Here is a 72,089-nt window from a genome sequence, read left to right as displayed (position 1 = left end):
AGTTTCTATGTTAAACTAAATTCACGCATGTAACGTTTTCTCAAACAGTTTTCAAGCAAATATTTTTATATTATGTATTTGCAATAAGGGACCTAATGCGCAGACCGGAAAAGGTCCTGGGAAAACAATTCTAAAAAATAAGGGATCTAAAGGGGTCATTATTAAAATCAGTCCTTTTGCTGTAACTTTTTCATTGTTTATCCGATTTTCAAAATCTTTTCGGTTTATAGTTCAGAATAAAGAGTACAATTTAAAAAATATGGTCCGAGGGGGCACTTTTTGACCCCTTAGAGGGGTTTTAAGGGTCTGAAACTGATAACTTTATCACAATCCAATTTCAAGAGTTATCTCGCTTTGCTCAATAAATGATTAGGATGGATATTGTTTAAATAGATGTAATTAAGATATATTCAAAGTTTCATTGAATAGTATTGAGTACTTCCGGTTTTATGAGCCGATGAAAATTGTCTATGGGAGTTTCTATGTTAAATGGAATTCACGCATGTAACATTTTCTCAAACAGTTTTCAAGCAAATATTTTTATATTTTGTATTTGCAATAAGGGACCTAATGCGCAGACCGGAAAAGGTCCTGGGAAAAAAATTTAAAAAAATAAGGGATCTGAAGGGGTCAATATTAAAAACGGTCCTTTAGCTGTAACTTTTAAATTGTTTATCGGATTTTCAAAATCTTTTCGGTTTATAGTTCAGAATAAAGAGTACAATTTAAAAACTATGGTCCAAGGGGCACTTTTTGACTCCTTATAAGGGTTTTAAGGGCCTGAAAATGATAACTTTATAACATTTCAAAAAAATTAAATTTCAAGAGTTATCTCGCTTTGCTCAATGAATGATTAGCATTAGAGCTATTGGCCTACCAAAAGTCTTGAATCATAGTTGAGTTCTTTCTTACATATGAATTTTTAGAACTTTTATTTCAGGAAACAAACGATATAACTGGATAAAAAATTCTGAAGTTGTCTTTCTTTGGGCATTTAATTTCTCAAATGTTAACGTGTGGGTATATGCTCATGATATTTTCCTAATTTTTAATCTACAGATTCTGCGAAAAATTATGAGAAATTTAAATAAGGGGTTTTAAGGGCTGTCGAAAAGCCCTTCCTTTTTGTTGGAGACAAAAATAGGTCTAGTTATTATTTTTCTTTTTCTCGACAGATTTTCCGTCAGCGATTTTTTTAAAACGGAAAGGATTTCAGAAATAACTATACAACAGTCTTATAGCATTTTTAAATGTCACCAGTATGTAAGGTTTTGGACTTCCGGTTCCGGTAGTTCCGGTTTACACAAGCAAAATAGTAGAAATTAAATGAATCAATATATTGTTTTTATTTTTAAAGGAAATTCGTTGTAATTTTAGAGTTAGATCAACCATGTTGAGTTGTTTAAAAAGTAAAGTTGCGGCGAGTTTCTATCTCTTATCAGTTTTGAGATTTTAGGCCTCAAACTTGAGAAAAGGGGGGATGAAAAAATTAAAAACTCAGAAAAGCTTAGGAATGTTTTAAGATGGTTAAGATTTTGTTTAAATAGAAGTAGTTAAGGTATATTTAAAGTTTCATTGAAAAGTATTAAGTACTTCCGGTTTTATGAGCCGATGAAAATTGCCTATAGGAGTTTCTATGTTAAATTGAATTCACGCATGTAACGTTTTCTCAAACAGTTTTCAAGCAAATATTTTTATATTTTGTATTTGTAATCAGGGACCTAATGCGCAGACCGGAAAATGTCTTGGGAAAAAAATTCTAAAAAATAAGGGATCTGAAAGGGTTAATATTAAAAACAGCCCTTTAGCTGTAACTTTTTTATTGTTAATCCGATTTTCAAACTCTTTTCGGTTTATAGTTTAGAATAAAGAGTACAATTTAAAAAATATGGTCCGAGGGGGCACTTTTTGACTCCTTATAGGGGTTTTAAGGGTCTGAAAATGATAACTTTATCCCAATTCAAAAAAATAAATTTCAAGAGTTATCTCGCTTTGCTCAATAAATATATATTGTTTACATAGACGTATTTAAGATATATTCAAAGTTTCATTGAATAGTATTGAGTACTTCCGGTTTTATGAGCCGATGAAAATTGTCTATGGCAGTTTCTATGTTAAATTGAATTCACGCATGTAACGTTTTCTCAAACAGTTTTTAAGCAAATATTTTCATATTTTGTAATTGTAATGAGGGACTAAATGCGCAGACCGGAAAAGGTTTTAGGAAAAAAATTCCGAAAATTGAGGGACCTGAAAGGATCAGTATTAAAAACAGCCCTTTAGCTATAACTTTTTTATTACTCATCCAATTTTCCAACTCTTTTCAGTTATTATTTTAGAATAAAGAGTACAATTTAAAACTCATGGTCAAAAGGGCCAATTTTTGACTCCTTATAGGGGTTATAAGGGCCTGAAAATGAAAACTTTATCACATTTCTAAAAATTAAAATTCAAGAGTTATCTCGCTTTGCTCAATGAATGAATAGCATTAGAGATTTAAGAATACCAACACACTTGAATCTTAAATGAGTACTTTCTTATATATGAATTTTAAGAACTTTTTTTTCAAGAAATAAACGATGTAGTTGGATAAAAAATTCTGCAGTTATCTTTCTTTGGGCATTTAATTTCTTAAATGTTAACGTGTGGGTATATGCTCATGATATTTTTTTTAATTTTTAAAATACAGATTTTGAGAGAAAATTTAATAAATTTAAATAAGGGGTGTTAAGGGCTGTCGAAAAGCCCTTCCTTTTTGTTGGAGACAAAAATAGGTCTAGTTAGGTTTGTTATTGACTGACTGCTGAAATATATCGGGTTGATCAATCTCATAGACGGTGAAACAAAGCTAGCCGAGCCGTCTATGAGATTGATCAACCCGATATATATTTTCCAGGGCAGTAGGAATCAAACCAAACGAAGTGTTTCGTTTTCTCGAGGACTATTAGATAAGGAATTAATTTACAAAAAGCGATGATCTACGCAAGTCCATGTTAAAATGGCCTTACATCTCGTCCAATTTTACACAGTGGATCTCTTCAAATTTACCGTTCTCACTTCTCAAATCCTTGTTGAGAATCCTCAAGCTGCACTCTTATTTTGTTGCTATCTAATTTTAGAAGTCTTCTCTCTTTCCTTCGCAGAGTTTTGAGCTAATTTTGACGCTCCCATTTTGGGGGGGGGGGGGGGGGTGCCATAGCCACAACTGCCCAAAAGTGAGTTTCAAAGGGCCGCTACTCTGATTTAAAACTAATTTTAAAGGCAACTTCTTCAAATAGTAGGCGGTCATATTGCCAAATTTTAATATATATTAAAATCCAACATCCGGAAATAGGAATATTTCTGAAATCACATGCCTTGTTTAAACCAATGAAAGTTTGACATTTCGGCCTGGAGGGAAAACAATGGGATATACTCGTCCTCGTTTTATTTTGCTTCTTTCGCTATTCATGGTAGTTGGCGATTTAAAGACATAGCGAATTCTTTTCAATTTTCAAATAAAAGAATAGTTAGTTTTAACTAGAATAAGTATTTATTTCAAACACTATGCCTTTGGCGAGATGTCTAGTATTTTGATACATATGTGCTATGTGGAAAATGTATTTGTAAATTTATATTTCAGTTGCTTTGATTCGTTAGTTCTGAAATCTGAGCACGTTACCCCATGCAGTGCTGTACACACATAAATATCCTATCAAAACAGGCACGTAGCATCACTTTTGAAATTGGGGGGGGGGGGGGGGGGGCAGACTCATCCAAAAAATCTTGACAAGCAAAAAAAAAAAAAGAAAAAATAGGGGAAATAGGAAGTTCCCAAAATCTTCAAAATCCTAAATCGGGGGGGGGGGGGGGGGGGGGGGGAGGCCTTATTATTTTCATATCAAAATTTGTTGTTGCGAGAAAAACTGGGGGGGGGGCAGGCCCGCCATGCCCCCCCCCCCACCCCCTGATGCTACGTGCCTGCAAAAACAGGAGACTATGGTATATGTACGTATAAAAAATTATCTTTAGATTAATTTGCTTCGTGGAAGTGTCTACAACTGGCTCTCCTGCAAAGCAGCGTAACTATACAGCTATAATATCATTACAGGCATGCATCTGGAAGTATTGCATAAACATACATATTCAACCGATCTTATTTATTATTCGTATTTATTTCTTAAAAATATCTTGCTAAATAATTTATGTTCAGTACATTTTGTGTTCATTTGTAGAATTCACCAACGAAGAAAACGGATCCGTCATTCTCTCAGTCCTCTCTCTCTCTCTCTCTCTCTCTCTCTCTGTGAGAGAGAGAGAGAGAGAGAGAGAGAGATTTTGTGTTTGTGAAGAATTTTTTAAAGAGTTAATTTCAAAGAGAAACTGGTGTCAAAAGCAAATATTGTAAGTTTACCTTTATATAAATTAATGAATATTTCCTTTAAGTAATCTTGTTATTTTGAAGAAACATTCTCTCCAAAATTTTACGAATTCATTTTTATGTAAACACTTTACATGCAAACAATACTCCAACATTGTTAATAGTTATTTATTTACCTCGTCAAGCGATGAGCTATATAAGTGTTTAAACATGTGTAGGTGCATTCTTAAAGTGATACATTTGAAGTGCAACATGTTTGTATAATCACAAAACAAAAATGTTTCTGTTGTAGTACTCAAGAGGTCTCTTGTATAGTTCACTGTTCAAGTCACAGTTTTGTTTTCATGCTTCCAACAGCGTAAGCGAAACGTTGTTCGAAGGAGTATGTTTTACTTTCTTAAACCGATCACATATCACGTGTTTCAAGGAATATCGAACATGGTAGTCAGTTAGCCACAAGAACGAGATGATGGAGCTGGCGGTAGTCCCCATGTACGTGAACCCCACGATGAGCGAGTAAGGCGGCATGCAATGCAAACACATAGCCAGAAGGAGGCTCATCATATGATAGGGCGACCACATGATCAGAAATGTCACATTTATAAGATACAGAGTCACAGCTGAAAAGTTGTTTTCGTACGCATAATACCCATATTGGTCTCTGGGCGTTCCGGCTGAGCGACTGCTTATTGATCTAGCGTTAGCTCGTGTGATTTTGCGGAAAGAGAAGAAATGGGTTATGATCATCACTAAGATCAGGAAAAAGGCTGGTAGAAAGAAAACCAGTATAGGCGATGCTACCGAAGCTTCGTCCACCAAGCCAAAGACACACATGTCTGTCATTTCTATCGGCGACTGTTGAAATCCGCCGACCCACAGTGGAATCACCACCACCATTCCGATGATCCAAGGAATAAGAAGGTAGATTTCTCTCTGAAATCGGAATTTCGCCGATTGGTAGAAGGAATGGAAACGGGCGTAAAAGAAACGGTCAATGGACATAAGCATCAGTGTCATGAAAGACGTGAAAGGAAGAAAGACATCCAGAATGACCCAGGCCCTACAAACAAACAGTCCCAGCTTCCACGTGGGACTTAGTTCATGATACACAACCAAAGAGGTCACGAACAGTCCCATGAGTAAGTTCATAAAGCAAAAGTTGAACACGCATGCGTACAGGGGTTGGCGTCGTAATTCTCGGGTCACAAGTGTCACATAACATAGGACGGAGTTCACAATTGTTGAAAGACATGTCAGAATGATGGCGTATACCGCAATAGGTTGGGAATGCACCTCATGTGCTTTTCCTATTTCCAGTATAAACGAAGTCCAGTTAGAATTGGCAGCATAGTCATACATGTAAATACTGTTGTGTTCATATAGGGTGTTGTTGTTCATCTGCAAAATGAAGGGATAATTTTTTATAAAACGTTGATATTTTAATCAACCACACACTGTTTAGCAGTGAGACATAGCAAGAAGTAATGTAAGAGTATGCTTTGTCCACGGGGTTGCAATTAAAAAGGGAGTGGCTGTCGTTCTTGATCTCTAAATCTTTCTTGTGACAATTAACTCTTGAAATTACCTTTAAAAATTCTAAAACAGTCGGGGATATGAAAGACACATTAAAGAGGCATGGTCACGATTTTTATAAAAATTTAATTTCCCGTTTTTAATTAATAATTACATGTACACTGCTTCAATATTGCAATGACACGAGCATCCTTCATGTAGCAAAGAAATATGAGCTCTGTATCTTGCTTAAATAAATATACGACCGACACTCAGATGATGGTTTTTTCATTTGAAATTCATTTAAAAAGCAATGGATAAGAATAAGAAAACAAGAAAAGAATAATAATGGATTTTTTAAAATTAAAATCGTGACCATGCCCTTTTATGGAACATTTTGTATCGTTGTTTCATTATATTATCAATGTCCTTTGTGTAATTATGTAGAAAAGTGTGTTATGAATTAAATATTTTAATGGAATTTTTCTTAAAATAAATAAAACTTAAATAATATCTTCAACAAAGAAAACAACTGCATTACGTACGATGTTAAATCATTTTTACAATCAACAAATCGATCAAAGTATTTACATTAAGAGCATTATAAAACACAGTGTAGTTGAACAAATGTTATTGACTATGGCCACTGTCTCAAAAAGGCATTCTAGATATGATCAGTGCAAGAAAAAACCCAGAAGATTTACGATGTTCTCTCTCTCTCTCTCTCTCTCTCTTTCTCTCTCTCTCTGGAAAAAAATCACAATCCACCGTTAAATATGCGATTTAGACAGACAAGAATCAGGTTTACATTTCTTTACATCGTCAGTTTGCAATGTCTTTCAATGTAAATGGCAAATACAAAATTGATACCTTATAAGCCCACGTCGAACCCCGGTAGTTCATTGCATAGCTCTCATCAGTTTGTTTTGAAAGGCAATTAAAGTTTCATATCTGCACTCTGCTATTTATATATGCACATTCCTAACACACAGCTAACTTTAAGACAAACACAGGTATAAATTCGTATTACTCATTAACATATCATTTATGCAAATTTCATTCATACGTCAAAAGATAATGGAATGTAAATAAACGTATTTTCTTTTTTTGTGTGGTTGTGTGTGTTTTGTAGGTGTTGTATCGCTGATGTACGCGAAGAAAGTTTACGAAGGAAAAACATAATATCACGATTTATAATGAAAATTTATTTATCCTACTTCATAAGTTGCATCCGTGGTTATTTTTAATTACACGCCGACGCAATGGTTTTGTGGAAGACGTCACGTTAATCTAGACGTAAACTCAATATGAACTTCTTCTAATCAATAAGCTACATCCTTTTGAAGAGACAAATATTGAGGATTTACCAAATGATTTATATACTTTCAATAATTTTTAATCACGTGACATTTCAGAATTTCAAAGACAAGAGTATTTAAATACTTTAAACATAATTCAAAATTAAAAGAAAAATTGTTTTTAATGAAGAGATCGAAAACAAGTGTTTGATTCTCTCAGTTTTATAGTTAATGACAATTTTTAATTCGGTTTAACTGTTATTAAAGTTTTTTTTAAAAGTAGAATTCAAAATGATCTTTTGTTATAGTTAATTTTTAGTTCTATCAAATTTCAAAATTTTAATGTATAAAATCATTAATATGCTACTGGGACCACAAATTATACAGGTACACCCCTTGTGCTAGTTCTACTACAATTATACGCTGTTTAGCTTTTCAATAACGAAATACAATGTATTTCATAATGGAAAAGTCGCATTATTCTTTGCAACGGTTGTAATGGCATTTTTTTTTAAAGAAATGGTTGGTTTCATTCTTTTTTTAAATTCTCGTAAATGCAATCATTAAATACTCGCAAAAGGTTTTTTTTGGTTTGAATATACAAACAAATCATCTAATTTTTATATTGTATATGTATATATAAAAGTACTCAAATAACAGTAAATATTTGTTGCATGATGGTAAGGCTATAGGAAAATATGAAGATTTATTATCCCCCAAAATCTTTTTTTTTTTAATCAGACATTATAATCTCTGTATTTTTCGCAGAAACGAAAACTGCTAAACCTGCTAAAACTAAATTGTTTCATCTTGTTGTATTAGAGTGATGATATTACACATTATTTTCAGCAAAATGGATATTGAATTTTACCTTTTTTAATTAAATCACAATTGTTTTATCATCACGCCAACTGGTAGCTACCGGCTCAACTTGGTTTCATCATGTCACATCGGTCGAACTTGCAATAGTATAGAATTACAGCGACGTATAGATCGCATATGAAATAAGTTTTAATATACTCTCCTAAGGTGCCCCCGTTACAATATAGATAACGTTTGTTTTAATTTGGAGAGAGGGGTGGTAAGTTTATCCAAAGAATCAATCCTCCAATATTAAATTAATTTTTCAAATTCAATAACACACGAACCATCTTCTTCTGGCAGGCGGATTTGACAATTGCGTATATTCTTCCTTTTTTATGTCTTGGATTTCAGTTGTAATCTCCGGCATATTGCGAATAAGTTGTAGGTCTATAGCCCTATGGGAAAATTCGGGGTCTTTCCCCTTAAACTTCAGACCAGCATCAAATTGTAAAAAAAAGTTTCATCTAGTATATACTAAGTATACACATCGTTTGATAGTATATTATAAGCACAGGCACTTGTTTCTGAAATAACCCTTCACCCGATAGTATAAAAACTACGATTCCATAAGGTAAACTTTATCACAGAAAAAGTACCAGTGATTTCATAAGCCTAACAGAAATGTTTTGCTCCTCTTAATAGGATCCATTTATTCTACGCTAGACGGAGATAGGGCACAAGCTAGACTGAAACAATGGGGAGTTTGTGGTGGCATTCTGGAAATCTAATTGGAACCACTATCAAGACAAGTATGCCTCTAATCATCCGGAATGTTGTAATGTTCTTTGATGTATGTGCTATAATATTGAGAAAAGAGGCTAAATGTATATAAACCTACACGGGTTCGGGGCGCATCTATAAGAGGAGAGACATTCTAAGGAGAGTATATCAGAACTTGTACATACCGGAATTTATGCAATTAACTGTCTTATCTCGAATCTCGAATATTGAACAAAAAAATGGCGTAGAAAATAATGATAATATGTTTTAGAAAGTTAAGGTTAATTACATGTATACAGAGGCGATCAAGAATTTAAACGGCTAGTATTTCTTAATAGTTGTTTATAAAAATAGAGGGAAAAAACAGGATCGGAAGAGGGTGTTCTCAAGGAAATCATTGTTCAGATTATGAATTGTTTTGAAGCCTGGACAGACATCAGTTTGATATGTGATTTCATTCATTATACATGCATACTAGTAATTTGTTATTGAACCTTAGATAAACTATAAAATACAGACGATATGTGTACACAGTGTGCCCATTCGAATTGTAGAGGGATCTTGGTCCTAAATACAGGCTGTAAACCAAACAAGGGTATTGGTTTTCCAAAACAAAAAAAAAAAGTCGGGCCGGGTGGGGGGGGGGGGGGGAGGGGGGAGTCAGCCAACGGCAAAGAAAAATCTGCAATATTGAATAATCCATTTAGTATAAATTTTATGAAAGAATTTTGAAATTAGAATTTAGCGTTTTATTTTTAGAGTTTTTTTTTTTAGTATTCAATTAGAATTTTGAAATTAAAACATATTTCCTACGATTTCTAGCAACCTCCATATAGTAAATAATACATGTGTAATGCAAATACGTATATAGATGAATAATATTATTCTAAATTGATACTGCTTAAATTAGCTAATTATGACGCTCGCACTGAAACTAAAAATGATTTTAATCCACCACCCCCCCCCCCAAAAAAATGAGATAATTATAAATATCCTGCCTCATGTCTTTGTGTGAATTTTCTTGTTCCTTTCATGTACCAATGATATTGTTTGAGAGATATAAAACATGCACATACTTTTTTTTTGGTTTTGTATTTTGGTTTTTATGGCTACATATAAAACAAGATATTGGTGCACGTGGCTAAAGGAACATGTGTACAAGGTCAGCCATAATCATATAAAGAACAAGAGTTCTGGGTGCCTCACATTAATCATAAGTGAAAATTGCATGGTAATATACCTAGAGGACGTTTATCTCCATCAATAAAGATAGGCACGCGTCTGCTAGACTGCTGACATTCAGTCACATGTCTTATACACATATATATCTCTAACTTTATTTAAAATTTCAATTAAACTATACCTAATGGCGTCATTGACTCAAACTACATTACGGTTGATATTTTTTTGTATTAAGTACTTTAATTAACGGACTCGTGGAGTTATATTAAAAAGTTAATACTAATGAACTTAAAACAAACGGAGATAAAAATTACTAGTAAAAAATCAATGTACTGAAGTACTGAAAGCCGGGCTCTTTTGATGTGTCTTTATGCATATTGTAAAGACTGAAATCTCTCTCTCTCTCTCTCTCTCTCTCTCATGTTTTTGATGTCGCCATAGCGTCAGAGAGCGACCAAATTTTGTAAAGTGCTATTAACAAAAATATGTCTGTCTAGTAGAAAAAAGTTCAACAGTTGCTGCCTTGAATTTTGCAACAATCGTAATATATTCAATCCCCATTTGTTCATCGCGAAGCGAAGTAGTTCATGGAAATTCGTGCGCTTTGTATGTGTCCAAAATGCATAGTCTTGTTTTTAAAACACGTTATTGATAAGAAAAGTAAAGAAGATAGACAATTCTCTCGAAATTAAAAAAAGAAACGAAATGCCAACACTTTTGACGAAACGTGGCTCTTTGTGTAATTATTTGGTATAGCGGAAGCTTTTACTTTGATGCTGTTTGGTTTTTTGTTTACTTTTGAAGTTGTACTGTTTATAGTAACATTGGCGATATGCCTACCTACACAGCCAGGACTCTGCTTTCAGCAGAGCCTGGCTAAAAATGAATGTTTGAGAAATGAGGCATTTTTGCTTGGGACTGACAACTGAGCGCAGGCAAAGGGACACTTGTTGATAATTTATTTCCGTGATATAAACTCTGATTGAAAGACAACGTTCTAGTAAAAAAAATTACATGTATAAAGTAGCAGTTATCCATGGCATCTTAAACACGTTCTCAAAAGATTATCCTTTCTAAACATTAGAGGAAATTTCATTTGAAACGACCCAGATATATTGAAATGCTGATTATATAACTATACTCTTACAAATGTGTGAAAAATATTCCATTAATGTGCGTGCACCATATTCGTGCCATACTCTGAGAATTGTTAATGGTTCATATTGAGTGAAATGCCCCGGCTCAAACAGAGTCTGGCTATCAAAATAAAAATATCTCGTCATATCTATTGAAAAAAAAAGTAACCCGGATAAACTCATCAGCTTCGTCATTATGCATGCATTTTTTGTGCCGATAAAGAGTTGCTATTTTAGTTCTTGCTATTGTATTGTATAAGGATTTTATAGCGTTTGAACAGTGCACCGCGTTAGAAATCACCGTTTATTTTAACAATACGTGGTAATTTTATTGAAAAATCCCAATGCCCTTATTGAATCGTAATTACATCGCCAATATTTTTTATAGAGCCGAAGAATGGCGACTAATTTCGGTCTTTGTTCTGCTTGCTGCGCCTTTATATTACACAGATATTTGTCGTGTTAGCTAAATTGGAGCATCGGGACTCAAGGTCATGAAGCAATCTGAGAGGAATGGATGGTCGAGACAATTTTTGAGGTTACATTAAAAGTCTTTAAGATAAAAAGCCCTTTTATATAGATATAGATAAAGAAGCGTATTCAATTTTAATCCTAAAATGATAATGTATGTTTGTGTTGTATGGCCAAAATTATCATTCGTAAAATTTTAAAGCAGATCTGACGGTTTATTAGTTGACCAATCAGCCTCCATAATCGGTTTATTTATTTTTTTCATTGGAAACACAAATAGACAAGAAATGTAATAAAAGATTGTACCCCTATAATAATAGTGATTACACAAAATTCAAGTGTCGTTATATTCATTTTAAGACTGTAATGATCGAATCTCATGACTTTTCCCCTTGCCGTGAGGTATATACATGTATATCGGACCTCGATAGCCCCCCTCCCCCCACCTCTCCCCCCTAACATACCGATACACACACTCACACTTAAAATTTCACACGAAATACATATATAACGAATGCGAAGCTCTAGTTTTGCTTATTTTTAAATGGCTGCTCGTTTAAGTTTTTAAAGCAAGTGTTCCTTCAAGTTATGCCAGAGTCAAAAATATCATCTAATTCTAGAAATATTTCTAAACACGAAAAGACTTAATTTATATTTCATTAAAAACAACTACATGCTTGGCTTAACGCTTTTGAAGTTTTGCTGTATGTAACACGCAATAGACTGCAGCTAAATATCGTTTGCAAATAACAGGAAAGGAACTTAGTACAGAAATATAGAATGAAAGTATTTAGTATGAAAATCATTAATAATGATAGTAACCAATTCAACTTTGACCAAAATTTTATTAAAGTGGCTTCTAAACGGTAGATAGATACATGTGATAATTACTCTTAAAAATGACACCCCCTCCCCCTTTTTCTTGGTCGAATTTCCACCGTACTCCCTCAAATAATCACAAGCCTCAAATTTATTATCACTTCTACAGAGAAATTATTATTATGACAAAAAAAAAATTATTTTATATATTAGTAGTATATCTAACAATTTCTCTAGAATAAAAAATGAATATAATATTAATTGATTTGAACATATTTTATTGTGTAAATAACACAAAAGGATTGGAAACAAGTTCTTGCAACTTACAAGTTCCTCTCCTAAAATTAATTAAATATATATATGGTACATGTCTTACCTTGATACTGATACAATCTCTGTCAAGTTTCCATGCAGAGTCAAAGCAGAAGTGAAGGATAAAGAAGAGGAGAGCCCTGATATCAGGATTAACAGTCGCCGCCTCCTTTTTATTAGTGTGATGCTAATAAAACGGCATCCAGTGATGTATCGGCTCACGTGCCTGTGGTACAGTAATTGGTGAGCCAAGCCGCGAACAGCAAATCGCTCGCTTGCCTGCCGAGTTCGTCTTATAAACGCCAGCAGTAGTTTCTACGTTACTGTATTTCATGCTGAAAACCATTCAGAAGAAAGAAATCAGTATGGTTTTTTAGATGTCAATCAATAATAGATAATGTTAAACATATTAATAACAATTACATGGAATACGCAGTAGCAAAAATAAATAAATAAATGAATAATTACAACATAAAAACGCGAAATTAACACCTTTAAAGATTTGGTTACTATAATAATCGTCAGCAGAAAGTTGATGATAAAACAGAGAAAATTTATTCTTTTGCTATGAAGAAGAAACCCGAACATTATTAATGATCCAACCAGAAACATTTATTAATGATTTTTTTTCCTTCCTAAGAATGAAGATTGATGATCTGCCACTATGTTGTGTATATAAAGCAGACAGTTCGTGACACAGCGTGTATATATCAATAATTATCTGCAGCAATCAACGAAGACGTGAACTGAAGCGAAATCGACTTCAATTTTGATGCGATAGAATCTATGAGTTGTCATATATTGATTTTGTTTGTTCAAATCTGCATCATTTGTATCATTAAGTTCTTATCAGTTAGCCATGCAAGGGGGAAAAGTAAAGATGACTTGTCAATAACTATATCCTGTTTTGGACTTTCTTGCTTTCCAAAGGCTAATTATAAGATATTGCACAAGGTATATAGACTGGGATTAGCAAATAAAAAGAATTTGTTTTAATTTCCGTCAGAAAGAAGAGAAAAAAATTCATGCCCTAATGCTATCAACTGCTGCAAGCCAAATAGAAAATACGGTGCAGAAAAAGAATGTACTTTATGATAGTAAAACGGAACCACTTGATTACAAGGAAACCTATGGAACGCTGCAACTGCCTTGTGTAGATAATCTTCATAATATAATGATACTTTAACATTACATGCTGATACTTTAACATTGCATTAGCATGTAATGTTAAAATACCATCATGTAATGTTGAAGTATTAGCATGTAATGTTAAAGTACTGTCTTTTCTGATATATTTCATTTTATCAAATAAAATAAACAACATGACTACTTTAAAGTAGTCTTCATAAGGCAGTTGAGGCGTTCCATAGAAACCCTCATAAGATCCATTAATGTGTAGGGCTAGTGGTGTAGTGGAGGAACTCCAATGAGGGGAATTTCTCCACAAATGTATATAATTAATATCTTATTTCTTCAATATGAGCAGGTATATGTCCGTTTGAGAGTTATTGTAATATTTGTGCTTATGATATGTAACATATGCAATATGCGTTGCTAGTTTCCGTTTGTCGTCGAAAGCATGTTTTCGGATTGTCTAGATGGCTGAATTGTTTACGCACTGGCCGCTCAATGCTAGGAAAGCAGGTTCTGCATGTCTATATGAGAATTCAAACCCCGACCGAGGCGGAGGTGAAACTCTAATAATACTTTTGCTTTTACGTATATATGTTTGTTGTATTTCCTTGTAATTTCGTTTAAAATAATCAACACATTTTGATTGACCATAATACGATTTTTGGGGGGAGGTGATTGGCGGTTAGAGTTAACGATGATATAGATAAATCAGTCAATAAAAACCACGCCCCCGTGATGGCGTGGATGTAAATGTCTGTATTCAGCAGAAAGTGAGAGGTGAGAAAGTGCACTACCGCAGAATCTATAACTCTATATGATTTTATGCTTATATGTAGAAATACGCACAGTGCTTTTGATCTTGAATTGCAACCTATAAATGTCTAGGGGGGAAAAGGAGATTCGATTCCCAATAATGACGGTTCTTTTTTGTAAATATGCTGAATAAGATATACCTGTTAACCTTGGGAATTGTATGAACTCGAATCCCCCTGGGGCTTTTGTTAAAATTTACTCATTTAAGATCATGATTTTGTTTTAATCAAAATTGCATATTTTTTCGCCTCTTTGACTTTTATATATATTTCTGATGCATCATTCTATTTATCATATTCAAGTATTTCTCTGCTAATTTGAGAAAATGTTTCAAGGTGTATTGAGCCACCTTAATTAATACTGAAATTAAAATAAAAATTAATAAATTGTGGTGCTAACATAAATGAAACGAAATAAAAAGTTTGCGCCATATTGTCTCATAGCTATTGCAACATCACTGGGAATTTCCGACCGAGCTAGGCAAAAAACACTGTTTTTCGCTAGATAAAAAAAAGCCCAAGATTAGACATGACATTACATGCGTTCATTGAAGTTTCAAATACAAATTGTCTCCTTCTTGCCTCCATCTTGTTAAATAAACAAGAAAATAAGAGATTTTTTTTCCAAAACAGTTTTCACAATCTAATAGAACCTCTCGCCCACTGTTTATAGACTTACAGTATTAATATTATTTCAATCAGTACTTGCAATTGCGTATCAAATTCACAGCAAAAAAAAAAAACAACCATAGTAGGGCGCCCAGTACTCTTTTCATCATACAACTTTACATGCAAATTGCATAATATTCCTGACTAATCTTGTTTATAGGGAGAAAACTGGTATACTTGTCAACATCTGGGAATCTAAATGTTGAAGTATTCTCGTCATTTCGGGCCGTCATCAACAGAAAAGGAGATGTATTTCTACACGCCGGCTTAATTCGTTTTATGTGTATGCGATTAAAAGATTTCTTCGTCAGTATATGAACATTTCCAAATCCACATCATTGTTGTTGTTCTCCCCCATATAATCATTTATCGATGTAATATTCTAAAAATAAAGCACACCTTCAAAGCATCAGTTGATAAGGGCGTACATCTGGCGGTGATATGAGGCAACCGGGCAGGAACTTACTTCAAGATTATATCATAAAAAAGGAATATTAGGGTTACAGAGCACCTGGGTCTTTGGCTTTGAAATTGAATTCAAAATAGTTTTAATTGCCTTTAATTTGATTGGCATGAATGAAGTTTATCAAAACTTCACTGTGCTTAAATTATATTCTTCACTGAAACTAAGAGACAAGTGTCTTTTTTGATCGCAGTTAATCTTTTCCTCTTGTTCACAGCGTTTGGATGCGCCTAGACAGAGTGTTCTATCGTTTTAATGACAGATGTCCTACGGACCCGGTTTAATGATAGAATTCGTCCTATATACTCGCTTCGTAGCAAATAATTTTTTTTATATCGCACTGTATCTCGCCTAAATTTTCATGATTGGTCTCATATACCTACAATGTTGCTCTTTTATAATCCCATATTACCACATTAACAGTTTTTGCAACAAAATCACTGCCACTTTTAACATCACGTTTGAAAATTCGCTGTTTATGGTCGCCATGTTAATGATAAAATCCGAGACAGTCCGAGTGCGATTTCCGACAAAATGGCAGGCAAATTCAAACAAGTATTTTAACAAAATGCCTTGGTACGATTCATTAAATGGATATTTTGTGGATAAAACTAGATATGCATGTTCATAAAGGTTTGTTATGTATAAAAATGTGTTTTCCCATGCAGACGCTGATCCGCTTCGCGGCTGCTACATTACAAGTATATGGGACGAATTCTTACTGTCTGGTCACAGTAAGATTATTCTTTCTAGGATGCGCCTACCATACCGAGTGATAATTAGCCGTTTGCTACATGTAGCGATTTTAATACCATTGTAAAAGGTCAGCGGTGACAGCGCCTTTTTTCCCTTCCTTTCCTCAACACAAGTGCATTTGAACTAATTTCGTCAACTGTTACTACACAGATGTATATAGGTCGTGGCATTTGGAACCAAGAGGCCGTTTCAAGTTCTCGGTAGACCAATCGCAACTTCTCAACCCCGGGCCTTTCCGGCAGGCTCGGAAAAACACCACGAATGTATTAATAACACTGGATGTTAGAATTTTATACAAAATGGATTGGCTTCCCATTAAAATAAGTATCGGCCAGACAGTCTTGTATGTCGCTTCTGTTTTATATTTTAGTGTATATCGTTTACTTTAATGAAGTATAGCTCACATCTCAACAGATCATGAAATGTGTTGTATTTATATCAAGTTCTATTTAAAAAAAGGGGGGGGGGGTTGTCATGGACGCCTAGGTAATACATTCGAGGTGTTTTTCCGAGCCTGCCGGAAAGGCCCGAGAAGTTGCGATTGCTCGGTAGACTAGACAGACTACCCAATCATCCATATTTGTGAATTTGTCCACTACAGAGGACTTGATAGACGGGATAACAGTCGCGTACCCGTTCCGAACAACGTAGCTCAGCTTAAACTTAGAACTCTGGTTAAGGTTTGGTTCCGGGTAATTCACACTCCACCTTAAAATGTATCTATATTGTTTACAAAATTATTTTAGCTCAGTCACATTTTATCATAAAAAGCACTTTTGCATTCGATTAATGTTTAATTTGTTTATCAAATTAATTTTTAGATAAAAAATATGTATGGTGAAACACTGGTGACACCCCATTCCCCTGATCCTGATATGTCGAAGCGTTACCTTTATATGTCCGATACGAGTAAGCCATGCCCGGATCTACAGGGGGGTGGGTCAGGGGGTCCAGACCGCCCCACCCCCCTGCAAAATTCAAATTGTTTTCAATTACATTTTTAAAAAAATACAAAAAGTATGCCTTGGGACCCCCCTAGCGAACTCAAATTACCAATAACCGTTGGTCTCCTGCCCCCCCCCCCCCCCACCCCGGAATAAAAATCTGCGCATGAGTAAGCTAAATGTCAGTCTAATATAACACCGCGATACTGATCTCCTTCATAATCGCACTGTTACAACTAATGAAGTTTATAGGCAGTGCTTCAAGTATGATATTATGATGTAAACGTATAATATTTAACCTGTACGAAAGCGGAAATTGATATTCAAATCAAATTAGCTTTAAGATATACAGCTAAATGTACTACGATTACAGTATATGCCTATGAAAGAGAGAGAGGAGAGAGAGAGAGAGAGAGAGTTAATTAAGCGGCAGTGTATCTTTTGGTGTAGACTTCTTAGATATCCAAGTGAATTTAATGTATCGTTTACATTACTTCTAATTATTCTTCCATTGAAATTCCGCGTTTAAAAATTTCACAGTTCTGTGGCTTTTTTCTTTTTTTTTGTATTTATCAAGACGCTTATCAAATTGTCCGATTGTCATTAAAGCCAACCACGACAAATATCAGCTTGATTTAACAATATACTTGAATTTACCGGTACATTAAGTACATGTACTACATTCATTGGCAAGACTGTTGGTGTTCAAAATCTAGTATGTTTGATGTTCAAAATATATGTTTGCGTTATTTCACATCAATTCGTTTTTTGAGTATTGATTGCAGTTTTTGTTTAGTCATTTCAAGTATTTTACATCACATCTTCGTAGTTTCAAAATTTGATATAAAAATGATTAAAAAAAAATAAATAAAAATTATCATCTTTTTAGTTTCAAAGTAAAATTTAAAAACAAACTTTGTTTTAAAAATTTCTTGCAGGGGGTGTAGAGGAAACGAACTTTCTGGAATGCAAAACAAAATGTCTTGTAAATAAAAATTCAGCACTTGACGTCATTCATATTTTATTTTTAAATAATGTAGACTATTTTCACATACATGTAATTAGATGTCACGTGCAAAGAAAAAACCGAGACTCGTGCTATAACAACTGATATCACAAGACTTACAAATAGACGTTGTGGCGTAAAGTGCTGTGTAATCTTACGTCTCTTTCTTGGTTACACCCTCTTCAAATTGCTTTTTATTTCTCTTTAAAGATCTGCTTTCGAACACCGATCGTCAATTCGAATGCATGAGGGACGTTATCTTCTGGGTTATTCTTGATTTTATTCTTATAACCATTTAAAAAAAGACCTTGGACTTTCGATAGGACCTAACAATCTATTTCTTGCATCAAAACGAGTTTAAATGATGCTGATTTCAAGAAGAATATACACAGATTTGCGTAGTCTTAGCTCAAAAGCCAGAAATATCTTGTTGATTTCACAGAGCCTTGACTGAGTTGCCAGCAATGAAATTGACAGACCTACCTCACATTGCTGTTTGACACAACTATCCAAAGTCCAAGCTCTTGTTAAAATGGTTCTATTTTCATTCATTGATTCCATTCATTATACCGTATATCCGGGGTTTTTTCGCGTGTCACAAAATATGACAAAATGGGGAAACTCTTTAACATTTTTAATATGTGACTGTCATATTTTGCGATTCAAAACGTTTTTTATAGAAAATGCTACATGATACAATTTCTACGAATTAATTATTGACATTCTAAAGAGATCGCGAACAAAGCGAAAATTAGATCATCGCAAAAATTATCAGATATACGGTATCATCTAAAATTTGAAAACAATCCATGGATAAAGTATACATAAGTGAAGTCACGATGAGTTTGTTTTACCGGCTATTTATGTTGATTTATATGGTTTTAAGCAGAAAGGCAACATAGTATTTTAGTATTATAGGTCCTTAAATTAAAGAAAAGAGCCATTCAGAGTAAGCTGTAAATATACCATAACACGCGTCTCGTTTAATCTGATGATCTGCGCATGGCAACTCGACGTGACCCCACTTTTTGGATAAAATTACTGTTCTAATAATGTGTATCTTTGGTTGTCATCTGCTTGTTGTCAAAAAAGGTTAAATCATATTCGCGAGGTTTTCCAACCAACTAATTAAAAATTTAAACGTAATTTGAAAAGAAATCATAGTGGGGTAATTTAATCCCCAATTTAACGCGCTGTGAAAAAAAAAATCATAGTGCGTTTCCACAAACCATGCATGTTTGTCCATATATAGAAGGTTCACCTTCGGCAAACGGCGCTCTGCCGATTCAAACCTGCTAATAATGATGTCATTGTCCAATTTGACTAATTCGTTATCTTCATGTAAATACCCAAGTTATGCTAGATGATGACCATTATGTGACCGATGGAATCACCCGATGTTTACCGAAGAATAGAAGGTTATTGATCTTATCTTAAAGTCAGATTTAGTAAAGAGGTATCAATAAATATTAAATAATTTTCATTTTTAAAGGCGTAGCCGTTAGAACCTTAACAGAAAAATATTAAAACTTCTTCATGTAATCATATACATGCATCCATACCATATCATCATATCTGCATCACATCCGACTTTTAACAACTAATTAACATTTAGCTCCAATTAAATATCGGTGCAGGGATTCGTGAATCTAAATAACAAATGCGTCACATGATCCAGCCAAATTGTAATTAAGATGGCATTTATTAAACCAACATATTATATATTTAAATTATTAAACTAAAATGTAAAGACTGATTGGGAAAAAAGAACTCCTTTATTTCAGCAATTTCCGCAAAATAACTATCAAGGCGGTTAGTTCCAGTTTTATTATGTGACTAAAACTCGCAAAAAGTTGCAGTATCTACCCTATTCCAGAAACTAAATAAATGTACAACCATCTACAACTAAAGGTAGTTATTGTATGTGTCTGAAGGCGTTGGCATGCCGAAGAATATCCAGTAAAGGATTTATTGAAAAATAATTACATGCCTGTACTAGACATCAGTATTATCATATATCTGTAAATATCAACAATTAATGATGACCCTCTAAAACGCGGATCATTTTATGGAGACGTTTGGGTATTAAATCATTCAGTGGTATGTTCAGTGCAATTGAGTTAAACACTAGGTTAACTCTCTCAGTGCAAGATAAAGATCGGTGGCGTCGGAAGCAAATTGAAAGTAGGGGGGGGGGGGTGGCAGACTTATCAAAAAATCTTGACAAGCTAAAAATAAAATTAAAAAAAATATAACCTTGAAAAAAATGCAGGGGGTGGGCGAATCCCCCCTCCACCCACCCCCCCCCCTCCCCGGTTCCGACGCCTATGAAGATTACCACAGGCATTACTTGCACTGAACAACTAATGCCTGCATCAGTTTCAGACCCTGGAGTAAATAAGGAAATCTATTGCAAAAATAATATCCTTTTCCTATCGGATGAGAGTGTATTGAGTTTGATATCATGTGACCATGCAGCTAATAAGATTTTTTTTATTATTTGTTCGCAAATCTACTTAACAACTACTTAAAATGTTAATTAGCTGTGAATATCTGTGCAGGGATTCGCGGAGTTAAATAACACATGCATCACATGATTCGGCCAAACTGTATGAAACGACATTTAATAAAGCAACATATTATATATTGATTAAAGAAATAGGGTCAGAAAGTACTACAAATGGCCTAGCAATTTCCCCGAGTTTTGTGTGTTTTCTGAATAAACATTACTTGATCACTATGCGTGTGGGCTATTTTGGTAAAACAAGAAGTGTACTTGATAATGCTAACTGCCGAAACCTATATCGGTTTTGACTTTTCCGGATATTTCCTCTACTTTTGCAAACTTCTACCCCCTCTCGGAAAAAATATTAAATAAAAATTCAAACATTGGTACCAAAGGTACGTTTTTACATTAGTTTTATTTTCCGACACGAATGCGCCCCATGCAAAAAATGCATATTAATGAAAATAATAAATTGTCGTCTGATCACCTGGCGCGTGCAGAGATGAAAGATGACAGCGCTGATTACCTTTTTTGCAATATTTTGATCTCTTTGATTACAACAATAACTGCTCTATTCCAGAAACTGCAAATATCTAAAATCAAAGGTTGTTATGGTACATGTATGTTTCTGTAGATGTTGGTAAGTTGAGAAATATCAAGTCTAGCAAATTTTGAGAAATAGTTAAATGTTTAAACAAGGCATCAGTATCAACATACATAATTATGTAAATATCAATTATTAATTATGACTCGCCAAAGATAGGGTGTACAATATTGCTCTACAAAACGCTTTTATAGAGACGTTTAGACTTAAAGAGAGCTCGATGGTTGTGGCCATTTTAGACTGTTTTGATCTCCTTTATAAGAAGAACTCTATATGAAAATATCGGAAATACCCTCATTCAAACGGTAACATATATTGATTCTATCTTTACTAAAGAATAGTTTATAGATAAAAAAAAAATCATATCTTGAAAATTTATGCAGATCTGAGGCTTAATTTGTTGATCATCCAGCTGTCTCCTTAAATCAATCGTTGGAGTGTATTTGAACCAAAAACTAGATGAACCTTCACGTCTCAAGATATGGACTACCATATTTTTGCTCTGGCCATTAAATAATGCCTGCATCCCTCGATAGCTAACGACCTAGCGATTCCCAATATTCACCTCGTTTGTTGAGGTGTAAATTCGTCTGGACCATATAATGAAGACGATTTGGATGTGACTAGTTGCTGATGATTTAGGAAGCTATCTTAATAGATGTTGGCAATAGCCGTGTGTTTTATTAAGTATTGATGCAATTGGCATGCAACACGAATAGTAACTTCTTACTAAAATTGCATACAAATATACGTATTTTGGTATTCAAAATTCATCAGCTCTCGGGGTTTATAACTGAACTCTCATCCTGCGAAACTCATTCTCGTTGTCAACTACAAATTTTTAATTTTGATTATTAAAAAAAATTATATTTTGCTACTGACATTTCCTGACACAATGTACATGTAGATAAAAAACGGGACTGTCGGAAAACAGACAGCACACAGACTATAGTCTTTTTGGGAAAAAAAAATTCTACATGTAACGTTAGCTGATGTCCTGAATAGTTCTGACCTTTATATTGATAATAATTGATTTATTATCGATTTTTGTAATACCGATATATCTTTGATAGGGATTTATGTACATTGTGTAGTATGCATGTTCAATGAAGCCATACTGTTACTGTTGATTTCTAATTAAACGTGAGAAAATAGTTTTCGCGTGAAATCGCGAGAGGCAACCCTAGCGAATTTAAAAAAAAAAAATTCCTCTTTTTTTCAGACAGTTTTAAACTAAATATAATTTATGACAGAACAATTGCTGATCGCGATTTTATATTCTCAAGATTTGATACAAAACATCAAATCGCGGGCCGCCCCGAGTACGCGAAGCAGTCCCGCCCTCGGGGTGATGATGACGTCTTCTGCGGCACCTGCTGCCGCGTTTCCGATCCTCCCTATTTTGATGTTGTCTCCGATCGTTTTCGATGTTCTGAAATTTCTTACACAGATTTAAAAATAAAAAGAATCTAAATAATTGTTTTCTAAAAGACATTACCATGCTTTATTTCGCGACAAAAATATTTTCTTTGCCAGACGACAAATGTCTTCGAAATTGCATTGTAGCTAACCAGTTATTGTTTTAGAGTATAATTTACAATGGGACCTTTGATCAGATTAATTTTGATCATAGTATACTACATGCACTATAATACTAGTATTCAATCTAGATAAATAATTATTCAAGTTTAGATAAGAATTGAAAATTAAAAACTGCATTTCAAATTTCAACAGCGATCACGTTTGAAATATTTTAAAACGAATTTTAAAAATTCGTATACTGCGTTAAAAAGGACTGCAGATGAATATATATTTGTATTTACGTTTTTCAAAGTCAAAATTTAAAGTGCAATAGAATGGAAAGGACAGGAAATCATTTTACAGCGCGTCGGTTTATTCATATCAGTTCATATTCATTCGAATAAGTATGCTTTTGATCAGGCTATGTATTTTCCCAACAGAATCTTTGGAACCCCGAATAAGAACTGATATGAATAGTTATCCCTTGCGACTTACAGAGGAGGCAATCGCAAATTCATTAAGACAGCAAACCTCCCGAATTCTCTTAGCATTTCCAGTGCGTGAATAATTTGTAGGTTAAAATATACAAAAACCTTATCTTTCGTTACTATGCATTCATTTGCCCTTTCTGATTCTTAATTAGGGAATGCCGTGTCAACGTTTATATATATTTTTTTTAAATTCAAGTCTCTATAGTTTCCTCGTAATGGATATATAATTCAATATTCAGAAACTGCCGGTACTGCTTACCTGATTACTCCGAAGTCGTTAGTCTTACAATGATTTTAATTTGGTCTTCAAGGAGTCGTGAATTCACGCTATGGCTCCTCTCTTTAAGCTCTAATCGAATACGGAATCCCAACCGAATCGATAGAGATTGCAAAATTGATACATGTGCAGTGTAGCTGTCCGATTTTGCCATCTTATATTGGATTTGTCGGGGTCTTTGGGGGAAATTTAATTCGTCTGGATTTATTTTGACTATTTTCCAATGTTAATCTGCTACCAAAAAAATTAGAGTATTGTTGCTGCATGATTGTTTAATTAAGATTTATTTCATTTACAGTATTTCAATTTAAAAAAAAAAAAAGCATGTCTAATATCTACTGTTCAAGGGGGAAATAAAACTAGTGTTAGAATTCGTCATTTTTCAACTTTCAGTAATTGAATTGTTTGTTGGACACTAAAATGCAGGTGAGTTTAGGTCCCTTTTGAGGGAAAACTGTGACCCCCCCCCCCCCCCCCCCCCCGATCCGTACGACTAGATATATTGTTTTGCACGGTTCATATTGTTTATGATAATTGTTTGCTTGAATTTCAATTTTTGAATTATTTCATGTTTTTTACTAATGTTACTTTACGTAGTTTTTCAATTATCCACATGTTTACTTAATCAAATGAAAACCGGATGCCAGAATCGAAGCATACACCACTTTATTCCGAAATAAATAGTTGTATTTACATTTTCAACTGTCTTTGTCTGTGATAACATTACGAATAAATTTTGAAGCCTATAGCCCAATTATTTCATAAATTATTTCATAAAAGATGAGTGACACTAAATGGGCGTGTCTTATAGCATAACCGAAAAAAGGTATTGGCTGCGCCGCGTAGTTATACATAGCATGTGCTACAAGAAAAATATAGTACATTGTAGTTTTAAAATGTTGTTTTCAAGTGTAGAAATGAAAAATAATATAAATATAAGTAATAGGGAATCATTCTTTAAATGTAATGAGGTGATAATTTCGGTCGAAGCGTGGTCAAATCCATCATGATCATAAAGCCCTTCGGGTTTTATTGGATTTGACCACGCCCGACCAAAATTATCACCTCATAATACTCAAATAATGAGTCCTTATTCCTTACATACTATATACAGGGTCAGTTTCGCCCCTGTAATTTTCGCCCGTTTACGATTGCTAATAGTTTCGCCTCGTCTTGATTTCGCAAAGATACCTGTGAGTTTAAGGGGTTATTCTTTTAGGCAGTGGAGTTCGCCCAGTATTAAATTCGCCCGCTGACAACGAGGGCTCGGGGGGGGGGGGGGGGGTAAAACGGGACTGAAGATTTCTCTGTATACACTAAATATATGTTTGTTTTTTTCGAAGCTTTTGTGTACAAATGTAAAATTCTATATAATATTCTATATGTAAAAAAAAATAACATAAAATAGATATGGAGAATTGTCGCCCTTAAATGCTTTTTTTCTTATTGTGAAAAGAATCCTATGGTGTAAAAAATAAATTGAAAAGGATATAACTTTTATGAATTTATATAGTATTTGCTGTTAATTGACACAGCATTCTACTCGACAAGATCTTTGGAATCAAAAATATAACTACCGTTCACAGGGAAACATTAGCCCCCTTTTTTTTTTTTTACTTCTGCCCTCGTTTTCACCGGGCAAATTTAAAACTGGCGAAATTAATCAATTTTGAATAACTGTGACTGTGCAAACCCGTTCGCAAGTGCAGAAGGGAGAAAGCTAAAGATTAAAAACATTGGAGCAACATTAACCCCGTATACAAAATTACACAGGGGAGAAGAAGACAAAGAGGAAATACGGAGTAATTTTATTCATTCGAAATCGTACATTTTTTCTTTATCATCTGAAACGTTTTAAGAAGGGGTCGTTTTATCGACATTTATTCTCTAGATTCAAGTATGTATAATCCATTGAATTGGTATCTAATTCAATAATCAGAGACGATCGGCATCGCTTACCTGATTACTCCTGAGTCGTTAGTCTTTAGTAGGTTTTATTATGGTCTTAAATGAGTCACAAATGTCCAATTGGTTATTTCCATCTAATGCTCTAATCGGAAAGTGAGTCCCTTATAGACAGAGATTACAAAAAGATAAGTATCCGATTTCGTCATTAATTGCCGTTTTTTGGTACCATTTCCTTTGGGAATTTAACTGTCTGATATTGCTTTATCCTGATACGCATTGATTTTATTCCTGATTATAGTGGTGTGTTTAATGTTTCGATTAACATAAAAAAATAATCTAAAAAGGATTGCTAACTGATTGAGCTCTTGGAATTTGTTTTCTTGAATAGGTTGGTTTTATTTCTAGGTTCTATTATGAAAATTGTTACTTATTCAGAAGAAATAATGCGCACGGGTTTTATTGTAATCCCTGAAGTACTTCTGATCAGTACTTTTGTAGCGTTTAGTTAATACTAATTTATAGGTGGCTTTATACCCGTCTCTTATCTTCCGAGGTTTTAGTAGTTTAATGCATCATATACACAAAATTATTAATAATAATTTGAGTGCTTGTCCTAATAAGGTTTTCCGGGATCTTTTGGTGGTTAGGTTTGTAGCTTTTTGAGTCCAGCTTTTATAGATCGGCTATATGCGTCCATTACTTTTACAGCTTGGTACTGGAATAAAAAAAAGTGTACGAAGCAATGAAAATCTTACTCAGTTTTTGTCTAAGAATTAGTACACACAGATATATAAACTAGATAAATATAATAAAAAAAGAAATTACCGATCAACATTTTTATGATATCTCAGCTTTCACTCGATTTACCCAATTATCACGTAATACTCTCGCTATTATATACCTTTCTTAGCAATCACTTTCAAGTAGACTTGGATTATATTTCTGAGTTTCTTAGACAAAAATATTCAGTTTTTAATGCCTCTAAATTTCCAGAATTATTAATATTATTAAAATTATTGTATTAAAAAACCTAATGGTTTCTGGAATTTATTTTTTTTTTCTTGCTTCATTATCAAAAGCATATAACCAGTCGAACAGTATGATGAGAGGCCTAGTATACCATAAAAACTGAAAAAAAAACTGTAAAGGAGAAAAAATCCATCGGAATCAAGGAAAGGATTTCATCTATTGCAGTAAGAAAAGTCTGCAATAAATAGCTATGGAAGAGAAGGAAGCTTAGCGAAAAGAGACTGTTTATTGAAAAAAACAAAACAAAACATTGGCATCACGAGTAACAGCAGTTGACGGCTATAGTGATGACTGACGTGCAAATTAGCACATGCATTTTTTTTTATGAATTTTGATAATATTACATCACATGATTATTACATGCACCAAGTTGAAGTATCTATTTCAGTCTATTTTAACAGGGGAAAAATGTAGTATCATTCAAAAATTACGATTAATTTTAAACCTAAACAGATAAGAATATGGACAAGTGGACAAAAGTAATGTACACGTACTTCAATTTCATCTCGGAAATATGTGGAATTAATTTATAAATAATACTAATTGATTGTAACATGCGTATAACAGATGGGGTCTCTTATATTCTAATGATTTGTTTGAAAATATAGAATATAGACAAATAAATAGCGCTCAGAATTACAAGTGAAATCTCTATGATATTGATGATCGTTTTTTCATTAGATTCCTAGCAATACGCGACCCTCAGTGGTTATATTTTTCTTTTAAAGGAACAAAAATCAAATTAAAACAAAAAGAAAAACCAAAACAAACAAACAAACAAAAAAAAACAAAAGCCAAAAAAGGGGGAGAAAACGCATGTTTCCTAGATTCGCTGTTTTATTTATGTTTTCTTTTTTCAAAAATTGAAATGTGATAGTTTTCAATTTCTGCATTTTGTTGAATGCTTCTCTTTCTGTTTTGAAAGACGTTATAGATAACATTAACATATCGTGATGTGCTTGGAACTAATGATACGTGTAACTTACCTTGGTTTAAATTGTTACTCGTAATTAAATTAGAGATTAAGCATTTGAACAGACAGTAACTTAGTATTAAATTATTGACTTTCATTTCCTTTTTTTAAAAAACTAATTAGTTACAATACAGTTTGTATTATCGTACCTTGGTTTGAATTGTTACGCATTATTAAATTAGAGATCAAAGCAATATGAGCTGCAATTTTCATGTTGATTTTTTTTAAGAAAATGTTATTTTCTACTAAAATGACAAACAATATCATGGTTTTTAAATTTTTGTTCGCTTTGTTTTTGTGGGAAAAGCCATTAATTAAGGAGCCTTAATTTGAGCAACATTGAATTATTGTCACCCTGTACAAAAATTCATCTGCGATATATTCTTTAGAAGTAAAATCTTTCTCCCAACCAAAATTAATGATTTTTTTTAAATCTCATTTGTCATAAAAGTTTAAGTTACAGGCAGACTTATCATACTAGCAGGTTTCTGCAGCAAAATAAAATTCTAAAAAAATACAGCTCATATTGCTTTAAGCATTTGAACAGACAGTAACTTAGTATTAAATTATTGACTTTCATTTCCTAATTAAGATACTTATTAGTTACAAAAACAGTTTGTACATGTATTATGTTAGGAACCAATGTTGGCATACCTACATCTAATTACATTTAAGGAGGTTGATAAGTATTAACTAATAGACGAGTATTATGTACGATTTGGCTCTTATGACGCCTGTTTCATTTCCTGTTTTGAAGAAGTTATAAATGATATTGTTCTTTTTTAATTTGCTTAAAATATTGATGATGATATTAATTTTTACAATACTGCATCTAATAAAGATTAACGAGGTTATTAAGCGTTTGAACGAGTGCGTCTGTGAGTATTACATTCTTAGTCATCTAACCATTTACTGAGTAAAGAGTCTAAATGATCCAGATTAGCCCCTTGAACTTTAAGGAATTAAAATTAAAACCTCCAAGATTGATATAACTTGTATCTAAATTGTTTTTATATTACAAGATATTTACAAAATACTAGTATTCGAATAAAGTAAAAAGAAAATATATAAATTTTAATCCAAGAGTTTAAAAGTATTTTTCATGTTTCACTTAAATCAAAGAAAAATATCGTAAATATGGACGTGTAAACTACAAGTTATTTTTTTTAAAATGATAGTTCTTTGGTTAAAGATTTGAAATTGAACCGGTGTTATATAGTGCCTTTTCCCCCTAGCCATCTTTCCCCCCGGAAAAATGGCTATATAGCAGTTCTTCCCCCCGGAAAAATGGCTATATAGCAGTTTTTCCCCCCACGGAAAGCTGGCTATATAGTGGGCTTTCCCCCTTTTTATAGCCAGATTACCCCCACGGAAAACCTACTATATAGTGAATTTTCCCCCATTTTTACTTTCCGGCCATGTTTATTGCGGACCATTCGTGACAATAATTTGCAATAATTTAATTCTGGTTGTAACGCGGCATTTGATTGGATAGAAAAATTTAGTTTTTGTATAACCTGGTTTGCACGTCACAAGACACGTCACAATGCACCAACGTACTAATTCACTTGACGTTACATTTGAATTTTGAACAGATTTATATCATTTTTTAAAGTAAAACGGACTCAATTTGTACAGCAAATTCCAGAAAATTAAATTATAAGGAATGAACTCAATATCTACCCAAGTTATACTCGTATAACCTGGGTTGGAGCAATTTACGCTTTTTTATAATCCGCTTCGCGGATTAATATGTTTTACGGTGCTACCGTTCTGGCGAGCGCAGCAAGAATTACACATACCTTGCATCATTGTCAACTTATAGTTTTATTTCGGTATCAACAAACGTCAAAGAATTTTTGCTCTACAATAAGTATGCCAAAGGTACTAATTTTAATGGTTATGATACATACAGCGCAACCCCCTACCCAGAGAGAGAGAGAGAGAGAGAGAGAGAGAGAGAGAGAGAGAGAGAGAGAGAGAGAGAGAGAGAGAGCCCTGTACCTGTTTGTAGGTGTGTAATTTCCCACTTTTAAATTTAATTGTCTGACTATATGCAATATCTAGTTAATTTTTTACCTGTTTATTTTTTCATTTTATTCCTTTTTATTTAGTTCTAAATGTCATATTGTTTATTCCCTCCCTACTCATCAGGGGCGGATACAGGATTTGTAGTTAGGGGGGGGGGGCGTGGATAATATTATTGAGGCAGGGGCCCTGGTGGGAGCCCATGGGGCGAAGCCCCCGGAAGGTCCTGGGTTTTCGTGTATTTTAAAGGTAAAACCAGGCTCAAAATAGTTGTATTTTTTTTTTTATTTATGTACACTTTTAAAAGATGAAATAAGCAATAAAAATAAACAAACAAGATAAAGTTTTCATTTCTTTTAATCACCAGACTTCTGCCATCTACTATTTCCCCTTGGTGCTTACTTCCTTTACAAAAAAGCCTATAACATATATATATAACAATTTGACACATATTGTTACTTATACCTAATACATATATTGGATTAAAAACAAAATATTTTAGGCATTTATGAACTCCCAGAATTAACCAGGTTACCAAAGTTACAACATTCTAATGACGTTACGGTATCCGACCCCCTATTAGCTGTTAGAAATATCTGATGCATCAAATCTTCAGTATTCTTATATTAAAATAGTCTATTTACCTAGAAAAAAATTCAAAAAATATATACAGTAATTAATTAATGATTGCACATAGGCCATCTGGTTTTAAATGCAATTATATATTTACCTTCGACCAGCTTTTAAATATTCAGAAATTTTAGCTTGCATCGCAATAGGGAAATGGCAGCGCAGTCTACACTTGAAACAAAACTGCTGGGATTTCCAGTCGATTCTTGGTAGAAGCCCCAAGTTCAGGGCCCTATGGAATTTGATGCAGCCACCATAATGAAATGACCAACACTGCTTGTTTAAATTTTAAACACAGTTTATAATTGGATTGTTATCAGAACCTGTCAATATGCATTAGGATCAGATGTTTATAGATGTTTATAGAGCAGCAGAATTACATTCAGCATAGCACAGCTGGTGTATCAATGAGGTGTAACATTGAGTCAGGCATAATTATAAATAAAGTGAAACACAAAATGCTAACTTTAAGTAGTAAAATTTATCAAATCATCTACAGTCATGCATACTTTGAAAATTTTAGGGGGGGGGGGGGGGCGTGCGCCCTCCACGCCCCCCCCCCTTAAATCCGCCAGTGCTCATATACTTACCTGCCTACTGTACATGCATGCACAATTAGCTTAAAATGGGTCGATATGACAGTAAAGTATGGCTTTTGCTAGTTTATATATATAAAATCTCTATATAAAAAAAAGATTAAAAACAAATCATATGTCAATAAGCAGATAAGGCAGGTATCGCAGTCTATACGGAAATAGCCAGTACACTCATTACAGATGTTTGATCCACCTCTAAATTTTTCGCGGGAAATATGGCGCGAGTGCACTGTGACGTCATCCATGACTTTGTTCGTCTTTGTTTACGTTTCTCGACTCAATGCGAAGGTATGGAAGAATGCAACAAATCTTTTGAGTCTCGCCAAAGCATATGCGGTACTCAAAATGTGTCTTCAAACTTAAAGTCACCGTAAATTACGAGTTAAAAGTCGGCCATTTTTGGCATAGCACCACGGGTGAAAACATTAGAGAGCATTATGGGACGTAGACAAAAAATTTTGTTTGATGAACTGTAGGTTTAGCTCGTTCTTTTTCCCGCGCACACTGGTTCTTAGAGCTCGCTTCGCTCGCCGGCGCTGCGCGCCGGCGAGCTGCGCTCGCTATAAAGCGTAAATTGCCCCAACCCAGGTTATACGAGTATAACTTGGGTAGACATTGCGTTCATTTCTTAAATAACTGATATGATATTAATTTTTCGAAAAAATGATAATTATGGCATTTATTAATACATAGAATAAAATACATGGTTTTTGAACCCCAAATATGAACTAAGGCATGGGCCTTCATGACATGCATGTGTCATCATCGTTTATTTCACCTGTTCTCACCCTTTTTGGAACACCTTTTACACAGATTTCGGAATACCTCGAATCTTTTTCATCTAATCGATGCTTATCTACAGTTTTGACTTCGACGTTATGAACACGATAGAACACATTTGAGTGAAAATACGCCGGTTTGGAAATTTAATTTTCCAATGTATTAACATCAATGTATAAGCTTCTCCCAGGGAACTAACTGACCAATTTTGACTTAATTTTGTAGAGGAAGGGAATAAAAAAGTGGAAATGTATTACTCCCTTCGTCCAAAAGGCTATCAATTTTAAATTAATACCGTTAGAATTGACGATCTTAAAAACAATTATATATTTCTTCTTCTAAATATCAAACAGGGTGCAATGATATGATGAGAAACTGAAATGTTTTAGTTTTACTTTTATTGATGGGGTTCTAAATCATGGGTAAGGGGTATTTTAATTATGTATTAAAAGCATGTGTAAAGTTTACCATTTCGTTTTAAAGTTACGCATGTTCATATTTTTAAGCACATTTCTTCGAAACGCGAGATATTATGATGTAAACATTTTAAAAAACAATGAAATGTCTTCACAACCAGAACAATGTCGGTATCTTTGCTGGTTACTTTGGAAAATGTGAAATGGAGCCTGAACTAACTTTATGTTTATATTGTCACTCACTATTTGCTAATTTTTCCACTTTTAAGTTTGCAACGTGATTTATAAATATACAATTTTGAAAACGATCAATTAAGATATACGATTCAATTACCTAAAAAAAATTATACTATTTGTTTCATATTTTTGCAATAAAGATTTACTTGTGTACCATATTATTTCTTCGAACAATTAAACAAGGGTAATTTAAAAAAAAAAAAAACAACAACAACAACAAAAAACCCCAAAACAACCAACACATACATTGTGATGAGCTGACTTTTTTTAAAATATAAGCTTGTTCTTCTAATCAACTAACAAGTAAAAAAGTCGTATATGCGCTTAGGTTGGTTATTTATTTTTGATTTTCGGTTTCTCCTTTTATGAATTAAAGTTCATTGATTTATTTATCTAATTATTTATTATATCATTAGTCATCTTATGAATTGGTTAAATGTTTTGAAGAATAATGAATTTTACCCGCGTACCTTTTTAAAAAATTTTGTTCGTAAATTTAAAAAAAAGCAGCAGAATTAAACGTAATTTTCAATCATTTTGATAAAGAAATATATGAGTGATTGTGTATTTTTAAATGATGTTTTTACTTTCAAATGACCGTAAAAATATGTTCATGTGGTCATCTATAGTTTTTGAGATATGGGGCCCTAAAAAATACATATTCTTTATAATTGGATTTCAAACATCGGGCTCGAAAACAACAAAGGCTCCTACCCTGCATGGGGGCTTAAATTTCCGGTGTCATCTACTAGTGGTATACCACTATCACTGTGAAAATATGGTTAATTGGTCATCTCTAGAATTTGAGATTCGGGTCCCCACTTATAGACTGAACACTATTCAATCATTATAATGAGGTTTTAAAGTCGGGTCCTGAAACATCAAGGGACCCTACTCCGAAGCCTGAAATTTTCAGAGTCATCTTCAAGTGGTAAACCACTGCCACTTTAAAAATATGGTGATATGGTCACTCTAGTTTATGAGACATTGGACCCTTAAGAATATGCACTATAATTATTATAATAGGATTTTAAAAATCGGGCTCTGAAACATCGGCAACAAAATTTCTCTAAAACAGAGGTTTAGTTTGGATGAAATTTTCACAAACGTACAAACAGACTGATAGATTTATCAAGAAATTCTTAAAATATTCTCGTTTAATACTATTTCAGAACACAGAATTATGCATATAAGTGTATAACTTGTAAAACTTTTTTCAATTAAATACCTAAATTAAGTTCTATGTGTAATTCCATAACACACATGTTCAACTTTCAGCATTGTCTATAAAAATAATAAATCTTGAATGCAGATATACATGTATGTAACCTTGGAGTGTAGAAACATTTATTTTAATCCTTACTAGATTTCCATAAATATTTTTTATAAAATCTGAACCAAAAACGTGCGGGAGAAACCCTACTATGGGGGAAAAGCTACTATATAGTAGCTTTTCCCCCCGGGGGGAAAGGCTACTATATAGTAGGTTTTCCGGTGGGAAAAGCTACTATGGGGGAAAAACTGCTATACAACACCGGTTTATTTTGTAAATTTGATTTTAAATTTGAAAACGTCACGATCATACACTATTCTTGCCGCAGTGATTTTATAGCCTGAAGCAATTTCAAATATTTATTCAAATAGGAAGGAAATATGTTAGAAACTCACTATTGTTTAACTGTTAGTGACGGTTCTTCCCATAGTGTTATCGTTTCCCTATTGGTTTCTAATTAAAAACAACAAAAGTGAACATGAGTACTGTTAATGTGATACTAGGCTTAAGGAAGTTATCCTTTGTACGTTTCACTTTCTTGACTGAACCAGGAAGAGTGATATTAGAAACAACAGAAACATTCTTCCTTATCATTAAATTAAAATACACATATCGATAAATAAAAATTAAAAAAAGGCATTAACGTGTAATGAACTGAAAAAAGCATACAATTTACAGTATGTATCTTGAAAATATTCCAATGTAGATATGAGTTGTTGGATTTTTAAACAAAAATGTGCTGTTACAGAAGTTCCCATGAGATTTTGAATTCGATATTTTTACATGTTTTTTTTTTTGTTTTTTTTTTTGCAGCTATTCATTTCAATGCATGTATAGATATGACACAAATCATTTCTCAATACATACTTAAATGTCATCTCTAATTAGCCGGGCTCTGCTGAAAGCTGTAGGCAGGCAAATCGCCAATGTTACTATAAATAGCACTACTTCAAAAGTAAACAAAAAACCGAACAGCGTCAAAGTAAAAGCTTCCGCTATACCAAATAGTTACACAAAGAGCCACGTTTTGTCAAGAGTGTTGGTTTTTTTGCTTGTTTTATTTTTAATTCCGAGAGAATTGTCTATTTTCTTAGTGTTCTTATTAATTCACGGCAGCAACTGTTGAATTTTTTTCCACTGTACAGACATATTTTTGTTTATAGCCGCTTACATAATTTGGCCGCTTTCTGACGCTTTGCCGACATCAAAAGCATAATTTTCAGTCTTTACTACACAATATGCATAAAGACACATCAAAAGAGCCTGGCTTTCAGTACTTTGATTTCACCTTCTCCTACTCAAAAATACTTGGTACGAACTTTTAGGGGTAAGGAGAATGTTAAGTTTTATTAATAACTTGTATGCAAGGTAATACGGTGGGTTTTGACTCCCTCTTTTGAATTCGCAACTGTATTTGTTTATGATTTTAAAAAAATCTTAAACACTTGTGCATTTTAACCCTGACATATTTTCCGAAAGCTTTGAAAGGCACCAATATTCTTTGAAAAGTCAACTGCATGGTATTACATGTAATTGTATTAAAAGCCATTAAAGGCTTTGATTTATAGGTAAGTAATGGTACAGTGCTCTTTTCTAACGGCGATTTTAGTTTTAATTAAACTAGACAAATTGTTATTTTTTAAACTAAATTTAGGATGCATTAATCAGGCAATTGAGTTTATGAAAAATCATTGAATTTTGAAATTCATTGAAACAATAAACATTGTCTTATATAGGTTCTCTTTTCCTAGTCATCGACTTTGAAATTTTAATTTCAAAAAATGCAAGGAGAAAACCATTTTAAAGATCTTGATAAAAATTATATTTACATAGTAATAACATTAATAAAGCAGTATAACAATAATTATCACATTTATAGATAAGTAAAACTCAAAAAATTCTTATATGTTTGATGTAAATCATTACGGGTCTGTTTATGCTATTTTAACAAATTAACAGATCGAGTGTTACATGTATATACTTCAATATGCAAACTTAATTCTTTGGGACAATTAAACATGTACATTGTATATTACAAATTCGTTATCCGTAGTACTTAATCATTATACGGATATACAGCAAAATATTTACACTGAATGTTAATTTCCCCTAATGTTTACATTGAGAATCTACGACATTCAATATTCAGTAACACACACCAAACCTGATCCGGCACATGAGCACAAGTAAACCCCATCACGCGCGTTGAATCGAATAAATTATCGTTAGAATTAATATTGTTTAAACTTACTTTAACAATTTGATATGCAACTTATGAAACATATAAATAATCGTTAAATCATATATATCCTATCTCAGAAAAGAGTTCCCCCCGCAAATTGTCTGGCACAATGTGTTAAGCCACAGAAGCGCACTAATTAAAATGTTTTATGGCTGTTCCATCTGTTATACAGCCATAGGACCAAGAACGAATACAGTGGCTTTAAAGCGACGATACAAAACTGTTTCATACAAATAAACATCACAATAAATAGAAACATATGCATTGGATGCTGATTTTTTAACATCGTCGGTCAAATTACACACCAGGCTGTGCATACACATTATCAAATTTTATTATTCGGTATTATGTACATGTTTCATACACTTTATTTTCCACTGTACAGTCAATGAATTCATCATCATATGGAGGCGGTGGGAACTCGTCCTGAGAACCAAGATCATTGTAGGTTCTGGTATCAATGGAACCGGAGGTGACGTCATACGTTTTGATGCTATTCTGCATTGATTCGGGTTGGGGTGTTTGAGCATTCTGTCTCATTTTAAGTACCCTGTTTAAGAAAATAATGAAAATATCGAATTATTTCTTCAGTTGGCTTTTATAGATTACAGCACTGTACAGAATTGTGATCATACATACATGAGGGTGGCGATTAGAATAAATAAACAGATGAGTCCAAGGGTGGTAGGAATGACAATAGAAAGTGTTGTTGGATTCAAGTAATTCAGATCTGAAAAAAATATAAAACATTATCAAATATTATTACAAGGAACATTGTATCTTCTTTGGCACAGCAAATTCTTCTTTATTATTGATATAACTTTACAATAAAAGGTGATGAAAGTGCGACTATATTTCTACGGTAGTTTTTATGTTATAGTTTTAAAAAGTAAATAAATAAATCTTATTGTTAACGAGCAGAAAACAAATTTGGCTTGTAATATTTTGATTTAATGACCGTGTTTCTGTCTTTACAGTAGATTTCTTTTGTTTCGCACAGGAAACAATATACATATGAATTTGTGTAACTATTTTTTATTGTTCATTTAAAGTCTTTATAACTAAAACGTTTGTAAACATTTTTACCAAATCCTAATATCTTAAACAAACAATTGAAAAACAAAAAAAATTAAATTTAGTGAGTGAACCCAACTTATTGTGATTCCATTCTAGTTTTTCAAGCCTATATTTATACATGTTACATTTATATATGTACATACATGGTATACATGTAACTACACATTTTGTGAAGTATATATTTCTAGTGGAAGATCAGACCGATGTACATGTTAAACAATATATTATTGATATTATTTATTCATTACGCCCAAACAGGGTTCATATTTTACCGTGTATCTACAGAGAAGCACACTGAACATAACATTCCTTTCATGAATCTTTGCTTACAACGATGTGGGTTTCTACTCCATCCTCTTTGTTACTATAATTAAAAATCTTTTATATCGAATTATATTTATTGCGAGTCTGGATTGTTCATCTTAGGCAATATAAAATGAGTGTATTTAATTGTATCAAAAATAAGTAAGAGTACGAAATAAACAATAATGGAAATACCACATACCATATCTCTTATGACATCCAAAAGTAGCATTGCAGATGTCTGCAGAACATTCACAAGTCTCCTCGCAGTTGTCTCCGTAATAGCCAGACGGGCAAGACATGGTTCAAATAACCCTAGTGTGGCCTCGTGGGCAGCCTGGAAAGGTAAACTGACAATGATAATATCACTTCATTTAGGGGAACGAAAACTTTTTGAAATCACAATCTTGTCTTAAATATTATGTTGAGTGTTTCTAATCAATATAGAAAATGTTTTTACGTTGGGGTAATATAGTACTGTCACATTAAGAATATTTCTTAAGAAATAAACAGCAACTTAAAAAGTTCACTGGGATATAAACTTGGTTGGTCACGTGATCAAATCATGTGAAGTCCGAAGGGCTTCTCAGAAGATTTGATCACGTACCGAGTTCAAACCCAGCTGAACTTTTTAACATTGCCGATTATTAGTTATATTTACGTTTCAGATTGGCAAATTGTTCAGAACTGTTAAAACTACCGAGATTTTGTAAAACTACCGAGATTTTGTATTAAGAATAAGACAAGCGATAAGCGCATGCGATTACCATTGCGACGTCACGAAAAAGCTCATACAAAATTGAACGTTTTCGCTATTCTACAAGTTCATATAAGAAAACTTATTTGCAAATGTAAAAATGTATTAATTTAAAGATATTTTCTGTGGGAGAGTCTCTTTATGTAAACAATAATTTAAAGATATTCCATTAATCAAACAACTAGTAAATTTAAAACATTTTATACAATTAATGAGTTTTAATACTTAAAATAGAATAGTCATTCCCGATAGAAAGTTTTCAGACGAATAAGAAAAAAAAAACCTTTTTAAGACCTACATGTACAGAGTAAACCAAAGAAATAGAATCAGTTTATAAAAGCTAACATCCAAATCGAATTCATTTGGCGTTGACCAAAATGCATTTGCATGTAGGCACCAATATTTGTTGTAAATTATAAAGGAAAATTAAAATTGACAGATCCAATACCTTATTATTTTCTTATCATATGAAGCAATATTTACCTGTTTCAGCGCATTTCTTGCCAATTGCCTGTTAAAATCAAGAAACGATAACGGCAGATGTCAAAATAAAACATATGACTTCCTCCTTCATCCAGTTCTGTAGTGTTCTCAGAATCCACTTAACCCAACTGCAGGGAAGTTGATAATTTGCGGAAATTATTAATTGTTTGAATTAAAATAAACAAAAAAAAAAATAAAAGTAATTGACGATCTCTCTCTCTCTCTCTCTCTCTCTCTCTCTCTCTCTCTCTCTCTCTCGTTACCAAAAATAACATTAATGTAAATGGAATAGTTGTATTTATAAATTCAATTGGCATGTTGATTTTATATTTCATAGCTAACCGCATTGTATTTATAATGTCAATTGTAAAATCATTTATTGATGTATTGACTTCCGTGTATATTCTTAATTTAGGTTATTTGTTTTTTTCCTTGTTTGTCGTCTGTTTAAAGTTTGAAACATTTCCCTTTCTTCCGCATCTTTTCATTATATGAACAGCCCCCATGTTTGGAGATACAGAAAAGCATCCACAAATGGAAAATAACTTTGTATTTCAAGTTATATATAGTGTTCCATATGATATGCAGAGGTTCCAAGTTATGTTGTTGCAAAGTTAATTTTCTTTTATCATTTTAAACTATAAATACTCAAACTCTTGTTCCGTGGTCTTTTAGACAATCGGCAACACACATTTAACACATTCTTTCAAGTTAAAATGTACTTTTTCAAGAAATTTTACTCCTAAAAAAAGGAAAGAAAAACTGACTCGGAAATAAACGAAAGCAACATAATAACACATTATTCATTAATATAAAATTATTAAAAAATGTTGATATATAAACAACAAAATAATACTTTTTAGCTCACCTGAGCCAAAGGCTCAAGTGAGCTTTTCTGATCACAATTTGTCCGTTGACTGTCGTTGTCGTCGTCGTTGTTGTAAACTTTTCACATTTTCATCTTCTTCTAAAGAACCACTGGACAGATTTCAACCAAATTTGGCACAAAGCACCACTAGAGAAAGGGGATTCAAGTTTGTTCAAATGTAGGGCCACGCCCTCTTTAAAGGGGAAATAATTGAGTATTATTGAAAATTTGTTGGTATTTTTCAAAAATCTTCTTCTCAAAAACTATTCGGCCTGAAAAGCTTAAACTTGTATGGAGGCATCCTCAGGTAGGTAGTGTAGATTCAAGTTTGTTCAAATCATGGTCCCCTGGGGTAGGGAGGGGCCACAAGAGGGGGATCATGTTTTACATAGGAATATATAGAGAAAATCTTTAAAAATCTTCTTCTCAAAAACTATGAGGCCAGAAAAGCACAACTTAAAAAAGGAGTATCCTCAGATAGTGTAGATTCAAGTTTGTTCAAATTATGGTCCCCGGGGGTAGGGTGGGGCCACAATTGGGGGATCAAATTTTACATAGGAATAATTAGAGAAACTCTTTAAAAATCTTCTTCTCAAAAACTATTAGGCCAGAAAAGCTCAAATTAAAGTGGAAGCATCCTCAGGTAGTGTAGATTCAAGTTTGTTCAAATCACAGGCCCTTGGTGGTATGGTGGGGCCACAATTGGGGAATGGATTTTTACATAGGAATATATAGAGAAACTCTTTAAAAATCTTCTTCTCAAAAACTATCAGGCCAGAAAAGCTCAAATTAAAATGGAAGCATCCTCAGGTAGTGTAGATTCAAGTTTGTTCAAATCATGGTCCCCGGGGGTAGGGAGGGGCCACAAGAGGGGGATCAAGTTTTACATAGGAATATATTGAGAAACTCTTTAAAAATCTTCTTCTCAAAAACTATCAGGCCAGAAAAGCTCAAATTAAAATTGGCGTGTAACCATCCTCAGATAATGTAGATTCAAGTTTGTTCAAATCATGGTCCCTGGGGGTAGGGCGGGGCCACAATGGGTGATAAATTTTTAAAATTCTTCTTCTCAAAACTATTAGGCCAGGAAAGCCCAAATTTAAATGGAAGCATCCCCAGATCGTATAGATTCAAGTTTGTTTAAATAATAGTCCAGGGGTGGGGTGAGGCCACAATGGGGAATGAATTTTTACATAGGAATATATAGAGAAAATCTTTAAAAATCTTCTTTTTAAAGACTATTTTGGCCAGAAAAGCCTAAACTTGTGTAGAGATATCCTCGGGTAGTGTAAATTCAAGTTTGCAAAATCACAGTCCCTAGTGGTAAGGCGGGGCCGTGATGACGGTTGGAATTTTTACATAGGAATATATAGAGAAAATCTTTAAAAATATTCTGGCAAAGTCTTGGTCAAAAACGCAGTACTTAGTGTGAAAGCACAAGATTATGTTTGATGAAACCATGATTCCCTAGAGAAAAGTGGGGCCAACAAATGGGGGGGGGGGGGGTATATAAGAATAGAGAAAAATCTTCTTACAGGTACAACAACAAAAGGGGCTTACCAAAAAAATAGAGGTAAATAAAAATTGGCAGATTTTCAATTTTTTTAGCAAGATCTACTGTACTTAGTTGTCAAGATATTTTGACACTGTAATGCTAATTTGAACAGAATGAAAGCAATTGTTGCTCAGGTGAGCGATGTGGCCCCTGGGCCTCTTGTTTAAATTTCTTAATTATTTAGATTTAGGGACTGCATTTTATAGATTTTGTTTGCTGTAGATTCCTTGTTAACACAACGATTTCGCCGTTTTGCAACATATCGCGAGAATATCAAATAGCAAATGCCGGTATCTCATCATAATTATAGTTTTCTATGGTTATTAAGTGAAAGATAATTAAACAAGAGGCCCATGGTCTACTTCACTCACCTGAACTTTTTTTTCCATCATAAAAAAACCTGAAGCATTAAACACCCCTGCGAATGTGTTCGGAATGTTTTCTTTATCGTTGCTTTGTACATTATAAATCCAGAAGTTTACAAGATTTCATCGAGTGGAGATTTGTTCAGTTCCTGTGAAATTTCGAGCGGACGTATTAGTGTTCGGATATTTTTCTCAAAATACGCAAGTACTGGTCATTTTTTATAACATATCCTACTTTGATTTTAAGTTTAACATAAAAATCTATTAAATACAGGTCTTATTTCATCAGCTACATGTAGCTATTATATAAACTAAACGATGATATTTAAAACAGAGTTATCGTTCGTGTTCAACCACTCTACACGTGATTAACAATATAGACATGGGTTGCTCAACAAAATCATAGCCATGCTTGAAACTTTTGGCATGCAATACCATGATTTTTTTTAAAAAGAATGGGTGTCTGAAAACTTAGTAAATCGAGCTATTGTAAAGGAACATTCTGCACAAAATGTTAAAAAAATGTTAAAGTTTGTTTCACTATTGATTCTATAACTAGGTCAGGCTCGGATCAAATATTAATCCTAAAAAGGGGATCGCTACTAAGCATGTTAATTGTTGCAATAGCAGACTTTTTGACTACAAGTACCAAAAAATTCTAGGAAATAGACTGTAAATACGAGGCACGATTTTTACTGCGAAACTGAAAGGGTCTAATAAAACCACGTGGTCTAGATTTAAATGACAATAACATTCGCAGGGGTGTTGAAGTTCTTGAGAAGTCGATGTTTAATCTGTTTTCCATTTATCTCTTTTTAGAACTTGGGACCCTTTTTAGGCCTCAATATTGGCCCAGGGATTACCGTTTTTAACAATTCAGAATCTACACTATTTGAGAATGCTTGCTTAGTAATTCCACAAACTACAGCATTTAAAACCTTAAGAAGATTTTAAAAAATGTTTCCCATATATTTCTATGTTGAACTATGAATTACTCTTGGGGCCCTAATTCTGCTCCGGGTATCGTGTTTTAAACTTTTAAGAATCTATAACACTGTGCCGGATAATTATGTCAGTGCCAAGGTGGCATATTTGCACCCGCTAAAGCTGCATATATCGAAAAATTCAAATATGCCAGATGATAGACCATTGCTTAAAGAGTTAACAACCACCTTTTTTATCATTGGATCTCACCTGTCAGGTGAGATATTTACCTTCCAAAAATAAATTCCTATAGGAAAAACAATATTCCTATAGCCAATTTGAAATTTCCTATCAGAATACAAGAACTTCCTATAGGAATTTCAAATCCGATAGGATTTAATGAAATCCAATTGGAAAACTTAATATCCTATAGGAAAACTACATATCTGAATAAAATTCCTACAGGAAATACCATTCTCCTATAGGAAATATAATTTTTTTAGGACTTTAGAAAATGCTATAGGATTGTCAATATTTCCTGTAGGAGAATCAATTATCCTATGGGAATTATCATTTTCCGATGGGATATTAATTTTTAAAGGTAAATATTTCACCTGTCAGGCAAAACACGCTAAATACAAAAGTGGTAATATACTCTCTAGACAATGGTCTATCATTTGGTTTACATGGATTTTTCCAAAACTGCATCTTCAGCGGATGCAAAAATGCCACCTTGGCATTGGCATAATTATCCGGCACAGTGTTCTATACTATTTGAGGATGTTTGCATGGTAATCTTATAATTTGTTACATGTAATTCATAAGGAGATTTAGACTCTTTACTATATATAGAAGCTTTAGAGTAAATATTTGCATTTCTGGTTCAGTGTTTCCTGAAAGGAAGTTTTTATGTCGCACATCTTTTTTACTGTTCCGTAATTATCTCCCCTTTTTCAAGAGATACGCCCTTTATTTTAACAATTTATATCCCCCTGTCCATAAGGATGTTTGTATCGTTTAGTTAAATTTGACCAGTGGTTCTTGAGAATAAGAAAAAAAATGTGAACAACAGCCAGAAGAATAGCAGGTGATAAGAAAAAAATTTAAAAGTCTGTGAGGGTTGCTTATCGCAATTTCATTTCCTGAAGCAAATTCTTGCAAAGTAATATAACACAAAAATAACAATGCATTTAATATAAATACACATGTTTATTAGGAAAATACAAATTAGCTTATCAAAGCAATCATTATCGGTTATATTAATAAAAAATTATTTCTAAAAACCTAGTACAACATTCTGCATTTGTATTCAAAAGATGAGAGTTTTATACAATTAACATCATTTTAAATTCCTATTGCATTATTATATACTTATAAAATAATGTTTACTCTTAATTACGAGACCCGAGCAATGACAACTCATAATGATACATGAATTGTTGTAACAAGGTTGTTTTAATTTAAAGTAGATTAATTCGTCATCTTTTATTTAAAAATAATGTATCCACAGATATAATTTCTAGTTACCATTTAGATGACAACCAAACATATTGATTCTGCATAAAAAAAACAACACGTATTTACAACATTTTGATATATCATTCACTTGTTTTATACCTTTTTTTTTTTTTTACAATAAACAATGTTGTTTTCAGTAAGGGCCTAAAGCCTGTATGAAGTTTTCTTCAACCAACGGCGGCTTGATCTTCACAAAAACGTTAGTTGACCTTAATATTTACATGGTGTTGAAGTGTATGTGACGTCATGCGTGACAGCGTCACCGATAATCAACATTCCTTATTTAAATAATCATTTCCTAAACTTAAAAAATCAGTTATCTCCGACTACTTGAGTATCCTTAACTTGGTTTGGTCAATATTACTAGTATGACGTGCTTTTTCTCCATTGATTTCTGATCTCTTCTCTATTAATCGTGACTCCGTGACTAGATGGGCGACGATATGATATGGTCATTAAAGCATTACTTCAGAGAGGTGGTTAAGAAATGGCCGGTGTGCGCAGTTCAAAGTAAGTTCTTGCATCCTCAGTTGATGATGGGATAAACTTCGTTTGCGTGATTTTATGTTCGGTATTCTTTTTCATCTTATATGCACTATAAAGGAAAGTTTAAAATCTTACTTTCACTTAAGTAGCGGTCACACGATGCTATTTTATCTTAATCTGATTTTCAATCAACTTGCTCAGGTAAATCGTTTGGAGTCGATTTTGGAGGTGCTCACACTATAAGAATTAATAACCAATTTTCAGTCAAGAAAATCAATTCAAATTGATGATAATGAACAGTAAAAAGTCATTGTGATGTCCCGATTCTCGTCAAAAAGTCGTTTGAAAATCGAACACTATCATCAATATTTTCAATCCACTTTCAGATTCTTAATTGACTTCCATACCTTGCTTTCGACTTTGTACCTAGGGTGTCATTCATTGCGATTTTAAGTCGGAAGCAAATGGAATGAGAAAAAAAATCGGATGAAAAGTCGCAGTGTGACTGCACCTTAAGACCGTTAATAATCAAACTTATTTTGACTGCCTTAGATTTAGATCATGTAGTAACCATTCAAATCATAAATTTTAAGATATTGTTTATTATAGATTATGTACAGATGATCTAAATCAAAATTTGTAATAACATTAATCATTTGCAAAATTTTACTGAAAATTATCACCGAACTTCTAGTTTGTTTACCGGTATTTTTGTAATATAAGTCAGGCCCTGCCGTCACAAAATTTTTCAAATTTCTCGTATCGGTTCCCAACTTAAATCATTAAAAGAAACGTGCATTAAGTCGATGTCAATACTTAGACTAGAGGCTGAGTATTGACTTTTAAAAAATGGTGACTGCGGGACCTGAGAATATTAATGACAAATGAGTTTAAGAGAAAATGTATTTCAATTAACAAATATGCCAACTTAGATTAGTCTTTCTAGTAAGGAACTATGTCAGTGGTAAAAAAAAAATAAAAATACGTACATGACTGTGCCGAATGGAACAAATAAAATGACGAGACCAACAGTGGTAAGAATGATGGTGGGAAGTGTAATAGCATCAAAATAGATATGACCTTAAAAGAAATATTATGTTATACCATGTTTTATAATTATTTTTGTTATACAACTGAAAATTCTTGTTTGTTAAGTAATATGATTTCTCGTATAAATAAAGCATTGTATTTTTCCGTCTCATTATTTTTTTTTTAAATCAGCGTATCAACAGAATACAAATAAAAAAAAATTATGCTTAACCCTGCATTACATAAATACAGTAATTTTCAAAATTTCAAAGTTTCTACGGTATGTTCTAATCAAATAACAATACAGACCATCACCCTCAATGCAGCCAAATGTTGCATTGCAGAATTCTTCAGAGCAATTGCAATGTTCTCCACATTCGTTTCCATAAAATCCGCGTGGACAAGCGGTAGAACAGTTGACTCTCATATAGCCTGGAGGGCAAACTGAAGCAAAGAGGAGTAATCATTTGGTCTTTGTGTCAAAATTAACTTTTTACAGTAATATAGTATGAAAAAATATAATATGAATAAGCTTAATCATTAGGACTTTGACGAGGAAACTTTTTCAACATTTTTAAAGAAATACCCGTTTCATCCATTTTTTTACATGTTGACAAGAACACAAAAATTTATTAGAAAATATTCGTTGTGAAAGTTCATACATTAATGTAGGAAAACATTTCTTGTGTGAACACCGAGTATGCGAAGACAAAAGCATTAAACTATATTTCCTACAGAGTAGGTATAAGCAATATTTACAGGAAATAATTTTTTAATGTTACTGTATTTTTAAAAAGGAGATCAAAGCATAAAAAATACGTTTTTCTTTGTGAAACAGAGAACTATTGAATAAATTGTATCTTGAATAATCTAAGGTATACGACCGAATGAAGATTAAAATGAAACATTATAGAATCAAATATGATATCTTTAACAGTTTTTTACTTTATATGAGCAATTGTAACTGGAGAAAAAATATACTATGATTAGATTTTCTAAGAATTTTTATGTTTACTAAAATTATTTCAATTGCGTACAAATCATAACAAATGAAATAAGGAATCAAACCAATTTCCTCTATTGGTATGGCATTATTCGAATAAAAAAACACATTTCCCGTTTACAAGGAAAATCACGATTCAAATTTTCATAAAACTCTAAATTAAAATGAAACCTTTTTCACTGACACATCCAGTCGTTGCATTACAAAATTCATCAGGACATTCGCATCTGTTTATGCATTGATTTCCATAGTAGCCCCGTGGACAATTTGTAGAACAGTTTTCACCAGAGTAACCAGGCAGACATTCTGAAAAAAAACACGAAGGCATTTGCAGATGCCCTTGAAACAACCTAACAAATGAAATAAAACGTTAAGCATGAAACCAAACCCAAACAAGGGCCCGTGAATTTCATTTTAGAAGATAAAAAGAAAAATTGGTATAAAATTGCAATTTGCGAAATTTCACGAAAGTTTTTGATCCACAGCAATATTACGGAAAATAGATTCCATGATTGACTATTTATGATATTTTAATGTAAATAATATAATTCATTAGATACTCGTGAAGTTAAATCAAACTAAATGCAAAACTAACTCATTTATTGACTAGCAAAGAAATATTTCTAATTATTGAAAGTAGAAAACACACGCGCACCCTTTTTAAGTACACAACCAACTGTTGCATTACAAAACTCATCCGGGCATTCACACTGAAGTGCGCATAGTTTTCCATAGTAACCTCGAGGACAAGGGGCGGAACAATGAAATCCATGGAGTCCATTTGGACAAACTGAAATACAAACAGAACCGCTAAATGAATGTCAGTCGATATTGTAAGCACGTCTGTTTTTATATACACTTTGGCTAGTATGAGTGCGTATTTAATCTGTTCGTGTGAATGTTTGTTTGAAAATTTACGTTTTAACGTTTTAAATCAACTAATTCTCTCTCTTTCTCTCTCTCTCTCAAAACTGTGCATCAAAAACAATTCAGATACGTTTGTGAATTAAACGAAAGATATGATCCAGTTGACAACCTACACACACAATAAACAAATATCAACATACCAACGCAATTTTTGGACGAATCAAACATGTAGCCAGCACAACAACTGAAATATACAAAGATTATCTCTGAACGATTGCCTTTTTGAATGCAATGCATACCAAATTAATACATTAGGGAGACAGTGAAAAGTAACGGATACAACAGCCTATAGCTACATATTGATAAAAATCACGCTAATAAATCAAAATGCACGATTAACAGTTTTGATCGTAATTGCAAAGTTACAGAATTACAGTGTCAGTTTATTATCTCTTACAATCAATTTTATTGGGTTTTAGATGTATATTTTTCATCAAAAATTAGGAGGTTTTTTTTGCGTAGTTACAATGTTCACAAACTTGTGCATTGTGATTGTTTTTCGATCAATTCTTGTTCTGTGCATTAATTTTAAAATTGTATCATTTTCCCAAAACTTCCTTTTCGGTTACCATATATACAAATTATCAGAATGTAATCGTTTCTTACCTCGTTTCGCTACATCTTTTTTCAGTAGTCCCTTCAAAATAAAGAACAAATACCGCCATTATGAAATAGAAACTACACATCTTTCGTCTGTATTATTATGGTTTGCGTTATTTTATCAGCCTAAAGTCTTGTCTGTAAAATTATAATTATATCAACGATAACTAACAACACTCATCGGGAAGTTATGGTTAAATACCCGGCATTGTTGCATGGGAGAAAAATAGACGTACATGTACATGCGTAATAACTTGCAATCACATATTTCGATTTTAATGAGATGTTACATAGCAATTTCGCCACATATGATCCACATTTGCATAGGCTTTCATATAAGAATCACACGAGAATCGTGTGTGTATCATATGTATATCAAATCATAAGTGTATCATATGTATTTACATCAAATCCTGTGTATCATCTGTGGCAGATCATATGAGAATCATATGAACACTCAAATAATTAACATATGTGGATCATATGTGGTGAAGTTGTCTTTATGGAGTTTACCATTATTTCGAGTTTAAACATGAACACATTTTGATTTGTTTATTATGGATTTTTTTTTTACTTATAATGAAAAAAAATTACTTATAATAATGAAACACCATATTTTGTATCCTATAGAGCCTGACTGTAGTGGGTTTTTTTAATTTTACTTTCAAAAAACTAGGTTACTGGCGTGCTTTTAAGAATGTGGAGAATTCGAAAAATGTCCTCCAAAATTATACATTATGGTTGAAATTTTCTTAATTGAAAGTATATCACTCAGTCTCATAAATAAACTCTGAAATATAAAACACAGAAACAAGACTAATTTTAGCTTAAAGATATGTCTTTTACAAATTAGTAATTTTTAATTGTTAATAAGTCCAATTAATTAGTCTTGGGCTCATTGACCATTAAAAAACCCAACAAATATATAGGCACGTTTAACTGATTTTGAATGATATTATTGTTCCATCATTATTAATCAGAATTATGATTTTTAGTTATCTTTTTGTAATTTTTGTTTGTCATTTTTACATTATACCGTTACAAGTCCCTGAGTTAGACAAAGACATTACATAAAAATAGAAACATCCAAAACAAAAAAATAGCACTTCAACTAAAACTTGCAATTGAAAGAAACTATAAAAAAAACAGCTACAACATCATATACAGTTTTGTATGTCAATATATTTGGTAAAGTTTTGGCCGTTCAGCCGATCGCCCGCTCTGAAGTAATAAACTGCCGAATAAACTCTCAGCTTCACTCCTCAGTGGGCTAATAAAGCTACTTATTTTCAAAAAAGTCCCTGTGATACAATCGACAATCATCAATGTTACAAACACCGAAGGAAATTCCTTTTTAGATTAGTAATTAACTGATTAGTGTCCTGTAAGCGTTGTATGTACATGTATGTGGTTTGATATTGCTAATTTTCATGCAGTTTCCGTGTGTATAATCTAACCCACCGAGTAGAATCGTCAACACGTCACAGTATGGATCCTAGTGTGAATGATCATATTTGGCCGGGTAATGTTTTTTAGCGTTTGGGTAGAAAGCAGCTTCCGCCAAATCAAATGCATCATAAATTGCCATATATATATATATATATATATATATATATATATATATATATATATATATATATATATATATATATATATATATATATATTGAGAACAGTATAATCTAATTGAAAGCTTGTGCTTCTAATCTCTCTTTACGATTCAATATTTTGGTACATATACATATATATTCAACATGGTCAGTGTTGTTTCTTGAATGAAATAGAACTGTAACATGTTAATGGTCTGCTGTGTACACAAAAGATTCAGAAAGCGTTTGACACAGACAAGTCTTCATTTACCTTAAGGGACGTCGAACAGGACCTTTGCGATAGTCATCAGCTTCATGTACATAAGTCATCATCGACATTTATTTTAGATTGAACTAAATTTTACAGTTAAATCAAAATAAGCACGTGATAAGTTTCATGATGTTTAATACATGTAACACCGCTTGACGTAAAAAAATACAAAACTAGTTAAAATGTATGAATAATTCTACTTCCTACAAATCATTTATTTAAATATCCCATTTTGTACATCTTATCCATGTATCAAAAACATGTGTCATACATAGGAATTTTTTCATGTGAGTCGGTGACGTTTTTATTTTCCTGAAATGGAGGAAAATCGACTGGACCACACAGGTCTGCCACTGGTAAGTCGTTCTCGTAAGGCGATGTGACGTCACTGGTTTTTAACTTTACTTGCGAGTTTTCCAGTTGTGTATTTTGTCTCAATTTTAACACTCTGTTAAAAAAGAAACACATTTTTGAATTAGATAAATAAGTTAAGAATAAAGTTCGGGGATATAACATTGTAAAGGTATGCAATTTAGAAGCTCTATGCCAATTATGTTAAACAAAAAATCTAAAGAAAATATAGAATAATATTTGTTTATCTGGAAAACATGATATGACATCAATAATGAGGTAGCTTGTTGATATCAAAAGGTACATTATCATCCCCTGACTCGATTCTTTTGTTTTTTTAACCAATGTAGATTATACATCATTCTATAATAGATGATAAAGTGATGCATTATAATCATAGTGAAATCTACATCCGTTATAAGAAGGTCATAATGTTCAAGTTGAGTCTATATTTTTTGATGAGCTTTATCTATGCGCTAGAACTTTGTCTTTCTTGTTAGAAAGGGAAAAAGTGATAAAATGGGTAATACGTACATGAGAGTGCCGAAAAGGATGAACAAAACGAGAAGCCCAAGGACGGTAACGATTATCGTTGGAAGTGTTACTGGGTCTAGGTAATTCACATCTGAAAGAGATATTCTATTCAATTTTAATGCACAAAACAATAAGATGTTATGATAAAAGAATTTTGGAGAAACATCTGGTTTATTGTGCAAACGCTGTATAGAATTATGATTCATATCTGACCAGTTAATAAATCTTTTGAGGTAGACATTGCATTTTTTCAAATTATAAAACTGATATTTTGGTCATTACCTATTCACTACTTAAGAAAAACTACAAATATTTTATATTCAAAATCTGAATATTATTAGTTTTCCAGGTCCAATCAAGGGTGTACGGTGGTTTACACCGGTAGGTAACCATACACCCTGAGGCCTCAGGGAGGTATTCCATACGGTGTATGGAATACCACCCGGGGTAAACCCCCGTACACCATTGATTGGACCTGGATAACAAATTTATTTCCTATGTTGTGCAAATTTTAAAATTATGTTTTAACAGTGCTTTGCAACTTGAAAATCAATTAATATTAAAAAATGGAATTGAATTTGTATTGAAAATCATTTATTCATGCCAATAGAATAGTAAGAAATAGAGATTTTGACAAATTATTTATTCATTTACTGCATTGAACGTAAAAAAAGTTTTGCGCAAAGATCTATAGGTGCACTTGTAAACAAGAATTGCATTGTGACGTCAGATCTCGCGTTATAAGCGACATAGGAAATAAGTTCCTTTATCTCATACGTGTGGTGTATATTACCCGTGTGATAAACCTTTGCTATATCACACGGGTGATGCTATATCAAATACTTCCGGTCGGAACTACTTTTGACACAGCCCCTCGCTTCAACGCTTCAGTGACCTATTTTCGAAGATTTGCTAGTACTTTCAACATAACTATATCTACTATAAAAATAAATATAAAATTGATTTTGTCAAAGATTTAAATTACAAATATGAAGAAAAACACATAACTGCGTAGCACAGGCGTCGGAACCGGGGGGCTATTGTGAGTGGGGGGGGGTTTAGCCCCCCCCCCCCCACCTTTTTTGCAAAGTTATTCATAACCGTAACCACAAGACCCTTTTTTCTTGTTTGTCAAGATTTTTGATAAATTTATCCCAGGTTCAACTTTCAATTTGCTTTGTGAAGTTTATAAAACTACAAATTACGTTAACTATCAAGGAGTTTATCCTGACGACGCGATGAAAACAGAGCGCTCTGGTTGTGTTTATATACAAGAACTTACCGAAATAATGTTTCATGAGACTTTTATTCCACCACCAGTAAGCATCCTTATTCACTATTTTCAATTTTGAATCATAAGGCTAGCATAGTGTTTGTTTTATTAAACACCATGCATCAACAACTGTTCCTCGTTCGAGTAAATTCAAACTAACGAGCATTCGCAACTTTGTGATTGTCAACAAACTTGATTATTCAAGTCTTCTAATCGGAATTTCCATTTAATCAAGTGAATAAGCTCTAAGAAAAATTATCTAGAGCTAAAAAATTATTTTAAGGTTTATTTCAGTGAAACTTTATATTAAAACAGTTAGATTTATCTTAGGAATGACGTACTAAATTGTATTGCGCAAGGTCACAATAGCCGCATAACACAACGTTGCATCATCGTTTTTAATCTTTGAAAAAAAACCCCAATTTGGGTCCCACAAGGGACTGTCTCAAAAGCTTCATAATATAAATCAAATTGTATGAGATAAATAGAACATCTATAATTGTGTGATTTTATATTTGCTTTATCCAACTCGTTGAAATGGTTATATTCGCTCGTCAAGCCTCGCGAATATATACACCATTTCAACTCGTTGGATAAAGCAAATATAAAATCACACAATATAGATATCCTCTATTTATCTACATACACGCGGGGATGTTAAGGAAGCATATGGAATCTGAGTTACATGTAATTCCGTGAAATCACAAATCTTAGTTATCATGTACATATTCAAATATCTAAGAAACGAAATGTAGACCAAATACAAATAAAAAATACTGAAGACAATTTTTTTCTTCATAAATTAGTTTGTATTACGTAGATTTACACATTGATGACGTCACGACTAAAAGTTGAATGGAAAGCATTGTAAACATATTCAAAATATAACTAATCTAAGAACTCTTATAAAGTATTGTGGTGTGATTTATTGAGAATTGGACATATGAATACTGGGAGAGATGTTAGTTTTATCAATCATTCGCTAAAAGGTATGTTAATTTGCTTTCATTTCTCGGCCAGGCTTTCCTCTATCGTTGTTTACGATATAAAAATCCGACTAGAACAACACTACCCCGTATATATTGAACTTGAAATTTTATACGTATCGTTAGTCTGATAAATGCTTAAATTGAAAAGTGCTGCTAGAATCCCATGTTTTGTGTTGTTTTGATGCAACATACCATTTTCCGTGCAAACTTTATAAAAGTTGGGAATGTTTTACGAGAGCCGGATGAATAACTATTTAATTAAGAAGATCATAGAATTCTAGCAGCGGTTCTGATTAAACTGAGATGTTTTGCCTTCACTTGGTATGTTTGTTTTATTTTGGAAACCGCGGGGTAGTGATGTTCTATCTCATTTATGTTAAGGAATATACGTAGGCTATTTATAGTTGTCACGTGATAATGCACCGATGTGGCAGTAATGTACTACCCGATTTCATTGCACTGCCAATTTTTTTAAAGGATAATACTAAGTTTTTGATTTTATTCAAAATAGTTATTCAATTTCACGATTTTGAATATAACAGTCAAAATAAGACGCTAAATTGCCCGTATGCTTCCTTAAGGCCAGACGACACGTTCCTCGAGAATCTTTTTTGTATCTCCTCGTAATAAAGAGTTCCAATAAAAAATATTGATTTTATAATTATTTTAAAAATGATTAAAATTTACTTGAGTATGGTTATATGTCAAGATGGCCGAGTGGTAAGGACCGTGGCCGCTCACTGCCAGAAGCGTATAGGTTCTAGAGGTCGCGAGTTGAAACCCCTGCCCCGGCCGAGTTAGAGTTCCAATATAGTGAATTTAGCTGTGCTGTATATTTATTTATTTTTATATCAGCAATTCAGTTGTATTTTCAAGAAGATTATATAGGACATTGCATACTCTAGTATTTTGCAGAAATGCCTGGTAAGGTACCCTAATTTTTTGCAAGAAAGCTTGTCAAAGTAGTAGTAAACCATTAACAAATTCATGGAAAAAGTTATGTAAAATTGAGGAACGTGTCGTCCGACCTTAACACCCCCGCGCAGATCTCTTCGTCATCTGAAGGAGATCTATATAATTAGAAAAAGAGTACAGGCTGATATGGGACTTATAATGAAAATGTTATAGTACAATGTATCTTCATTTATGGTTTTTATTTGGGGGGGGTGGTTCTATGTAACTAACTGATTGGCAATAATGATAAATGATCATAAATGAATCTTTAATCGCTTCATATGGAAAATTGAAGAGAGATATGTATACATGAACAGTAAAATGCTTTGTTTGGTGGTTTATACGGGTTATGAAGGTATCGATCATTGCTGACAAAGTCTACCGAATAACCTTGGTTCCATCATACTCATAAACCCAAAAGAAAGCATTTTATGTTTACTTCAACCATGTTTAACGGAAGATAATAAAATATACAGCCTTCAATGATACATACGTTTGTACAAATAGTGATAAATAATGTTATTATTCATGTTGTTGGCACAATTGTTAACTTTGCCTAATAAAACATTGGATAAAATAAAGTCATACTTCCATTTAGATATTTTTTCAATGCAAATGAATTGAATGTGATAATAATCCTACTTTTTATGTTAACAGAATTCTTTTAAGATAAAAAAAATTATGGAAATACAACATACCAACCGATCTTTTGCAGCCAAATGTTGCATTGCACATTTCTTGAGGGCAACCACAAATTTTTCGACATCTGTCTCCATAGTAACCGTTCGGACAGGGAAAAGAACAATTTACTCCATAATATCCCAGTAGGCAAGCTAAAACAATCAATTTTCATAATGAAAAAGTTAAACTACAGAAATATATATTAACTTGTTTTACTGTTTATGATATAGAATTTTCTGGTACGTTTGTTGTTTATTTAGGAAACATTTGATATGGAAGTAAACATTCATGGAAATAAAATTAATAACCTTTAAATGGACGTTCCAATGATCAAAGTTATTTTCAAATAAAATGTCGGCTTTAACTGACATTTGGTATTTATTTCAGACTGCTTTCAATTTTGATAGCTAAAAGCAACTAAAATGATTAACGTAGATTGGTATTTAAAAAGGCAATAATAACCAAAGACCTCAGCAAAAAATAAGTTGATGTAAAAACAAAACTCACCTACACAATCCCCAGACGAATCAAAATAGAACCCTGAACAACAACTAAAAAGTAATTAAACAATTTTTACTTCATCATTTTTCAAAAATATCAGGCATAAAATATGAAGAAAATAGTATTTATCAGTGTAAAATTTTTAAAATCAATAAGAAATGAAGACATTTTAAAACAAACTTAAAATTATACATACAATGCATTTACAGCAAGAATGTAGAACTGCAGGAAATCAATTATCAAATTTGATCAACTTTTAGTATATTTACTAACCTGTGTTCACCACATTTCTTATCAAGGTCAGTCGTATGGCCAAGATGAAGAAAACAGAAGAAGAACCATAAATGTTGCATGTCTACTTCTTCAGATTTCCTATTCAATGCTCGAAATTGTGTCATTAAAGCTCGAGAGTATTCAACAATACACGGAAATAATTAAAATTGAAATCGCTCTTCCACTGCAAAAGACACTCTACGTTTTGAAAATCGAGAAATTTTGTGGTTGTAAAATGTGAAATGTTTAACAAGTTAGGATTACTCTTCCGTATAAACAATTATTTGTTCGTTATCTGGCATGTGTTGGACCGATCGGTATAAATACGTTCAGTCGGTGGTGTTAGTGTCAGATCGATTAAAAGTATACTGTGAGCATGCTTTTCATATCCTACAAGTTGTATAAACATTTTACATATATGCAATTATAAGTATTTCTTCAAACCGAAATACATGATCACTATGTGTTTGAGAGGGACTTAAGTGTGTTTAAGTAAGTTTCTGAGAGAATGTTTAAAAGTATCAGAATTGTTTAATTTAACCGGTATCTTCAACAATCAGAATCTTCTATTGTGAATCTTGTTTGCTTCATATTGTAAAGGCTTGTTTTACTTGTTTTATATATTAATTCTTGCATTATTAATACTTTATATTTGGCTGTAGGTGGGATTTCTCCTCAAACATTTTATCAAAGCAACAATTTGCATCAAAGGATGAATAACTCTTATTGCAAAAATACACTGATAGTCAAACATTCTGCGAAATACTTTATTTTACATCCAAGGAAGAATGAATTTCTTGTAACAATACTGTAAACAAAACCTTTTAAGTATGCAGGGATTAGAAGGTATTTAACGTTATATTTTGACCTATGTACTTCACTTTGACCCAAGTTTCTGAATCCACAGCATTTTGCTGAATATCTAAATAATTATGAATAAATTTGCGCCTAAACTACGTTTATTCACTAGAACAAAATAGTCAAGACATTCTGTTTTGAAACGCCCCCTCTACCGCTTCAGGTTTCTGCGGGGATTTTGCTTGAAGTGCATAATGTTTATATTTACAGTCCGTTGTTGATGAAATCAGTTATTTTATTAAAATAAATCGGTACAAATTGTAGATCACGGAGAGAGTATACTAGTAACAGCGAGAGTACCTGTTTTCTAAAATCGGTTTAAACTGGTTATCACACAGACCGTTGATATGAGTATGAAAATAAAATTCATGAAAATTAACTCCTGAAATTTTGCTTATAACAATAAAATCTTTTTCATTGTTAAATAATTGTCGAACATGGTGTTTTCACATGTGTTAAATGAACTTTTTAAAAAATAACAAAAATCAATGTTTTGGAACTACTTCTGTAAATTACATGTAAATTCATACGCAGTAATAAGGTTGTTGCATTCAGAGGCATTTAAAAATCCCATAATTTAATGGGAAAACACAGAGGCATGTAAGTATCACGGATTATTTTTTAACCTATTGATTTTAATTCTTCTTGATAGGTTTGTGTATTTCCATTATTTTTTTTCAAAGAAAGAAGGAAATAGTTACTTGGGACAGACTATACAGTAGTTAGCGGAAACCACGTCAACAGCGGGGCTGTAAGTTCGCAAAGTACATGTATTAAGGTTAGGCACTTAAGGAGGTTCGATGGTCATCAAATAAACCATCATATCTACATAAAACTTTCAGATATCATTTTTTTACCTACGAAAAAATCAAAAATATTACATTTATTTTACCATATTCTTAGATAGGGCTCTATTTCTAAAGGATATTAATACAGTCTACAGCATCGGTTTTTGTATGGATTATCATAATTTTACCTTTAAATTATACGAACGATAAATGTATTTAGTATTTGTTATTTTTGCAACTAAAAGACTTTCATCTTGTAGAAAACATTATCCTTTTATTCATTTATAGTTTTTCATCTTATAACACATTTGCATCCACAAACATACAATTCATGATCTTATAGATATAGAAAACCATTTAAGTTTATACAATTTTGCATAAATTGAAATGAATAAAGCTCTTGAAGTTAGATATTAAGAAAAAAGAATTTTCCATTCAAATCATCTATCCTTATGTTTATCATAAGAAGAGTTTTTGATAGCTACACACTTTTCAATTTCATATTAAAGGTTTAAATGACATAGTAGACCTGCAAAAATTGGAACTTTTTTGTTGTACAAACATTGAAAAATATATTGTTTTGTATATAGGATGACTAAGTTAGAATCAGAAGGAGGAGTCTCTCCAAATAATATGTTATATTCATTAAAGCCAATTCTTTTGAAAAAGCATGATATATATGCATCCCTAAACTACACCATAAATTTAAAGTAAAGGAACAGGATGTGAAAACATGTTAAATAGTTTTAACTTCATTATTACTAAAAGAACATGTATCATTATCAACTATAAAAAAAATCATCTTATCTTGTGTATACCTTTGTTTAAACTTTTTAGTTACAACTAGTAAAAAATTTTGTGAAATGGAAACTGTTTTTCATACATGTTTGTGGGACTTTATGACACAAATACAACACGCTCATGCATTTTGCGACATTGGTTCACGTATAATTATAGGTAGAAATATCATTTTGGTAGAATGATTGAATTCAATGGCACAATCTTAAAAGTCTTTTGGATACAGAGGTGGCGGCGAGTTGTCCATGGGTTTTAAGTCCGTGCCACTGGTACATGTATGTCTGTTGCCTTTCGATGTGTTGCGCACAACATCATAAACATTGTCTTTTGACGTCCTCTGCGAAACCTGACGCTTCGAAAGTTGTTCCATTATAAAGAGCCTATTTGAAATGAAAATCATCTCTTATTTGATTAGCTTCTAGAATCACGTGACTATAACCCTGTTATGATGGGTTTAACAAAACATGAATGTATTGGCTATTCCGGGTCCCAGAAATCTTATTGCTTTATATGTACTTGTATAAATACTATTTCAAATTCAAAAACAATATTTGACATTAATAAATTAAAAACTGATAAAGATACGATGTTGAGTCCTTTTATAGATATGTTAGTTTTTTTTCTCAAGTATGTAAAGTATATACTTTCTAGGGATGTCGGAAAGATTTTTGTTGAGCCAAATAGTTTATCTGCAGATGCGTATAATTTCTAATTAACTTATTGTTCAGATATTTTGGAAACAACCTGTTCATACATAAACAACATATTAAGAAGTGCGGCTGGGTCTTAAACTTTTAGTAGAGAATTAACAAAATCATTATTTTTTGTTGAAAGACTTATCTCTCTACATATCAATACATATAATTTCAAGTCAGGGTGCTTGTAAAGATTATTTATAAAGTGAGGTTCTAAGGAAACCGACGTATAGACGTTCTTTTGATGGATTTTTTTAAATAATCAAAACGTATAGACGTTCTATTTATGGATTTTTTTTAAACCATAAAAAGAAATAGATAGATAGATAGATAGATAGATAGATAGATAGATAGATAGATAGATAGATAGATAGATAGATAGATAGATAGATAGATAGATAGATAGATAGATATTTTACGTACAAAAACGTGATGATTACACCGAATAAACCTAGGACGCCAATTGTGATAGGAATGGCTGTGGAAAGACTGCTAGTATTTGGAAGACTCGTATCTAAAACAAAAAGGTCGTTGATAGAGATTCATTTTTACTGATGCAAACAATCGTTGTACAACAAAATACATTCGTATATTTGCATTTATAATATTCTTATTGCTTGCATAATGAGTTTAGATTAGTGACAACAATTGACTCGAGGGTAATTTTGTGAACATCTGATGTTTGAATCGACTTATTCGATGAGTAAAATGAAAAGTTGTTCATAAGACACCAAAAAGGTGAGCAAAGATATACTAGATTAAAATTTTGTTAACAACTTGAGCTAAGTGGTTCTCGAGAAAATGCTTCTATGCTATATGCGTGAAAGCTATGATTTTAGTAAATGTTACACATCCCAACAGTCGCTTATTCGAACGGTCAGAGATATTAGAAGACTTCTAATCCTACGCAAGATGATCTTAATCAAAGATCAGATTTTATGATGAATTCTATTAACTGAAATGAAGAATTACCGTATTCCATCGATATTATACGAGGTGCTAAAAAATTATCCTTATAGCACGAATCTATACATGTATGCTACATTTGTACAATCGGAAACGTTTCCCGTTCGTAAGGAAATACTACATGTACATATCATTGACTTGGGACTTTAAACTTTTTAATGCATAAAAAGTTTATCTGTCAAAGTCCAGCAAAACTTAGCTATTTAAATTAAAAAGTATTAGACACGTACATTCTGTAAATAGGTGTATATCCACCTGCGTACAATGTACCAGGCAAATGTCTCGGATAAAGGTCGGATACAAGCGTATTGTAATTTTTCGAGGTAAATCATTTATTTGTAACAGTAGTTGCGTCCCATTGAACCTAACTAAAAAAAAATTCATGGTGATATGTTTGAAAGTTAATAAAACGTCTGTCACATTATTTCAGGGACCATCAGTTATTTTTCGTTTTAAGATTATTTTTTTTATACAAAAACTCTGACAAATTATATGAAAATGGTGATTGTTTGGACTTTATTTCTAAACAACCAGAAAAAGAAAGATGACAATTTAACGAAGACTTTTGACTGAAATTTGTTTCTCTAGAAATAGCGACTCATTTCCTCTTTTTTTAATGCCAGCTGATTTTAAGCGTTAAAATTTTATTCACTTGATTAAAGTGTTTGTAGCTATAAATAACATTTCAGGAAACTAAATGTTAGAGTTCCAAATCAGAATCTTTGTTTACATGAGGAAAATATCTATAAACCATCTTTCGTCAAAATTTTGATTTCTTATCACTATTTCTTTCTCAAATTAATTGTAAAAATTCCACTTACAAACAATTATGAATTTATTATAACAACTTAGAATGAGTTTTTATTCTCTCCACAGTTTTAATATACGGATACAAAAAGTTGAACTGAGTCACCAAGAAACCAAACCTTGTCTTTGAAGGCACCCAACTGTGGCATTGCAAAGCTCATCCGAGCACTCACAGCGGCCTGTGCATAGTTCTCCATAGAAACCTTTAGCACAGGGAGTCGAACACTGAACTCCGTGTAGTCCGCTCGGACAGACTAAAATAGAGATTGATTACACGGCAGTTATTGTGAATGCCAAGGGTAAACATATGATCCATGCACACTATTTGCTTGCTCGAGAATGTATGTTTGAGTGCAAGTTGTACTGCTCTCTCTCTCTCTCTCTCTCTCTCTCTCTCCCTCTCTCTCTCTCTCTCTCTCATATGAGAGAAAAATGAAAAGGCAAACACGCTTTGTATACAAGTACAGTGTATAAGGAAAAAACGGAGACTTACCAACACAGTTTCCGGACGAATCGAACCTGTAACCAGCGCAGCAACTACAAAGTGTAAAAATATCATACGTCTTATGTTACGATGATTAAAGACTCAAAATTGCAAAAGTGAATTTCAGAGGCAACGTTGATGAGATACAACACTGGAATAATATAAGGTTTATTTGTTTATAGACTGTTGATTTTATCTTACGTCCAACCCTAACTTTATGGATGCATTGTTTAGGAGTTCTGATCATATCCAATACAAACATCAAAATTCAATTATTTTATGTCATAATTTATATAGTCATCAAAATCTTCTTTTTTTTTTAATACGATTGACTTTGAGATGACATTTTCTTTGATTATCAATTAATTGTAGAAATCTGTTGTTATACCAAACAATAAACAATCTAAATATTCAATTAGAGATTATTGGCATTACATGATAATTTAAGGTTACTGAGGGACTAAATAATCATTTTGAATTCAACAGATTTGATTTCAAGTGAATTACATGACATTTTTTCGTAATTCATTTGTTATATTAATCATTGAAACATTGTATTATTGTTGTCACGGTTCCATTTAGCTCACTCTTTTCTTTTACATTTTTAAAAATTTTATTCCGAAATCAGCATGTCTCTAGAAATTTAAACATATTTTGAAGGATGTAATGTACATTTTTTGCAACATAGCTAACACCTTTCTCTTGGAAAGACATATCACTTCTCACCTCAATTCGCTGCATTTCTTTCCTTCAATTATTTCAATAGGAACAAAGAGCGAAACAAGGACCAGGATTAACATCGTTGTCCTCCTTGCTTTCCGATAAATGATCTAATAATCCTCGGGCCATGTCTGTTAATTTTTATGTGTAAAGATATAAGGAAATTTAGCATTTCTGCTTAAAATGACTTTAATCTGTCAAAAAGGAAGTATTCGTTAAAATCCAGACATTTTGCAAGGGCTGTAGAATTGCCTGTAATGGTTTAATTTACCGATTAGCAACTGTCAGAAATGTAGAAAATTTGACTTCATTTAATTAAAAGAAAATTAGATTATACATTGTACATATATTCTCTAGTATAGCAACATCGAATTATACCTTTTCAATTAATGCACAAAAACCTGTAAAAACGGTCGTTAATGTGCCAAACAGCTAGCAAAATATAATTTTTCTTTTATTTATAATCAACTTATTTGCATGTAATTTTGTCGACATATAACAAATTATGTGATTTATGTATGTATTTTTGACTTATACAAACGTATATCTTGCTCTTAAAATAAATTTTCTTATGGCAATTCGTAACATAAATTTTACAATCTGCCTGATAAACGTGCACTAGTTTAATGTTAGCATTTAGTATAACATAATGTATGTTTAATATCAAAATGTTGATGTTTAAATACTAGAAAACTTATTTTTCTCATCTTTTAAAAGAAATATACATATTAAAATTAAAATATTAATGTTATTTTTGAGCTGTCTTATCACTCCCGTTATATATTTTATTGTTTGTGTCTTTATAGGGATAAGTGTATTGTCCCCATTGCAATGAATGTTTTAAGATGTTTCTTGGGAAGTTTTTGCTACCTCGTGAGTTAATAAAATTTGCTATCGTCCTCTCATCGTCACATATACATTAACATTTTGGAATACTTTTTAACTCAGATGAGCTGAAAGCTCAGGTGATCTACAGTATTCTGGTCACATTTTGTCTGTTGTCCGTCGTCTCTCCGTCCGTCCGTCCGTTTGTCCGTAAACTCTTCACATTTTCAACATCTTCTCAAGAACCGCTTGACCAATTTCAACCAAACTTGGCACATTGTACCCTTAGGCAAAGGGGATTCAAATTTGTGAAAATTAAGGACCACACCCTTTTACAAGGGGAGATAATTAGGAATTATTTAAAAAATTTGAGAAATCTTTAAAAATCTTCTTCTCAAGAACCATTTGGCCAGGAAAGCTTAAACCTCTTTGGAAGCATCCTCAGGTAGTGCAGATTTAAATTTGACAATTATGACCCCCAGGGGTAGGGTGGGGCCACAATTGGGGGTCGAATTTAACATAGGAATATAAATACATGTAGTAAATCTTTAAAAATCTTCTCAAGAATCAATTGATCAGGAAAGCTTAAACTTGTGTCGAAGCATCCTCAGGTAGTGTAGATTCAAAGTTGTGAAAATCATGACTCCCGGGAGTATGGTGGTGCCACAATGAGTGGGGTCGAATTTTTACATAGGAATATATAAAGTAAATCCTTAAAAATCTTCTTCTCAGAAACCAATCAGTTAGAAAAGCTGAAACTTATGTGGAGACATTCTTAAGAAGTGAAGATTCAAAATTGTGAAAATCATGACTCGTAGGGGTAGAGAGGGCCCAGGATGGGGGGGAGTGGAATTTTTACATGGAATATACAGAGTAAAACTTTAAAATCTTCTTCTTAGAAACCAATTTCCCGGAAAGCTGAAACTTATGAGGAAGCATCCTCAGGTAGTGTAGATTCAAAGTTGTGGAAATCATGACTTCCAAGGGTAGGGCGGGCCCACAATGGGGGATGGTCGAATTTTACAAAGGAATATATAAAGTAAATCTTTAAAAATCTTCCTCTCATGAACCATTTGGCCAGGAAAGCTGAAACTTATGTGGAAGTATTCTCAGGTAGTGTAAATTTAAAGTTGTGAAAATGATGACTCCCGTTGTAAGGATGGGGCCACAATGGGGGGGGGGGGTCGAATTTGTGCATAGGAGTAGATAGTGAACAGTCTGTTTAAATCTTCTTCTCAGAAACTAATCAACTAGGAAAGCTGTTACTTGTGTGGAAGCATCGTCAGGTTTTGTAAATTCAAGTCATGATCCCCGGGGGTAGGATGGGGTGACCGCGGGGGTGGGGTGGGAACAAATTTTTACGTAGAAATATATAAAGAAAAATCTTAAAATCTTGTAAAAAACAATTTGCCTAGAAAAGCTGTAACTTAGATGAAAGCAACTTCAGATAGATTATAAGATGTCAACAACAATTAATTGCTAGGCATCAATATAAATACAGAAGATACTGATTAAAAGGAACAAACAATAAAATATTGATTAGCTAAGGATTATTAGATATTGCAATGAGATTAAGGTAACTCACACATGAAAGAAATCTTAAATCCGTGTTTATTAGACATAACATTAGACATTATGACATACAAATTTGAAACATTTTGCAAGGAATGTAAACTTTAATAAAGAAATATTAGAATACTATGATTAGTTAAAAACTCATTGATTGGCTTAAATCACTTTACCCTTACGTAATTAAATTTCTATTGTTTTTGCTATTTTCAAGGTTTTCCTATTCCAGCGGAAGACTTTATTACAGTCTTCCGTTTCCAACGGAAGACCTTCTTGTTTTCGATCTTTTTCTTTTTCTTCGCTATTTTTCTTTTTTTTCCCAACAAGTTTTGTACGCGATTCCTCAAAAACGACTCAACCGATTTTCATTAAACTTTCAGATATGATAGATACTGATCTAAACTTTATACTTAATATCTTATTTTAATATCGTCATTTCCGTTTTTGAGATATTGACGTTTTACTGATTTTCAGAGGGTCGGCTTGTCCTGGGATCTTCTCCTTAACGATTGAAGATATTGAGTTCAAACTTCCAGGGATTGTAGTCGAAAGATTGCAGATGTGTCTTTAGGCATTCATTTTTGTCTGACTCAAAAGGCGCTGAAGCTCGCCTGGACCGGAAATTTGATATTTAAAAAACGTCGTTATTTTTCGGGTTTTCTTTGTTTATCTCTTTTCTGAAAAATATTTTGCTAAGACATGTAATGTAAAAAATGTTTATATTCACTAGACCTTTCATTTAATATCAAGAAAAAGGGACTGGCCCCTAAATTGAGGGGACCAAAGGGCTCTACAGTTTTTTATATATAGTTCTTTACTGAAAGATATTTTGTGAAATTTTATTGAAGCAAATATGTTTATCTTACAGTTATGTATCCTATAAACCCAAGCAATGTAATGATTTTATCATATGTTACGTAATTTAGGATTTTTAGGGGCCAAAAGTCCAAAATTTTGATCACCCATATCTCAAAAAGGAAAAATATTTTGAAATGCAGTACAGAAGAAAAGTTGTTTAAAATGATGTTCTTAAAAATATGCAACCTTCAAAATCTCGTTAAACGATCCCTAAAAGGAGATAAGGGATCGGCCCCTAAAATCTTCCTTGTCATATATCTCCAGAACGGTAACAAATTTCTAAACACTTGTTGAACAAAATGTGTTCAGAATTATATGTCCTTTTATTTGATATCAAGAAAAAGGGGCTGGCCCCTAAACTTAGGGAACCAAAGGGCTCTAAAGTTTTTTTATCTATAGCCCTTTACTGAGGGATATTTTGTGAAATGTTATAGAGGTAAATATGTTTATTTTAGTTATGTACCCAAGCAATGTAATAATTTTATCATGTGTTATGTAATCAAGGGTTTTTAGGGACCAAAAGCCCAAAATCAAGATCACCCTTATCTCAGACAGGAAAAATATTTTGAAATGAGGCACAAAAGAAAAGTTGTTCAAAATTATGTTCTTAACACTATGCAACCTTCAAAATTTCGTTAAACTGCCCCTAAAAGGAGATATGAGATCAGCCCCTAAAACGTTCTTTCCCATATATTTCCAGAACGGTAACGAATTTTATACACTTTATTGATTCCCTCTTGCGTTACCTAATTAGGGTTTTAAGGGGCCAGTGGCAAACAAGTTAAATCTTTTCTATCTTAAGGTCAGACGACACGTTCCTCGAGAATCTTTTTTGTATCTCCTCGTAATAAAGAGTTCCATTAAAAAATATTAATTCTTTAATTACTTTAAAAATGATCAAAATTTACTTGAATTTGGTTATATGTCTAGATGGTCGAGTGGTTGGAACCGTGGCCGCTCACTGCCAGAGGTGTATAGGTTCTAGAGGTCGTGAGTTCAAAGCCCCGCCCCGGCGGAGATATAGTTCTAATATAGAGAATTCCGCTGTGCTGTAAATGTATTTATTTTTATATCAGCAATTCGAGTGTATTTTCAAGAAGATCATATAGGAAATTGCATACTCGAGTATTTTGCAGAAATGCCTGGTAAGGTACCCTAATTTTTTGCAAAAAGGTTTGTCAAAGTAGTAGTAAACCATTAACAAATTCCTTGAAAAGGTTATCTAAAATTGAGGAACGTGTCGTCTGACCTTAATTGGAAGAAATACAAGTATTTAAAAAAGCAATGTAAGAGAACTTATAAAAAGCGATACAATAAACATTAGTACTTCACTCTTTTTTCCATATCATGTATTTTTGTCGAAAATCAAAGTCGATGATGTCAAATTTTCTTCTAAAAATCGGACGGAAGACCTCCTCGTTGCTCGCAACGAGATTGTGTCTAGTTTTAAAGTAGTGTTTCGTCTTCTTCTTCTTATTCCACAATAAATCATTCATGACTAGATGGGTGACGATATGATATGGTCATAAAAGCATTATTTCAGAGAGATGGTGAAGAAATGCCCGGCACACGCAGTTCAAGGTAAGTTCTTTCATCCTCAGATGATGATGGTATGAACTTCGTTTGCGTAATTTTATGTTCGGTATTCTTTTTCATCTTATATGCACTATAAAGGAAAGTTTAAAATTTTACTTTCACTTAAGGAAGGAGTCTTTTCGTAATCAAACATACTTCTTATAATAAGAAATTCATAAAATTTTGACACAGTCAAACAGATCATATAACCAATCAGTTTATCTTCAGTTTAATCAAATTTGACTTTTTTGTTTTCGCATAAAGGTCAGGTCAATGTCACTACCTTTTTCCTCAACGTAAAGGATAATGAAAATAAGTGTATCTTTTTGTGGTTCTGTAGACATTCGCTGAAGATTTGAGGATTCTTTTCTTCAATGAAATGATAGAATATCAGAATGTCTATCAGTTTATACTACTAAATTGGAATAAATATTTATACTAAAATTGATATTGCTTAGCCCGCATTTTCTCTAATTTTCTTAAATTTTGAAGAAATTTTAATTATTTTTTTATGCTTTCAATATTATAATATTTCTGATTGTTTCTGTATTATATAGACTTTAAATACAGATATGAATTGACAGAAAAGCTAACATATTGACCATATAATAAGAGAGATAAACTGATTTTAGTGATTTTTTCACAAAAATCAATGTATAGAATGGACGCTTTAAAAAGCTTATAAAAATGTAATTCGATAGGCAAATCATATTTTAAAAACATATTCTAAAATCCAAGTATCATACCATTAGTTTAAATTAGTTAAAAAAAATTATCCAACCTCAATGTTAATGTTTTTAAAATGCTAAAACAGACTCATAAATCTGCAGCAATTCTGAATTGCGAAAGATGTGATATTTTCCCACGCCAACATTACGCGAAAAATATAGTCCTTGTTAGATTCTAAACACTGATTACTTTTTCTATGCCAAGTTGTTAGATAGGAAAAAAGAAAGAAATATATACTATTTTAATTTCCTTTCATCTTGATTTAATGACCAATTAATCAAATTTACGTTTGACAAGTCGAAAACCAGCAAAAACTCCTTCCTTAAGTAGCGGTGACATGATGCTATTTATTTTAATCTGATTATCAATCAACTTGCTCAGGTTAATCGATCGAAGTCAATTTTGGAGGTGCTCACAGTATAAGAATTAATAACCAATTTTCAGTCAATAAAATCAATTCAAATTGATGATAATGTACAGTAAAAAGTCATTGTGATGTCGCGATTCTCGTCAAAAAGTCGTTTGAAAATCGAACACTATCATCAATATTTTCAATCCACTTTCAGATTCTTAACTGACTTCCATACCTTGCTTTCAACTTTGTACCTAGGGTGTCATTCATTGCGATTTTAAGTCGGAAGCAAATGGAATGAGAAAAAAAAATCGGATGAAAAGTCGCAGTGTGACTGCACCTTAAGACCTTTAATAATCAAACTTATTTTGACTGCCTTAGATTTAGAACATGTAGTAACCATTCAAATTAACTTCTAGTTTGTTTCCCAATATTTTTGTAATATAAGTCAGGCCCTGCCGTTACCAAATCTTCTAATTTCTCGTACCGGTTTCGAACTAAAACCATTACAACTAACATGCATTAAGTTGATGTCAATACTTAGACTAGAGGCTGAGTATTGACTTTTGAAAAATGATGACTGCGGGACCTGAGAATATTACCGGTAATGACAAATGAGTTTAAGAGAAAATGCATTTCATTTAACAAATATGCCAACTTAGATTAGTCTTTCTAGTAAGGAACTATGTCAGTGGTAAAAAAAATAATACGTACATGATTGTGCCGAATGGAACAAATAAAATGACGAGGCCGACAGTGGTAAGAATGATGGTGGGAAGTGTAATAAAATCAAAATAGATATGACCTTAAAAGAAATATTATGTTATACTAAATTTTATAATTATTATTGTTATACAACTGAAAATTCTTGTTTGTTAAGTAATATGATTTCTCGTATAAATAAAGCATTTGTATTTTTCCGTCTCATTATTTTTTTTTAAATCAGCGTATCAACAGAATACAAATAAAAAAAATTATGCTTAACCCTGCATTACATAAATACAGTAATTTTCAAAGTTTTTACGGTATGTTTTAATCAAATAACAATACAGTCCATCACCCTCAATGCAGCCAAATGTTGCATTGCAGAATTCTTCAGAGCAATTGCAATGTTCTCCACATTCGTTTCCATAAAATCCGCGTGGACAAGCGGTAGAACAGTTGACTCTCATATAGCCTGGAGGGCAAACTGAAGCAAAGAGGAGTAATCATTTGGTCTTTGTGTCAAAATCAACTTTTTACAGTAATATAATATGAAAAATATGATATGAATATGAATAAGCTTAATCATTAGTGCTTTGACGAGGAAACTTTTTCAACATTTTTAAAGAAATACCCGTTTCATCCATTTTTTTACATGTTGACAAGAACACAAAAATTTATTAGAAAATATTCGTTGTGAAAGTTCATACATTAATGTAGGAAAACATTTCTTGTGTGAACACCGAGTATGCGAAGACAAAAGCATTAAACTATATTTCCTATAGAGTAGGTATAAGCAATATTTACAGGAAATAATTTTTTAATGTTACTGTATTTTTAAAAAGGAGATCAAAGCATAAAAAATACGTTTTTCTATGTGAAACAGAGAACTATTGAATAAATTGTATCTTGAATAATCTAAGGTATACGACCGAATGAAGATTAAAATGAAACATTATAGAATCAAATATGATATCTTTAACAGTTTTTTACTTTATATGAGCAATTGTAACTGGAGAAAAAGTATACTATGATTAGATTTTCTAAGAATTTTTATGTTTACTAAAATTATTTCAATTGCGTTTAAATGAAATAAGGAATCAAACCAATTTCCTCTAATCATTGGTATGGCATTATTCGAATAAAGAAACACATTTCCCGTTTACAAGGAAAATCACGATTCAAATTTTCATGAAACTCTAAATTAAAATGAAACCTTTTTCACTGACACATCCAGTCGTTGCATTACAAAGTTCATCAGGACATTCGCATCTGTTTATGCAATGATTTCCATAGTAACCCCGTGGACAATTTGTAGAACAGTTTTCACCAGAGTAACCAGGCAGACATTCTGAAAAAAAAACACGAAGGCATTTGCAGATGCCCTTGAAACAACCTAACAAAAGAAATAAAACGTTATGTATGAAACCAAACCCATGCAATCAAGGGCCCGTGAATTTCATTTTAGAAGATAAAAAGAAAAATTGGTATAAATTGTCAATTTGCGAAATTTCCCGAAAGTTTTTTATCCACAGAAATATTATGGAAAATACATTCCATGATTGACTATTTATGATATTTTAATGTAATTAATATATTTCATTAGATACTCGTGAAGTTAAATCAAACTAAATACAAAACTAACTCATTTATTGACAAGCAAAGAACTATTTCTGGTTATTAAAAAAAGAAAACACATGCGCACCCTTTTTAAGTACACAGCCAACTGTTGCATTACAAAACTCATCCGGGCATTCACACTGAAGTTCGCATAGCTTTCCATAGTAACCTCGAGGACAAGGGGCGGAACAGTGAAATCCATGGAGTCCATTTGGACAAACTGAAATACAAACAGAACCGCTAAATGAATGTCAGTCGATATTGTAAGCGCTTCTGCTTTTATATACACTTTGGCTAGTATGAGTGCGTATTTAATCTGTTCGTGTGAACGTTTGTTTGAAGATTTACGTTTTAACGTTTTAGATAAACAAATTCTCTCTCTCTCTCTCTCTCTCTCTCTCTCTCAACTGTGTATCAAAAACAATTCAGATACGTTGTAAATTAAACGAAAGCTTTGATCAAGTTGACAACCTACACACACAAGAAACAAATATCAACATACCAACGCAATTTTTGGACGAATCAAACATGTAGCCAGCACAACAACTGAAATATACAAAGATTATCTCTGAACGATTGCCTTTTTGAATGCAATGCATACCAAATTAATACATTAGGGAGACAGTGAAGAGTTACGGATACAACAGCCTATAGCTACATATTGATAAAAATCACGCGAATAAAACAAAATGCATGATTAACAGTTTTGATCGTAATTGCAAAGTTACAGAATTACAGTGTCAGTTTATTATCTCTTACAATGAATTTTATTGGGTTTTAGATGTATATTTTTCATCAAAAATTAGGATGAGCATGCAATGTTATCTTTGAAAGTTGTTTTTTTTTTGTGTAGTTACAATGTTCACAAACTTGTGCATTGTGATTGTTTTTCGATCAATTCTTGTTCTGTGCATTAATTTTAAAATTGTATCATTTTCCCAAAACTTCCTTTTCGGTTACCATATATACAAATTATCAGATTGTAATCGTTTCTTACCTCGTTTCGCTACATCTTTTTTCAGTTGTCCCTTCAAAATAAAGAACAAATACCGCCATTATGAAATAGAAACTACACATCTTTCTTCCGTATTATTATGGTTTGCGTTATTTTATCAGCCTAAAGTCTTGTCTGTAAAATTATAAGTATATCAACGATAACTAACAACACTCATCGGGAAGTTATGGTTAAATTCCCGGCATTGTTGCATGGGAGAAAAATAGACGTACATGTACATGCGTAATAACTTGCAATCACATATTTCGATTTTAATAAGATGTTACATAGCAATTTCTCATATGAGAATCACAGGAGAATCGTGTGTGTATCATATGTATATCAAATCATATGTGTATCATATGTATTTATATCAAATCAAATGTGTATCACCTGTGGCAGATCATATGAACACCCAAATGATTAACATATTTGTATCATATGTATTTATATCAAATCAAATGTGTATCATCTTTGGCAGATCATATGAACACCCAAATGATTAATATATGTGTTTCATATGTATTTATATCAAATCAAATGTGTATCATCTTTGGCAGATCATATGAACACCCAAATGATTAACATATTTGGATCATATGTGGCGAAGTTGCCTTTATGGAGTTAACCATTAATTCGAGTTTGAACATGAACATTATTTTTGATTTGTTTATTATGGATTTTTTTTTTTGTTCCTCAGAATGAAAAAAAATCAACTAATGATAATGGAACACCATATTTTGTGTCCTACAGAGCCTGGATTATAGTGGAGTTTTTTTATTTTACTTTCAAAAACTAGGTTACTAGCGTTCTTTTTAGAAAGTGGAAAATTCATAAAATGTCCTCCAAAATTTTACATTGTGGTTGAAATTTTCTTAATTGAAAGTATATCATCAGTCTGATGAATAAACTCTGAAATATAAAATCAGAAACAAGACTAATGTAGCTGAAAGATATGTCTTTTACTAATTAGTAATTTTTGATTGTTAATAAGTCCATTTATTAGTCTTGGGCTCATTGACTATTAAAAAAAACTAACAAATATATAGGCACGTTTAACTGATTTTTAATAATATTATTGGTCCATCATTATTCAGAAGAATTATGATTTTTAGTTATCTTTTTGCAAGTTGTGTTTGTAATTTTTACATTATACCGTTACAGTAAATCAAAAAATTGTCAAATTTTCAGGACAACTAGTCCCTGAGTTAGACAAAGAAATTACATAAAATAGAAACATCCAAATCCAAAAAATAGCACTACAACTAAAACTTACAATTGAAAGAAACTATGAAAAACAAGCTACAACATCATATACAGTTTTGTATGTCAGTATATTTGGTAAAGTTTTGGCCGTTTGGCTGTACGCCTCATTTGGCTAATAAAGCTACTTAAATTTTTTTTAAAAAGTCCCCGTGTTACAATCGACAATCGTCATTGTTCCAAACACCGAAGGAAATTCCTTTTCAG

At 32.6% G+C, this 72,089-nt stretch overlaps 6 protein-coding genes across 8 annotated transcripts; all 6 read right to left on the bottom strand.

Moving 5' to 3' along the window:
- Nucleotides 1-4,512: 4,512 nt before the first annotated feature.
- Nucleotides 4,513-12,963, bottom strand: LOC128184589 (beta-2 adrenergic receptor-like). 2 transcript variants are annotated; one of them, XM_052854138.1, is made up of 2 exons: nt 12,739-12,963; nt 4,513-5,758 (listed from the first exon to the last, which is right to left on the bottom strand). In XM_052854138.1, exon 2 carries the CDS (start codon nt 5,756-5,758, stop codon nt 4,703-4,705), a length of 1,056 nt encoding a protein of 351 aa, XP_052710098.1. In that variant the 5' UTR covers nt 12,739-12,963; the 3' UTR covers nt 4,513-4,702. The 2 variants fall into 2 exon arrangements, with proteins under 2 accessions (XP_052710098.1, XP_052710097.1); XM_052854137.1 differs by lacking the exon at nt 12,739-12,963 and adding an exon at nt 6,743-6,810.
- A 23,322-nt stretch (nt 12,964-36,285) lies between these two features.
- On the bottom strand, nt 36,286-38,799 carry LOC128185684 (uncharacterized). Its single transcript, XM_052855311.1, has 4 exons — nt 38,590-38,799; nt 37,552-37,686; nt 36,609-36,699; nt 36,286-36,519 (listed from the first exon to the last, which is right to left on the bottom strand). The coding sequence occupies exons 2-4, from the start codon at nt 37,649-37,651 to the stop codon at nt 36,315-36,317; spliced, it is 396 nt and encodes a 131-aa protein (XP_052711271.1). The 5' UTR covers nt 37,652-37,686; nt 38,590-38,799; the 3' UTR covers nt 36,286-36,314.
- A 4,854-nt stretch (nt 38,800-43,653) lies between these two features.
- Nucleotides 43,654-48,001, bottom strand: LOC128185685 (cell death abnormality protein 1-like). Its single transcript, XM_052855312.1, has 7 exons — nt 47,871-48,001; nt 47,405-47,448; nt 46,993-47,127; nt 46,509-46,643; nt 45,644-45,778; nt 45,295-45,385; nt 43,654-44,414 (listed from the first exon to the last, which is right to left on the bottom strand). The coding sequence occupies exons 1-7, from the start codon at nt 47,948-47,950 to the stop codon at nt 44,300-44,302; spliced, it is 735 nt and encodes a 244-aa protein (XP_052711272.1). The 5' UTR covers nt 47,951-48,001; the 3' UTR covers nt 43,654-44,299.
- Nucleotides 48,002-49,780: 1,779 nt separating this feature from the next.
- LOC128185681 (uncharacterized) lies at nt 49,781-55,417 on the bottom strand. The gene is made up of 5 exons (XM_052855306.1): nt 55,280-55,417; nt 55,013-55,056; nt 54,523-54,657; nt 50,609-50,699; nt 49,781-50,171 (listed from the first exon to the last, which is right to left on the bottom strand). The coding sequence occupies exons 1-5, from the start codon at nt 55,402-55,404 to the stop codon at nt 49,976-49,978; spliced, it is 591 nt and encodes a 196-aa protein (XP_052711266.1). The 5' UTR covers nt 55,405-55,417; the 3' UTR covers nt 49,781-49,975.
- A 2,403-nt stretch (nt 55,418-57,820) lies between these two features.
- Nucleotides 57,821-62,706, bottom strand: LOC128185683 (scavenger receptor class F member 1-like). Of its 2 annotated transcripts, none has more exons than XM_052855309.1 (5): nt 61,402-62,706; nt 60,685-60,728; nt 60,311-60,445; nt 58,842-58,932; nt 57,821-58,103 (listed from the first exon to the last, which is right to left on the bottom strand). In XM_052855309.1, the coding sequence occupies exons 1-5, from the start codon at nt 61,473-61,475 to the stop codon at nt 57,929-57,931; spliced, it is 519 nt and encodes a 172-aa protein (XP_052711269.1). In that variant the 5' UTR covers nt 61,476-62,706; the 3' UTR covers nt 57,821-57,928. The 2 variants fall into 2 exon arrangements, with proteins under 2 accessions (XP_052711269.1, XP_052711268.1); XM_052855308.1 differs by having other exon boundaries at nt 57,821-58,060.
- Nucleotides 62,707-66,186: 3,480 nt separating this feature from the next.
- Nucleotides 66,187-70,760, bottom strand: LOC128185264 (platelet endothelial aggregation receptor 1-like). Its single transcript, XM_052854904.1, has 7 exons — nt 70,623-70,760; nt 70,128-70,171; nt 69,711-69,845; nt 69,222-69,356; nt 68,349-68,492; nt 68,018-68,108; nt 66,187-66,313 (listed from the first exon to the last, which is right to left on the bottom strand). The coding sequence occupies exons 1-7, from the start codon at nt 70,700-70,702 to the stop codon at nt 66,187-66,189; spliced, it is 756 nt and encodes a 251-aa protein (XP_052710864.1). The 5' UTR covers nt 70,703-70,760.
- Between the last annotated feature and the right edge of the window lie 1,329 nt (nt 70,761-72,089).

This window comes from Crassostrea angulata, chromosome 5, assembly GCF_025612915.1.
Source record: "Crassostrea angulata isolate pt1a10 chromosome 5, ASM2561291v2, whole genome shotgun sequence".
Taxonomy (NCBI): Eukaryota; Metazoa; Mollusca; class Bivalvia; order Ostreida; family Ostreidae; genus Magallana; species Magallana angulata.
Note: the sequence above shows the minus strand (reverse complement) of the source record. Positions and strands in the feature narration are given on the sequence as shown.

Excerpts from the sequence above, each read along its gene's own strand:
- LOC128185684 (XM_052855311.1), bottom strand. The coding sequence starts at position 37,651 with ATGTCTTGCCCGTCTGGCTATTACGGAGACAACTGCGAGGAGACTTGT. Across the intron at positions 36,700-37,551 it reads TGGATGTCATAAGAGATATG|ATCTGAATTACTTGAATCCA; the intron begins GTATGTGGTATT and ends TATTTTTTTCAG. Across the intron at positions 36,520-36,608 it reads ATTCTAATCGCCACCCTCAT|GGTACTTAAAATGAGACAGA; the intron begins GTATGTATGATC and ends TTTCTTAAACAG.
- LOC128185681 (XM_052855306.1), bottom strand. The coding sequence starts at position 55,404 with ATGACACAATTTCGAGCATTGAATAGGAAATCTGAAGAAGTAGACATG. Across the intron at positions 50,700-54,522 it reads TGGCTGCAAAAGATCGGTTG|ATGTGAATTACCTAGACCCA; the intron begins GTATGTTGTATT and ends TATCTCTTTCAG. Across the intron at positions 50,172-50,608 it reads ATCCTTTTCGGCACTCTCAT|AGTGTTAAAATTGAGACAAA; the intron begins GTACGTATTACC and ends CTTTTTTAACAG.
- LOC128185685 (XM_052855312.1), bottom strand. The coding sequence starts at position 47,950 with ATGTGTAGTTTCTATTTCATAATGGCGGTATTTGTTCTTTATTTTGAA. Across the intron at positions 47,128-47,404 it reads TTCGTCCAAAAATTGCGTTG|TTTGTCCAAATGGACTCCAT; the intron begins GTATGTTGATAT and ends TTTGTATTTCAG. Across the intron at positions 44,415-45,294 it reads GTTCCATTCGGCACAGTCAT|TGCATATAAGATGAAAAAGA; the intron begins GTACGTATTTTT and ends TTTCCTTTATAG.
- LOC128185683 (XM_052855309.1), bottom strand. The coding sequence starts at position 61,475 with ATGTTAATCCTGGTCCTTGTTTCGCTCTTTGTTCCTATTGAAATAATT. Across the intron at positions 60,729-61,401 it reads AAGAAATGCAGCGAATTGAG|TTGCTGCGCTGGTTACAGGT; the intron begins GTGAGAAGTGAT and ends TACACTTTGTAG. Across the intron at positions 60,446-60,684 it reads TTCGTCCGGAAACTGTGTTG|TCTGTCCGAGCGGACTACAC; the intron begins GTAAGTCTCCGT and ends TCTCTATTTTAG.
- LOC128184589 (XM_052854137.1), bottom strand. The coding sequence starts at position 6,775 with ATGAACTACCGGGGTTCGACGTGGGCTTATAAG. Across the intron at positions 5,759-6,742 it reads GTTCGACGTGGGCTTATAAG|ATGAACAACAACACCCTATA; the intron begins GTATCAATTTTG and ends TTCATTTTGCAG.
- LOC128185264 (XM_052854904.1), bottom strand. The coding sequence starts at position 70,702 with ATGTGTAGTTTCTATTTCATAATGGCGGTATTTGTTCTTTATTTTGAA. Across the intron at positions 70,172-70,622 it reads AAAAGATGTAGCGAAACGAG|TTGTTGTGCTGGCTACATGT; the intron begins GTAAGAAACGAT and ends TGTATATTTCAG. Across the intron at positions 69,357-69,710 it reads TGGCTGTGTACTTAAAAAGG|AATGTCTGCCTGGTTACTCT; the intron begins GTGCGCATGTGT and ends TTTTTTTTTCAG.